Consider the following 71,787-nt stretch of genomic DNA (forward strand, 5'->3'; position numbering starts at 1 on the left):
AAATGTAAGCAATATGCTGATAATTCTGTAATTAGCTCTTCAGTCCATCCCCTATCCCCTAACCCTTATGTGAGTACTGCTTTTATTTATAGGAATTACTTTTCACACCTCATTACTATTCTAAAAGAACTAATTGTTGCCTTGGTGCAGAAACAAAGGCAAAAGTCCTTTGAACAAGGAAGCTAATTTGATGCCCAGCTTAGAGCAGCTGGGGCTCTCTCTCTCTTCTGCTCTCGATGTGGCCCAAGGTCAAGAATTCAAGGAAGGAACATCTGCTCCGTTTCTGTGAGCACCAATCCTGCTGCTCTGCTGAGATCAGGAAGAGCTCTCTCCTATCGCAGAGAATTCTAACCCCTAAAGTAATCTCTCTAACTGGACCGTTTTCTTAACGAAAGAACAAACCGATGGAATTTTTACCTAATGCCGGGTGACATCGGCACATTGCTTCAATATTTGGATTAGGCTCACATTCACTTAGGAACTGAATCAGATCTCTTTGGTAATGGTCGGGTGATGCTTAAACAAAAGGTTTTTACCGTTAAGAAGTTCAGGCGTGGAGAGAGATTTTAAAAAAATCTGATTTAATAAGAATAAAAAGTGAGCATGTGTTTTGTATGCTGAGGGAAAACAAATATTCAAAATGCCAAGGCGTTTTGAGCATTGTGTCATTGGGCTTCCTTCTCCATGGATTCTTTTTTCTTAAGTTTATCTATTTTTCTGGGTCGAATGCTCAAGTTTTATGTCCTGTTTTATCATACCGAGAGGGCCACACTGGTCTTTCTGTTCCATTTCACTCTTTGCAAGCACGACAAGGCAAAGGATCTCCATTGCCAAAGTCAATACTTCACATCTGTGCACAGGGGGCAGGTTTCATGGCGCCGGCAGGAGCTTTGATAGTATTCCTATTCCTGGGCCGATGACAAACTGCCTTCTATTCCGGGTCCCGCAAGCACACAGGTTCCATTTCAGTCTCAGATGGCTGCCTTGGGCCTGGGTGGGCCGAATGGCTCCACCATCTTCAGTGGAGCTCTTTCGTCAACGCAGGTCTTGAAAGGCATGGCTGTGAGGGCTAAGAGGGTGAATGGGGAAGCGTAAACACACACACACACGTCCAATTGCTCAATTTAGGCCTACAAGTTTCTCACATACAATCTCCTCCTTGTCTTTCTCCACCTGGCTCAGAGCTTGTGTTCAGTATTAACGAACTCCTCCTTGCCTCTGTAATTGACTGTGGCGCTGTTTTCAAGGAGTTTTGGCAAGACAGGGAGAAAGGGAATGTGTGGGGTGAGGGAGACAGGGAAAAGAAAGCAATAACACAAACCAACAGGGTGAGAGGGACAAGCTTCTGAAACCACATCCTTCCCTGAAATAGAGATCATTTATTCACCTAGACCCACGCAAGGCTGGACAAGACACCATTATGGCAAGGAGGCCAAAGGCCTGGGGTACCGATATTTTATGGCACCAGGGAAGGAGGTGTGGGACTAGGTGAATAACCCTGGGACTAGGATGGAATTTTCTGCAAAGATGAAGTGCTGAGTGAGATGCATACCAAGCTGCCTCCCTCCCCGCTGCCTCTTTCCTCTTCATGCATTAGTTTATTTATATAGAGATGAGACAGAAAGCCCCAACTCTCTTCTGAGTGCCTGAGTTTGGAGCAAACTGTTTGGTGTGGATCGAGAAAGCCCCTACTGGCAAACAGGTCTCCAGTTCTGCTCAATGGGCTCATTCACTAGCTGTGATGAATTCATTGGTTCTGGCATATTAGCAGGCAGCTGGCCTTTTTCAATGGGCCCTAAGACTTCTGGAGCATGGTAGGATTCACACCTGCTGGTGGTCTATTTGCTTATAAGAGACAGCAGGGGAAGGACTTTTGGGTCCAGAGGGAACACTTTTTAATCCACAAGGACCCGTATTATGGGCCCATTCCTTAGTCAGAATCACCCTACAGGTATAGATACTCCAAGCTGTTCCTGCCTGCCTGCTTTTTTCCCCTCTATATACTAGTCTGTCCACTCAGTTAGTATTTTTGTGGGAATCTGAAATCAGGCAGAGTTATATTCTGGTAACTATTTACAAAGCTTTATTGTTGCTGATAGTAGTAGCATCCCCTTCAGTATTGTTGGCGAAACTCTAGAATCCAGAAATCTGCTCTACACTTTGTTTTCCAACACAGGGATTCAACAGGAATTATTAAGCTGCATTGTACTTCCCCCCCGCCACTGGAACTGCAAGGATGCAGCAGGACTTGATGCATGCATGAGGTAGCTTCTTGCAGCATCAATGCAGCAAAAGACTTACACTTAATCAGAATCTTTACTGTGGAGCTTGGGGTATGCGGATTCTGGAAAGGCTTCTGTCAAGATGAAATAACAAATATTAAAATTATTTGTGAAGCTGGAGGTTCTGCCTTTCTCAGCCACAAATTATAGCCATCAAAAACATGAACAAACCACATGATATAGCGATGAAATATGTATCAGTTTTTAAGAACATTTAATGTACTTGGAAGGTGTAAGTGCTTTACCGCTGGATGCATGGGTCTACGACTAAGTGGAAAGAAAACTGATGTGGAATGTTTGTGTAGGACCCTATTGGCTTTGCTCACCTACAGTGAGATTTTCCAATTGCATATTTGTACCATGTGACTGACTGAGCTAGCGTATTGCTATATCTTGCTTTGAGTATTAAAATCTGTTGGCAAACACGCAACCTGGATACCACCCAGTCACACAGGTTCAAAATTCCTGGTGGGTGGTATAAACGTGTGGGTTCTATGAATCAGCTTTGTTGTGCTCACGTCTTTGATGATTCGGTGCCATTCTATTTTAGGTTCCATCCCTTCCAATAATAATAATGTCTTCCAATGCCAGTGATTCCCAGGCTTTTAGCCAAGGAAACCCATCAATATATTATGGTCCTGATTTAGCATTCAGCTGCCAATTTTAAGTATTGGCCCCAAACCAAAGCCCTGTGTCATCTGAAACACCCGCCGCTTGCTGGCAGGTTGACAACCTACCACAACCCAGGAGTCCTGGCTGGCCTTTGGAATGGCTTTGTGGTTTAAAGGATTGGCATTGATCAAGCACAGGATGCTAGACTTGCTTCCCTAACATGCGTTTTCAGGCCCAAGAGAGCAAGGAAGGAAGCTCATCTTTCAGAAATCAGTTATATTATAGATTAGTTACAATGCTTTGGTGGAAAAAACTATGTAAGAGCTGTTGACATCTGAAGAAAAGGCCTCCAAGTAGCAGTAGAAGCTAGTATGGTCCCTATTGAACGGCATGAGAAGTCACAGGAACAGCAGTACTTGACATTTGGGTCAACCTCTGCTCAAACATTATTACTGACCAGAGTGATGTAGAAAAGTATTAAATCTCTGCAGCACAAGGCAGGCAGATGTGTAATATTATCTGGAACCCCTTAAAGGAGACTGACTACCTTCAGCATTATCTTCAGTTCCAATTCTAGGTGTTCATTGATTGACCTCAAACCATGATATTTGTGTTTTTTTCTCTTGGCTACTCTCTTGGCTACTCTTGAGGAACCTCAGGTTGAGCAAGCTAATCCCTCACTGAAGATCAGTATGGACAGAATGATCTTGTAAATTATCAGTTTTACTAAACAATTGCTATAACAATTTTTCAGTCCTATTCAAAGATTGCTTGGTCATAGGGGAAATGGGATACTTTTCTTAGATACCAGCTGTCTTGGTCATATGGAGTTAAGTAAATTCATTCTAGTATTCTGGACCACTGATTATTGACGGGTGCTAAGTATTCATGCTGCTGCAAATGGACAAGCAAGGCAAATATTTGGATAATCCAGGAAACTGAATTCTGGCCTTAAGCAAAAAGCTAGCTGGCTGACTTTTGGTCAATCATTCTCTCTCAGCTATAGGAAGGAAGGTAATGGTAACCAACTTCCAAAAATATAGCTAATAAAACTACAGGGACTGCTCCAGAAAGTTGTTAGGAGTCAACATTGACCCAAAAATGAAACAAAAAACCACCACAAAACCCCGGGAAGGTTATATAAACTGCGGGTGTTTCTGTGAGAACATATTACCCATAGGAGTAAATTAAAGGCCGCTATAGGTATAGTCAGTTCAGCCATCAGAAAAAAAATCCCCAATATTTTCCCCAGAATAAACTAAGCAATTCAATTTTATTTTATGAAATGTTGCAACTGGAATGACAGAAGCACAGTCAGTTACAAAAGTACTTCATTTATTCTGATCATAATACTGAGAATTTTTCTGATTTTAAAACTGGGCAAAAGTAAAGGATAGGATCATTGCACAGGATAATGACTGGAGGGCAGGGGGATGTCACAGAAATCTGGCTGGATATTTCTTACAAAATCCTGTGTCCTATAGGGCAAAAAAAAACCACATTCCTCTACTACGGAACAAACATTTTCCTAATAAATGTAAACATTCACAGACGTCTGCATGTATGAAGGACAGTATTTGTTATGCAGAGTTCTATGCTGCCATCTGAATCATTGATAAAAATTGGTATGTATGAGAATAAGCTAAAACATCTGTAATATCAGTCTCTGTGAACGGGCTAAGAGAATCTTTGGATGACCGTGACTCTGGAAACTGCTAATAACAGAAGCCTGGGTTATATTGTCTTAAAAGTGCAAGTGGTCTATACCAATGAACGTGCAGGACTTGAGTTTTAAGTTGATAACGGAGGGAACGAAAAGGACTAGCAACAACTCCTGTCTATTGCACCTGTTGCAACATCTCTTCTGCCCTTGGAAAACTCTTGCACACTCTTAAGAGTCTGCAGCCTGAGATATATATATAAAAAAACCCTTCTCTACAGCTGCCCACCACACTGGCTGCAGTATATAACCACTTGCCCCATGTCCTTGCTATATATTACTTTGCAGAAAAAGGAAATGCAGAAGCACAAGCCACTTCTTTGGGGTGGGGGTGGGGGTGGAGGAAAGAGGCCTTCTTTCTCATCCCTTCACCCAGCTGGATTGGAATGGGCTACAGCTGGGAAGAGAGGAAGCACCACTGGGGGAAATGGCCCACTGAAACCCTACCCCAAGTGGGATGGCAGGGGTACAATTCCTTCTCAAGATCTCTTGTGAAACCTTAAACCCAGTAGATGGCTGGGAGGGGAGTGGGCTGGGGAAGAAGAGAAACAGCTGCAGTTACCTCCCGGGGCTGATCCTGTGTTTTCTGCCATAGTTCAGGGGTGGAAGGGGAGGGGGGCATAGAAATTAGGATATTTAACAGGAGAAAGGGGACACAACCAGAAGGAATATACGTTTTAATGTTTCCTCAGAATCTCTTTGTTCTATTTTTTGGTATGTTAGATCCTCTGGAACGGTAAGCAGGGAAAGGGACTCCTTTTGATATTTGAGGGGCTTTGACCAATCCCTAGGAAGAAAATAGGGTGGCTGTTTGGCCGGGTGTGGGTGGGGATGGAATAGTCCCACTGGGCTCTGCGATATCCTGAGACAGATTCCCAGGCTCTGAAAGAGTGGCCAGTTGCTAGATCAATTTCAGGGAGATGTTGGCAGTGGAGTTCATGGTGGCTTAAATGGAACAGCAGCTAATGCAGAACAGATGTTGTGTATGAGTAAACCTCGTAAGAATGGACACTCCACTCCACCATTAGCCTTCCCGCACTATTGTGGAACACACAGGTGCACATGCTATGCATGCAAGCAAGTCACACAGGTGCACGTGAATTTGTTTAGTCCTTTCTGGGATCAAATCTATTTCTTTACAAAACACAGAAACAGCTGGATTTCTAAGGGCAGGTATAAATCCCATACATCTCCTTAGTTTTTATCCCTAAACTGAATTCTGCCTAGCAGAGGGTTTCCAGCAAAAAAAAAAAGAAAAAAGCATGTACACTCTTCCATGGCACAGAGATGGCTCTCACTATGGCACCTATGCATCCATCTTCTCGCAACCCGGTAAACTCTGGATGACAACTCTCAACACGATCGTGTTGCCTATGGATGCTGGATACTGCAGAGAGTTCCACATCTGGACAGTGCCAAGTTGGGGAAAGCTCTTAACGAATGGGGTTGAGCAAGCTACACCTGAAAGATCCGTGTATTCTCCTTTTACGGTTTTCAATAAATGATGCACTTTTGGGGAAAATTGCAAAATTTAGGAATACTGTGCTTAGGGGTGACCTGACAAAACATCTGGCTTGGATGTGAAATGTGAAACAAGGACCCTGCTGAACATGACACTGGGCCAGAAACAAAGGGTCTTATGGCCTTTAAGAATCACAAAATGGTTGGAACAAAAGATTGGATGAATTATGCTCTTACTTCCTACATTAAATAACTGAATACTTTCATTGGATGAGATGGGTCATGTTATAATAAATATGTTGGAATCCGAAGTGCCACCAGATCCTCTGTTGCTTTAGCTGCATTAGAGTATCAAAAATCAAATCAACTTCTGTTCTACAGATCCTGGGTGTGTGTTTGGGGGGGTGGGGGAGGGGGAAGAAGAGGCAGATTATGGCTAGCTGTTAAATAGGGAGTTTAGATACACAGTTCCTTCCTTTCTAAAGCTCCACAGATATTCATTTACACCAGAACCAAATTAACTTGCAGCATTTGAACTTCACACAGAGATTTAAGCATACCGACTGAGGCCAGACTAGTCTAGCAATCATTCTAACCAAAGATGCAGGAAAAAAAAAACCTCCAGGCAGAGGTTCTACTCCAAAAAAATAATTTATGGGTGCAGGACATTCATGTGCATTAGAAGTGATATGTACATAAATATTTATCTCTAGGGTTATGTACAGAGGGCATCAGGAGCCAGAAGGAAAGGTCCATGTCCTAGGTAGGACATCCTTGTGGTTGTGTGTCCAGGTAAGGATGGGACTGCCTGAGAAAGCTGACTGGCTGACTCCTGCCAAATCATGAAGTCTCTTTAAAGTATTAATAAATTGGGAATGGTATCAGAAAAACAAGCAGGATACCCTGTGATGCTCCTAAGAGCTCCAGCTGTTAGAGAGTGACCTTCTTTTCAGGACTAAGTTATTTCCTATTAATCTGGCCTTACTCGTCTTCAGTCAGCTGGCTGCATTGAAGGCTCGGCTAGAATAACAGCTTTGAGGGGACCTGAGATTACAGGGTATTGAAACATCAGCACTGGCGCCTGGAGCATCGGTAGACAAGCGTAAGGAAGCCATCTGGTCCTTGTTGGTGAACTTTGGGCAGCAGATGTCCAGCAGATTCCAGAAGCTTGATGAGACTTTTAGTTCTTGCTAATATAGCTCCAGGCAGTTTCTTCGACCAGGGGCATTCTGAGAACTTCAGTTCTCAAATTATGTAATCCTTTAGGAATGAAGGAAAAACAAACAAAGAAAAAATGCCACCTTCCCTAGTGTCCACGGCCTGTCTCCCTCCTCATGTCCTTACATTGTGATAAGGAAAAAGGCAAGGGGTGATTGGCAAAGGATCATGGGTGAAGACTGAATCATCAGAGGAACAGGTGCTAGTTGTGTCTTCACAGGACGGGGAGTACTGCTCAAAAGGCATTGACAGGTCCAGATACTGAAAAGGGGAAAATAATCATAATCAGCATTCATAGGGATAAAGGCAAAATCCCTACTTTTTGTTGCCAATAACCAGCTGTGGAACCATCCCCTGGGAGTTCAAACCTACCTCATCCGAGACAGCAACCAGGACCTTATCCAATCCCTCCACTAACTGCTTAAAGGTGGGTCGCTGGGAAGGCACAGCATGCCAGCACTCTCTCATCATCATGTACCTATTTGGGAAAAAGAAAAGCTTCAGGCATGTATTTCTCACTGGAGTATAGTTTACGGACATGGATGCGATGCATCTGGAAGACAACCAAGGCTGGGAAATGTGGCTTTAGGAGGCACGGTGCTACTTACAGTTCATGGGTACAATTGGAGGGCTTGTCCATTCGGTGGCCTTCTTTTAGGAGTTTGAAAAGTTCTTCCACTGGGATGCCAGGATAGGGGGAGCCACCCAGTGTAAAAATCTCCCACATGAGAATCCCAAAAGACCACCTTAAAGTGAGGAAAAGAGGCAGAGAGAAGGTAAGGCGGCTATATAGGTTTTCAGAACATATATATTTGGAAAGCGATCTATGGGGCAAGCAAATCTCAGAAGAGGTCCTTCACAATGAAAGGTGGAAAACTATTAACAGATATTTACTAAAAAGTATTTGTGGCCACAAATGGCAGAGCATGGTAAATAGAAAGTATCCAATATGCAGAAACCAGGGTGGGAATAAACATCTATTTCAAAAAGGAACCACTGTATAGATCAATTACAGGTAGTTTGATGGAAACATTGCTCTGGCTTTGCGATGAAAACTTTGATTCATATACTAGGAGCACTAGGAAACTGATGTATAATAATACACTTCAGTTATTCTCCATATTTCTAAAATATTTGGGGAAAAGGTTGCAATATGCTGTATTAGAGACACAGCTGATGTGCAAAAAGTCAACAATTTCCATGGATAGCTGGGAGGTTTCCTTGTCTGAAACTCTAAAATGGATTACAGCCAGCCAATGTAGATATTATAGATTTGGGTAGGCCAACAGGTTTCCTCCCCCTAAACAACACAGATTCCTCTGTTTTTTTAATAGGTGAAAAATCAAAGAGATGTGTCTGAAACAGTTTGCAATATTTATCTGTAGGTGCGCAAACTTTAGATTTGATCCCCAAAAGTTGATGGGAACATCAGCACAAAATCTATTTACACCATCCTAAACAGGGACTGTACGGCAGAAATGACAATATGCTAGACACCTGTTTTAAAATGTTGCAGACAGGTGTGAGGCTTACATTCCAAAACACTTTTGGGAGCAGATCCAAAAATACTACAGAGCACTACTCAGTTATTTTACCAGGCACATTTCTATAGGGTGATTAGATAGTGAGAACCATCTAGTCTTGCATATTCATACTTACACATCACTTTGGTGTGTATATACTCTGTCAAACAGAGCTTCTGGTGCCATCCATTTTACAGGCAAGCGACCCTGGAGGTAAACACAAGAAGCTGTCAGTTCGTTGCTGCTTTTTTTTTTTTTTTTTTGAGGTGGCAGACCACCTCTTACAAGCTCTCTCCTTCTCCTTCCAATGAATAGTTGTGGGACAATAGTATTGTGCCACAACTCTATCAAATCTGTATTTACTAAATCACTTTCTATACTTCAAAAGTACAGGAAGTCCTTATTTAGAGACAATTTAGACAAGCCAAGTGGTCACTAAGGGCTCATGAACTTTCTTGCGCTTTATAGACAGTGAAAGCGATAAATTGAGAGCTGCTCACAAAATTACTTTTTCATCATCTTTGTAACTGTGAACGGTTGCTAAAAGGAGGAAATTGTTAAATGAGGACTACCTGTAGAATCAAATAAACTTCACTGATAAGATACTGTAATACTTTGTTTCCCTGCCATTGGCCCTCTTAAAAATACAGTCAATTGCCTAGACAGCCAGATCTTATAGGTAGTCCTGGCAGTGGATTAATAGCCATCATTTTCAGAATAGTCCCCACCTATTGTCTTCTACAAGGCCATCCTGAAGGCATCACAATACACAGTCCTTTGCACTAACAGAGTACTGGAAAGGTTCCACTGCATCACTACCCTTGTCTCCATTGGCTAGGCAGGAGCCAATGGGCATGGCACATGGTCAGAGCCTTAGAGTATTCCTCTCTGCTGGGGCTTGATGGTGAGTTGTGTAATGGAAAAGCTTGCTTATTCAGCCACACTCTGTTTCTTTTCCTTGCAGGGCTAAGTAGGCAAACTTGGGTGATTTGCTGGGCTTAATGTTCTACCGACATGAGTGATTGGATGGAATTGATTTAATCTTATGCAAGACTGGCTTATTTCAAAAGAAATAAATCTAGAATAAATCCCTTGGGTTTAAATGGTTAGATCAACTGACCCTTTCTTGCTATTCTGGGGACAGAAGTACTTAAAATATTCTTCATTTACCCATGTTTTTCCCTATGATGCTTTGCATTTCCAAAGCACCTGAGCAGCATTAGACCCTCGCGCAACCCTGTGGATATCAAATGGTCTTTTTCACTCACATTGCTGGTTTTCTTATAGTAGTCTATGTCATGAACTCCACGGGCCAAGCCAAAATCAGCTATTTTGATCACATTCTCTTCAGTTACAAGAACATTACGAGCGGCCAGATCCCGATGAATACACTGGAAGGAAAACAAAAGAGTTGCATCAAACTCCAAGGACTCTGCTATAACCTTGATGTGACCATAGATTAGCTTATTACTCCTTCTAACATAAATATGAGGAGGACTTTTTACATCTTTCTCATTTTCTTTTTCTCAGGCCTGATATATACAACACTCTGTTGTTAGATCTCAGGCAATTCAAAAGCAAACTTAATATGGAGTGACATGAAGATGCCAGAGCACTTAGTAAGCATCAATCTATGTAATTTTTTTCTGGACCAAAGATCAAATTTGGTCTGAGTCTTATTCTAAAGAAGTGGCCTCATTCCCCAAAGTGGCTGGACACGAGAATTTAATTGACCTTAAATTAATCGAAACTAAATAACATTATTCCTTGTGATTTTAAATTTCTCCTATCACAATAAAAATGATACTTTAGTCACCATTTTGAGAAAACTATGGTGGGCCTTATCTAAAGCTTTTGTGGCTGTGAACTCAAATTATGTACTTCTGGATCAGAGCTGACTAATACACCCAAGAGAGTTTCTTGGGAAACCATCATGACAGACAGCAGTGGGCACTATCTGATCCAGTTCCCTCTTACCCGCTTGGATTCCAGGTACTCCATGCCACGAGCCACCTGGTAAACACAGGAAACCAAGTCTTTGAAGGAAAGCTGCTCCTCTGGCATCTTGGTAATATCAAATGTATAATCGGGTGTGGGAGGTCGGCGAGCTCGCAGATACTCCCGCAAATTCCCCTTGGCAGCAAACTCCACAATCACATAGAGAGGACCTGTAGTTAAGGTACCACGAATCACACTTTGTCCTCAGAAACGCCTCCAAAATGCTCTAACGTCTGTTCCCAATCCTACCAAGTGCCCATGTTCAGGTTCGGCATCCTGACAGATCCTACAATTGCAATACCCAATTTCCCTCCACCCCCAGTGAGTTCTTCTTCACTCCAACTGAGTTGTCATTTCTCAATCTTTGGCCGCCCAAGGATCCTCTCCCTTCCCGCAATGCCCACTCTTATTTTCTGCCTCCTAACCAGAAATGAAGTCGCTCACCATCTTGGGTACAGACACCCAATAGGTTGATGATATTCTTGTGTTGGTCCATCAGTTTCATCATCTCCATTTCTGAGATGAGGTCAGCCAGGTCTTTATCTGTAGCATTATCTAATAAGGCAAAGAAATAAGATTCCTGAAATGGTATGAAGACCCGCATTTAAAGAATACCACCAATAATGAGAAAAGTCAAAAGGATGAGGCTCTGGGGCCCTCCAAAATACATTTACCTTTCAGCATTTTGACAGCAACAGTGAGAGGCCGTTCTGGCCGTTCTGTATCAATCCCATAGGCTTCTGCTCTCACCACCTGCCCGAAACAGCCCTCACCTAAGGGCTTGCCTAGCACCAGCCTAGGAACAAAAAGGATAACTTCAGAACTGGGAAGATGTGCCAGAATTAACAATGTGCTGCAGGGTTGCAGCCTTGATTAACATTAAAAAAAAAAACTAAATAGATTTTAAGTGTTGTGTCTTAGGCTGATCTATGAGTTGGTGAAGTCACAATGGATCCTTCTTCTTCCAGATGTCAGACTAGTGTGGATATTGACTAGCTTTCAATAGTAAGTACAGCCAGTCCTCGACTTACAACAGTTCGTTTAGTGACCGCCCAAAGTTACAATGACACTGAAAAAAGTGACATGACCATTTTTTCATACTTACAACCATTGCAGCATCCCCATGAATATGTGATCGACAGTTGGCAACTGACTCATATTTAGGATGGCTGCAATGTCCCAGAGTCATGGGATTCACCTTTTGTGACCTTCTGACAAGCAAAGTCAATGGGGAAGCCAGGTTCACTTAACAAACAGGTTACTAATTTAACAACTGCTGTGATTCACTTAACAATGGTGGCAAGAAAGGTCATAAAATGGGGAAAACTTCTTTTGTTTAACAATATAACTTTTGGGCTCAGTCGTAAGTTGAGGACTACCTACAGCAAGTCCTTTTCAATACCTTTCAATTAACAGATGGTCCAATGTGCCAGAAAGGAGTGACTGAAGGGCATTTTTGACATGGATAAATACAGCATATTTGACTGGCCTGAGATAACTGTGATACTTGAGTTTTTTTGTCCACTGCACACTTTGTTGAGGAACAGTGTTTTGCAACATCCAGCTGTAATCCTACACATCTGGGGGGCCCTAGCTTGTGGAGCTCTGTTGTAAAATGAAGATGGAAACTTCACAGATGTGTAATAAAGCAAGTGTGTCATATCCCTTCTTTATTTGTTCCGAATGGGGTAGCCATTTTGGAACTATCGTGTTACCAGTATTTACCAAGTTCCATCTCTGTGCAGGTGCAGAAAACATTAGTCTGTGAATATCTTTATGTAAAAAACTCAGTAACAACAGCAAATGTAGGAACCAGCTCCTTGTAGTATAAGAATAGGGACGTTGATAAGGAATTATAGGCATTTTTTCCCCAAATTTCCATCTTTTAACAGAACTTCAGCTTAAGATATTGTAAAAGTAGCTGTGCTTCTCCAGTAGCAAATATTCCACCTCTTTCTACGCATACCTGTCCCGTGGGAATTCCCACTTGGAGTCCAAGGGCAGTTCCACTTCCATAACTCCAGCTAGCATGGGAGTACAGCTTGAGGAGAGGCGAGTAACACGCATTAGTGATGTTGTGGACTTCCCCGAGGAGCTTGATTCCAAGGAGAACTGTGAGGCAAACCAAGGACATACATTAGATTAGTCCTGAATGTTGTTCTATTCCAGAGCAGCAACAGATGGGACATAAATCTGCTAGATTCGAATGACAAAATGCCGCAAATCTCAGATGGTACGGCAGAATCGATACATCTAATTCTATACAAGTACACTATACAAGATCCACCTAGTAATATTCTTTCTTTCTAGAACTGGTCTAACTCTTAAATGAGGTCTATGCATGGGAAATGTAGCAGACCTTGCTTAGCAGATATTAAGAGAGATTTTGGAGCTCTTAATAATGTAGGGAACTTGCATTTTACCACAGATCCCTATTGTTTACAATCAACATTTGTTCCATGCTATACAGGTAGTCCTCGACTTATAACAGTCCATTTAGTGACCATTCAAAGTTACAACAGCACTGAAGAATGTGACTTATGACTGTAGTTATTGACCTTTGCAGCATCCCCTCCATGAACATTTGAACAAAATTTGGAGGTTTGGCAGCTAACTCATATTTATGACGGTGGCAGTGTTTCGGGGTCCTGTGATCACATTTTGCAACCTAACCCTAACTCTACCAATTGCCGTGATTCACTTAACAATGGTGGCAAGAAAAGTCGTAAAATGGGGCGAAACTCACTAACAAATGTCTCACTTAACAAGAGAAATTTTGGGCTCAGTTGTGGTTGTAGGTCAAGGACTACCCGTAGATAGCTTTACGCATGATTGGGGAACTTCAAAATTAATTCACTGGTTAATGTCCTGTTATCCCAGTAGGTCAATGTTTCTGCTACATACCTGTCGGATAAGAGGAAATTTGGAGAGTTTGTGCACAGCCATTGGTTCCAGAGGCTGCTTGCTTGGCTGAATTTGCATGCGGCATAAAACAACAATGACAATAGCCATAGCAATAGCTAAAGACCCTGAAGTGTAGATAATTATATCGGTGTATTTGATTTCAGGAGCATATACTTCTTCAACTTCTTCTTCATCTGCAAACAGCAAATAAATCTTCAGTTAATTAATTTGATAATTAAACTGTCAATACCTGAATAGGTTTCTGGAGACGTTAAAGCAGAGGAAAAAATGTTGAATTGTTTAGTGTGGTTGGTTCAAAGACAGCTATCTGGAAGCCACTTACAATTCCCTTTTTCTGTTAAGAAAGTGATCTTACATAATAAATTATTTACAAATCTACATTTTAAGAAATACTCCAAGATGTGCTCATATTCATATAACATTTATTATTGCTACTAATCATTTCTTGGTAAACATATTTTAAAAGGCCCCTGAGATATGTACACAGTCAGATGTTATTCATTTCAGTTTGAGGCATGAAACTGGCAAAAAAAATAAATTCATTACTTAACTATACTGTTTTTCACATTATTTAAAAAAACATTTTCTATTCATAGAATAACATCATGTTTTATCACATTTCCTTTGTTGTCATATTATTTTTCAAACTTGTTTCTTATTAGAGGGGTGCCTGGCAATGCATTATAGCCAGTGAATGAATGATTTGGCTCACGCCTCATTCTAGAGAAGAAACTAGTTCGAAAGTTCCTTCGAAGACACACTGGTTGTAATTGGCCTGTCTTCACTGTTCTTATGTTGTGGTATGGAGTCAGATAATTTTTGTGGTGGGTTTGCATTGAACATGGTGAATATTAGTGGGTTGTTTTTTTTATGTCACTATAATTTGTTATAGGATTGGTTCTGCACAAGGTGGTGATCTCCTTCCTGCCTCCGGGGCTGCCATTTTCATGATTCCCTGAGATTCCTGAGGCAAAGATTTGCCAGGAAGACTGGAGTGTGTGACTGCTATTGGATAGGTTAAGCTGCAAATCAATCTCTCTCCCCGCCTTCTTTCTTTCTTTCTTTCTTTCTTTCTTTCTTTCTTTCTTTCTTTCTTTCTGTCTGTCTGTCTGTCTGTCTGTCTGTCTGTCGTGCTATTTTGACAAGGATTGGGAGGGGGCAAGAATTTGGATCTGCTCCAGGGGACTCTACGTTGGTAATCTGCATATTTCCATAGGTCAGAGGAGGGGGCTGCTATGCTAAAGGTCTTTCCTTAAAGCAGGGGTGGGGAACGATGGCCCCTTTATGACCTGTGGACTTCAACTCCTGGTTGGCTCAGGAATTCTGGGAGTTGAAGTCCACAAGTCATAAAAGGGACATCATTCCCCACCCCTGCTTAAAGTGATAGCAACTGCCTTAGGTAGAAAACCAAATCCATTAGAAGTCTGGCTACTTTATGTGTTGCCACTAGAGTTTCTCTCAAATTATCCAAACTTTTAATAATATCAGCTTATTCTGACAGGGCACAAAAAGAGTTGATCAGATTTCTTTTTTCAGAAAGTTATCTGTGCACTGTCTTGCTGTAAGCAGAGCAAACTGTTTGCCTGAGCAGTAATATCTTGAGGGCAGAACTGGTAAAGTGGCCTTGGGGATATCTAAAGTTGAGTGTGTGTGTGTGTGTTGTACTCTGTTCCTGTCAAGAGTTTAGTTTTAATGAAGCGACCACAAACAGTTTTCTTACAAGTCTGAAACGTGCCACCCTTCTGTTTCTCACCTGGAAGCACAGTAAGCCAGGCGGATTGATAGGACAAGCCGATAGAATTTCCAGCCAGACAGGTGTATTCACCAGCATCCTCCATGGTGACATTCTGTAAGTAGAGGACTTCCACTTCTGAGCTGTTAATATCTGCGGTCTAACAGGGTAAATACCAAACAAGGGCAAAAGACAGACAAACATTAGTTGTGGGCAACACAAGAAAGGTGTCCCAAGCATCTCTTTGATTGAAGAATCATTTGCTTGTTTCTGCTATTAATAGGTGATAATGACCTAATATTACTTCAATTCTTCCCACCTGGCCAGGCAGGGAAGACTTGTTGCAAACCCTGCCAATCAAAGAATTCCAACTGGCAGGGTCCAGGAAGGCTCTGCCCTCTGGGACATTCTCCCCTCAGGAGTGAGTTGGGTCCCCATCCCCCAGGCCTTCTGGAAAAGACATGGAAATAAATATAGCTCTGCCGCCTTGGGTGGGTTGAACAGAGGAGCACAGAGCTGTCAGCCAGGTTAGTTCTCTGAAATCCCACACTTGTCTTTTAATAATTTTAAGCATTAAATTTTAATAAACCTTCCTCTTTTAAATATCATATACTGTTTTTTGTGTTTTAATATTTCATCTGCACACCACTTACAGTCCCTCCGTAAGAGAGATGGGCAGTTTCAACATTTGACAGTTAAACGTAACTTATCATACACACGTGAAGGTCCATTTTTCTGAGAAAGGTACGCTATACATACATTATACTGGTTGCTAACTTTTATTGCTTATAACGGTTTTTTTTTAAACGAAAACCCTATGAGATTCAAGTTTCTAGTTGGAAAAGTGTTAAACTAACAGTGGAGGGTTTTTTGGTCATGAAAGGCTTTGTTTATATTTTTCAATATACTCTGCCAACAGTTAACACAAATGAAAATATTTGCATGTCTATGTTTGGACTCTGCCTCTGTCATAGCTTTCTTTAAAATAAGTCACTGTATTGCAATGGCTGTATAATTACCAGGCACTACCTACATTTGAGAATGCCTTAATTTGCAAGGTTATAGGTCAGGAACCATTTCCAAATTAAAACCACTAAAAGCAAAAACACCCATGTCCAGCCTTGAACTGAAAAGGATGTGGAAAAAGCAACGTGGGTGTTAATAGAATTCTTCAACATGGATAGAAAATAACATCCTCGCCTTCAACCCCTCATTTCTTTCTCATCTTCAAAGAAAACCAATTATTGATTAACATCCATAGCCCTGCCATGTTATAAATATAAATATCACTGAGCAACATGGCTTATTGTTTTCCACCCTCATTTCCAAAAAAAAAAGTAGCTCTGGTTACCTTAAGGATCTGCACATAGGGGACTCCATCTGGACCAAAACTGCTGCCATTCACTTTGATGTGTTTAAGCCACTGTATGTGGGGCTGTGCATCACTGTATACTTTGCAAAAGAACTCTACATCACTGCCCATCACTGCTGTGGTATTGGCAGGCAGCCCGGCTTGCAAGATAGGTCTGTGTGGAGACCTCTCTGTCAAGAAACAAACAGGCAAAATGTTCAGTTGTCCAGCACAGCTCAAGGGCACCATATCTCTCAAGACAGGTTGCTGCTGAAGTCTTCAGTAGCAATAGCACTTAGACTTATAGACTGCTTCATTCACAGCCCTCTCTAAGCGGTTTACAGAGTCAGCAAATTACCCCCAACAATCTGGGTCCTCATTTTACCAACCTCAGAAGGATGGAAGGCTGAGTCAACCTTGAAGCCAGTGAGACTCAAACTGCCAAACTGCTGGCAGCCAGCAGTCAGCAGAAGTAGCCTGCAGTACTGCACTCTAACCACTGCTCCACCACGTACATCAATTGTGATTGTGATTCAGAGCAGGCCAAAAGTACGAAGCAAAATCAGCTAAGATACACCCATCCAAAAATAGCAGTTTGCAATCTTTTTAACACAGCACTACTAACGGCATTGCCCCAAAACTTGGAGGAATCATAATTTCTTCCCTACCACAGACCAGCTATGCTTCTGATATTACATAACACCATAGAAAGACCTCCCAGCCAAGACTGGCTCCAGAGACCCTGAGGCAATTAAGAGTAACCCCAGAGAAGGCTGATAATAAAGAATGTAGAGATAAGAAAGCAAATGCTTCATGTTCTGCCTAGTGGTTCAGTCAGGGTTAATTAATTTCATCTGACTTTGTGGCCCAAGAGATCTTTCTCTTCCTTTGAAGCTAGCAAAGGATTAGGATTCCCTCCCACCCCACAATCTGGGGAGTCTGAGGTCAGGATGGTGCCTCTGCCTTCCTAAGGAAAATGGCAGGCCACCAATACCTGGGTTTCGCCCCTCCCCTGCCTCCAACTCACAAGCATTCATCAGCATAGGGACTAGGAACTTCTGAAAATGGAGACGGTCCATTTCATTTTCAACTGTGCTCCATTTTATATCTGTGAATTGGTCTCCTTAATACAGAGTCTGACTATTTTCTTATGCCCAACGTGCTCCTCTTGCTTGGTGTTTGCTTCCCAACAGCTTTCCATTAAAGAATACTAGGATCCCATTCAAGGTTTCTGAAGGAAGGCCTTCTCACCCAGCACATCCAGAAAGTAGCTGTAGCGAATGCTGCCAAATTTATTCTCCACCAAGCAAGTGTAGTTGCCTCGATCGGAAGGTACCACGCTCTCCATGACCAAACTCCAGTGTTGATGCCTGAGCTGGGAATAGAAAAGGTGACGCAAGCTACCGTTATCCCTGGTGCATCCTTTCTTTTGCAGAGCTGTCAGATTTTTCCTGCGCATGAAGTCTAATAGAATCTCATATTTCAGACCTGGTTACTTCAGCTTGGGGCGAAGTTGAGGAACGCAGGTAGTCCTCAACTTACTATGACAAATTAAGTCCAACATTTCTGTGGCTAAGTGAAACATTTGTTAAGTGAATTTTGCCCCGTTTTACAACCTTTCTAACTACAGTGGTTAAGTGAATCACTGCAGATGTTAAAATTAGCAACAACATTGTTGTTAAGTGAACCTGGATGTCATGCCCCTGGTGGAGACTGACTCTGAGGGAGAGAAGGAACAGCCGACGGAGTGGAAGTGTGGCTCCAGAGGTTGTGGAGGAGGCTGGGGAAGGGCAGAGACTGGCTGGGCAGTCAGAGGAGGACCCAGGCCCATCCCCTCTCTATCCTAGGGCACACAGGGAGGAGAGGATAAGGGAGACACGTGGTCTACTGGGGAGGAGAGGGCCTTAATCCTCTTCATGGGCTGCAGCTGTGACAACTGGATAAGAGGACGGACATGCATACGGGCAAGTGCTGGAAACAAAGCGTGGAAATATCTCTAGTTTATTGTTCCTCTCTGAGTTTGGTGTCCTTCCCAGTGTGTGTTCTGATATCTGTGGACATCTTCAAGCCCTTATCTTGCCTGGTTTGTGTTGTTTTTTTACTCTTTATAATTTAAACGACATTTCCTCCTTCTTGTAACTGCTTGTGTGGGAGTTTTTTGTCTCCAGTCAAGGATATTTGGAGCTTGGAAGCAAAGTGAAGGAATAAAAGGGGCCTCACTTGTTTTTTGTGACTGTGTTTATTTTGTATCCCACCCTTGGTCATCCCACTGGATTCCCCATTGACTTTGCTTGTCAGATGGTCGCAAAAGGGGATCACATGACCCCACCCCCCCCCGATATAGAAACCATCATAAATATTAGTCCATTGCCAAGCATCTGAATTTTGATCCTGTGACCGTGAGGATATTGCAATGGTTGTAAGTGTGAAAAGGGATCATAAATCACTTTTTTCAGTGCTGTTGTACCTTTGAACTTTCACTAAAAAAACTGTTGCAAATCAAGGGCTACTTGTATTGTTCTGGGAGATTTAGGACAAGGAGAGTTAAAAAGAGACCAGGGCTACAGCTAGTATTTTAAGGCTTTGGTAGTTCTCTTTGTAGAGATGAAATCTATTTCTACACACAAATGTTAAACCCACACAAGCAAAGGCCTGGGAATCTACCACTTAGACCTAGTTCTGCATGTGGCTTTCATCATGGATAGTTTGGCTTCCTCTTCCTCTATATTACATGTGTCTATAGTTCTCTCCACCCAAAACCCTCATCCATAAAACCTGGTGGGCTAACCAAGAGAATGGAAGGAGAAGGAAGGGGAGGAAAGAACAATTAAACCCATTTAGGTCTTACCCGAATTCCTCCAATACGGTGCTCCCCACGGAATTCCCGTCCATTCTTCAGCCAACGGATTGAAGGGGTGGGATTTCCTGAAGCTGGGCAGCGGAATTTGACCGTATTTCCTGCTGGGACTGCATGCAGCTTTTTGTCCATTCGATGAGGATGTGTCCAGTAGGGCGCTAAAAAAAAAATGACATGACCCATTCAGATTTTAGCAAAGGCTTCACAACCATTCTGTTTTTGGGAACAAAGATGGATTTTGTGCTATAACCGAGGCAGGGAGGGGATGAACCTTGAACTGGCTTCCCAAAAAGAAAAAAAAAGCAACAATACAAGAATTTAAGGAACAGAAAATGTTACACAGGCACTCAACAGTGTGCCAAAATGAATGACAGCACTGCATTCATTCTGCCTGGAATACACAACATTCTGAAAGGCATCAGTTGCAGGCCAAGTTATGCACCAACCTTGGTAGCATAGTGGTGGTAACAACTGTCCCATACTTTGGGGTTCCTTGAGATTTTTGCAACAGAGAGAAGATATCTAGCTATAGGCTTCCTTGTCTTTGCTCCTAAAAAGCCACATTCCACAAGATTAAGTATAGATTAATGACCCCAATACTAACCTCGATGGGCATGTACTGGCTCCTCACTTGAATCAATATGAGCATTCTCCCCATCACTGTCTTCGTCATCATCCCCTGAAGCCATTGAATCTAAAATCAAAATGAGCATAGGTGACACTTTGTACTAAAACGACCCCAAATTATTATGGAACAATGGATGGATGTCACATATTAAGAGGTTCTGTGTTTTTTTTCCTGTTGTGCCAGCACTCTTCAAGGAGAAGAGGCAAAATGTTAGGTGGATGTAGGGAAGGGCAGTTATGAAGGGCAAATAAAGAGAGCTGGAACTGCAATGCTATAATTGTACACCAAGGTTTACATTGTAGGTGTTAATTTTGCAAAGGAAGTTTTACCTTATAACCATCCTTGTGTTTTGAGAGATGCCTTCCAAAAGCCTGGAATTCGTGTGTTTGTGGAGGCCCTGTGGCATTTTCTTTAGTTATGGTCGTTTTCTAATCTGAGTGGTTATCATGTTTTTAATCTTGTAATCCAATATTGTAAGATACCCAGAGTAGGCAGCCATAACAAATTTAATAAATTAACACATAAAATCTTGAGACACTATGTTAAATGGTATAATGTGTGACAATGCATATCCTCAGCCCCTGAGTATCTCTAAGCAAGAGTAAGAAAGGCTCTGGTCTAAAATCTCACTGTCTGCTGATGATATCCTGAGTTCAGTGGATCGTGTGATCTGTTTCAGCGTACCTCAAAGCTGCTTTCTGTGTTTCTTTTGAAATCAGCAAATCTCTTTGGATATTTTGAAGCCAGTTAGAGCACTGCAATCCTTCCTAGTTTTATGCTCTTACCTACAACAGAGATAGTAAAATTACGCAGGCTTTCTCCAGTATTCCACACGTGACATGAGTATAATCCTGAATCTTCATAGGTAGCTTCAGGAATCTCCAGCAAATGTTGCTGAATGTGGATGCGCTCGCTAGGAGAAAGCTGCTTGCCTTCCTTATACCATGTGATAGCAAGACTGTGATTGGTGCTGCAATAGAGCTTCAGCTGGCTCCCTGGATCCAAAACCAGATGCTCCTCTTCCGTTTCAAGCATGTGACTGTCAAATATCTCTGTCCAATATAAAGAAAGGACGATCAGCACAAATGACAATTTTTTCCTGTTCTCTTGCCATCTTTGATATACTTTGAGCGATGGAATGAGCCATTTAACAAACTCTGCAAAGCAAAAAGCTACTTTTATCTCAGCATACAAATCCTACATCCCTAGTGTATTAAGGCACAATTGTAGCGTAGCAAGGTTTTCCCTTATATATACCAGACTGCTTCAAACAAGTATCTTTCAGATGTGTTTAACCTGACTATTGCTCTCATAAGAATTTTCAAATAGTGCGACCACACAAGCTCAAGGTGGAAATTTGAATTGTTACACTCAACTCACTAGGATAGCTGCAGGCTGGAGAAACTCAGCTAAAGTACTCACTTTTTGTTATTTCACCAGTTCCCAAACCTAACTTTAGGAGCAATGGAAGATCTTAAGTATAGCTGCACTTAAAACAGCAACTTATAAATATGCTCTTGTCCAGACTTAACTTGGTATACAAAAAAAGTTTCAACTGGTTGTATTAGTATGTCAAGTTTGTCCAGGCGTAACTGAACTGGGATTTACTCAAGTGCCCTCAGAACATTCAGAACCATCATGAACTAACAACATGAGCTGGGTTCACACAGCATCCCTAAGTTAAAATGCAGTGAGCTAGTGATAAAACTCAGAATTCTGTGGGGACCTCCCTGGGTGAAACTGACCAACAGAGTAAGATTTTACTCTGGAGCAGAGAAGTGGCAGTTTGATTAAGGAGGATAGTCCAGTCTGGAACGCTGCCCAACATATAAGTCCTAATCTCATAGCAACACTGTTTCACAATTTAGTCTCTGACAGATTCCTGCCTTCTGTTCTGTGAAATAATCCGATGTATGTTTGAAAACTAAGAACAATGTAAAGTTTTCAAAAGTAGTAAGTGGTGTCAATCTACTATTTTCAATTCATGTAAACCTTTCATCCTCTGAAATCCAGAGAGCTCAGAGTAAAAGCACAAAATACATTATGCAACTAGAGAGTGCTGTTCATACCTTCCATTTATTTTTTCTCCTTTTTAAAATGGGTATAAAAGATGTACTTCGGTGTCTTAGGGTGTAAAGCTCAAACTTAGTACATATTGGTAAGTATTGTTTTAATAAAAGCATTAATCTGACAATGTTGTTTACATGCTAAATTTCATACATATTTTGCATTCTTACATTCCATTTTTCTTCAGAATCTTCTGTCCAAATACGCTCCCACCCAAGTGCTTAAACATTTTTGAGAATCTTGCTTTTTTTTTTTTAACTTTAATTTAGAACATTTCTAACAGATCTGGAAGATAAAATTCGGAATGTGGGGAGCAGGATAATATGCAAGCTATTCAGAAATCTTCTGTAGTCGCTCTAACTTTAGAGGCACACACTCGATTTCTAGCTTGCTCTACAGCAAACCACAGGATAAAGCTAGCCAAATGTTAGGTTACATTGGAAAAATTGTCTCTTTTCTTTTGACTTTGAATTAAGCGCACAAACCTGTGATTGTGCACAGATTCTGCAAATCTTGTCATTTGGAAGGAGAAAGCAGAATCAGGTAAACACATTTACAAGCTGAAGCCTTACTGGGTGTTTTATTGTTGTTTTTTTATGCTTACAGGTTAAATAGGAGTTTAAAGTAATAGAGTTGTGGAAAAGTGTTGCCCAATTCCACTCTTTCCCCTTTGGGATCCTCCAAATCCTGTCCATAATCCCTTTTGTTCTGCATTCCCTCCCTTGCCCCAGCAATGATGTCATCAAAGCCCCTTTCCTGCCAGTCCTGGGCTGGAGAAAGGATCCCCAGCAACACTGAAGCATGACTTTCCAGCTCAAATCCCCCCCACACACAAAAAAAATTCTCTCTGTGGGAGCTCTGAATTGAGCGATCACTCCCTGAGCCCAAGGTGACTGTTTTGACAGATTCCAAAATGAACATGTCAGGAAGCCCGGGACCACTGCCCCTTCCCCCATTGTCCCGGCCCCACAGCTCCTTTCCCGTGCTCTCTTTGCCCCAGCTCACAATAGGGGCCAGCCCCTTTTTCAGCAAAGGACTCTGGCTCCCTTCTTAGCTCTTCCTCTGCTTCTACATCCCAAGATGGGGAGGTGGGTGGGGATGGGGAGAAGACATGAGACAAAAAAGCCTTCGCCATTACTCCTAGTTGGGCACAGGCAGGCCTGTAATCCCAGGGAGGCAACTTTGTCCCCAGCTGCACCCATCCCTTCCTGGCCCCTCCCTTCCCCTTTAGCTCCCTCCCACACAGCTTTCCCTCAGCCCTTCCCTCCTTTCTTCAGTGGCGTGAGCAGGAGTGAGAGGTTTCACACTCAGTTGACTCCACAGCTTCCCGCCTCCCTGTTTGTCTAACCTGGATTTGAACTATAATTGCTTTGGTGACCCATCCTCCTCCGACATTAGCTTCAATTGTAGGAGCATTGCCAGCAACCCCTTCTACCAAATCGCTCCTGAAGCAGGTCTGCTCTCCCCTCAATGAAACCAATCCACTCAGCTGGCAACTCTCCCCTCTTTTTCCGAGAGGACTGAGCTCCAGGGGTGACCCACGTATTCGGATACACAAAGCAATGTGTCCCAGCCTGCTCCAGCAGCAGTAGCAGCAGCTGAAACCTGCTGCTTCCCATCCTAGGTAACCCATTGGTTCCCTCCCCTCCTCCTACCTTAGGCTGCCAAGGGAGAGGAATTCCTGCAAATGGTGTGAATTCCAGGAATGTCCAATTTATCCTCCCATTTGAACTTCAGGGCGAGCCCTGAGACTTTTGCTCCCTGAGGCAGAATAGCCACTGGGGCCTTCTGCTCCTTTGCAAAGAGTAAAGTGGCCTATATTATATCAATGGCTGAGATCAAAGGCCTTACAAACTGGGAGTAAGAATTACAACAGAATTCAATCATCATATTGTTGAGTGTGATTTGCTTCGCATTCATTAGATGGATAGTCCATGTTAAAGTCTAAGACATTTTTATTAAGTTAAGATGAACGCTAATTAATTGCCAATTAAATAGCATGCCTGTATAAATCAAAAGCTGGCCTTTACCCACAATGTAGGAATTTGTTTTTGTGCAGAGGGGGAATATTCCCTCACAGCTGTTCTTCACTAAAAAGTCATTTAATGTAATTGCTGAGGTAATTAAATTACTTGCTATAAATATTCCTTCCGACTGAGGAAAGCATTCTGATTGGAAAGGAAGAAAAACCCTCCCTTAGAAGAACATAATGAAGTCAGCTTGATAAGGGGCCTCGGTGACCAATTCACAGCAAGCAGTGACTGTCCAGAGAGGGATTTCAAATGTTGAAAAACACTATACTAATGTAATTTGGACCTTCAACAAGTCTAGAAAAGTACAGTTGAAGACTCTATTCTCAAGTTGCTCTTCTTTTGTCACCTCTATTTCCAATTCCTGACAATTTCAGATTGGGTTTATTTAAGATCTTTCCAAGTAATTTAAAATCCTTCTGTTGAGCAAGAAAATAATTTGAAACTAATATAAAATCTGGTAACGCTGACAACTCTTAACAACACCTCGTGTGGGACCGGAAAAGATGTCCTGTCGTGTTGCCACCCAAGCAATGGACTTTGACCAGCGGAATCAGTGCTCAACAAATATCTGGCACCTTCTACTTGAGAGTAAAGTTCGCTCTGCCTGTGAGACGACTTATTCAGAAACACCAAGTTTGTCAGTAGGTTCTCACAAACATTATTTTTATTCTTCTTCACAAGCAGCATTGATTACAAAACTAGGTGATTTCATTAAACCAGAGTATAAAGGCGGAAGCTCCAGACTTTACCCTTATTCTCTTGATCTTTTTTCCTCAAGGTGCTTATGGTGCCAATCTAAGAAGAGATGGCAAAGAACAAACTCTTTATCAACCGTCACACTGCTTCCTCTGTCCATGAATGCAGATTGCTGGATAGCACCAAAGCGCAATGACTAGCATGATGTGACAGTAGGCTCAGAGGCACCCAGGCAGCTGGTTGGCACAAAAAACAATTATCCCATCTGTTTCATGGATGGGCCAGTCAGGGAAGAAATATCTTTTCTCAAGCATGAGTGAAAGTGCCAAGCACCTGGCAGGGCAATTCACTCTTATTCCACTAGGGAATCCCAGAAATGCAATTTTAAATGAATTAGATTATTCAGTGAGGCCAGTAAGACAATCTACAAGGATGCTAGCTACTTATTGTAGAAACAATTCAGAAAATGTCAAACTATAGCAATAATATATATATATATATATATATATATATATATATATATATATATATATATATATATATATATATATATATATATATACACACACACACACACACACACACACACAGTACAAACAGACAAGATAGGTATAAGTACAGAGAAAGTATAAGCAATACAGGTATAGACATATATGAGATACATAGGACACAATTTTAAATGTACCTGCATAGGCTTAAGTACCATTGGTCCACAACCACAAACTTACAATGCACATTTTAATAAATATTACATTTTATTAATATGATAGCAGTCCTATAATGTTGCAATCTTCAGAGAGATCTACATTTTTCCAATCGATTAAAGTGAGCTTAGTTCTACCCTACATTGCACACAATTAAAATATATAGCTCTTTTACAGTCAAGAATTAAGATAATTAAGAGGCAAGTGAGAACTAGATGAAAAGATAACTATTCCTATTGTAATATGGGAAAGAAGATTAACAAAATCTCCATGACAAAGAAGCAGAAATTTGACACTATCAAGATCTTGCTTGTGAACAAAAACTACTTTGGCACAGTATTTAAAGAGACACAATTGCATGCTGACTACAGAAAATCTGTTTGTAAATTTTACACTTGCAGTCAGAATTAGGAATTAGGTGCAGAAAACACCTTTGTGATTCTTAATTTCTAGGGAATGGGAAAACTTTAGGCTTATGGCATCTTATTTCTTCTTCTTTTTTACTGGAAGTTGAGATCTACCAGCTGGAACCAGATGGAAACTAATCTTTTATAGAGAGTGAGTGAAGAACACGTTTTTGAAATATACAGTAGGAACGCCATGTCTCAAAGCAATTCACTTTTAGTACCAGACTATAGTTTAGTTATGCAAAAATACACTCTATCTTTTTCTTTTGAATTTTCTTTCATTTTAATAGGCTTTTTAGATGAGAAGATGGGAGTCAATGACCTTTGAAAGTCAAATCACTCAAAATTTATAAACAGATTGGTTTATATTTTACCTTTCCTTAAGGTACAAAAGGAGTATACATAGCATTCCCTATGACTATTTTTCTGCACAACAATCCTGCCAGGTAGGCTGGGCTAAGAAATAGCAACTGGTTCAAAGTTGCTCAGTGCTTCCATGCTTGGGGATGTACACTCAAATTTTCATTCATTCAGTTATTTAGATTCCAAATGATTTACATGAAGCTCTTATTGTACAAAAATATTTAACTTTGGTTAGACAAAGAGTTGGACTTGGATCTTAGAGATTTCCATTTTGTGCCACTGACTCACTACACGTCTTTGACAAACTATTAGTGATAGCTTCCTGTTTTCCATCACATATTTTTCTTGTCAAAAAGGCTGCTCAGAACATGAAAACTCTTCCATAAAATATGAGTGATTAAAAGTCAGCAGCAATACTCTGCCGCTGTCCAATAGTTTGGAGAACAAATCTGAAATGCCTCATAGCTTGCCATGATGGTTGAGGCTTGCAAAGCATACTCCTCAAAAGATCAGAGTGTCCTCTTTTATCATAGAAAGCGTCTTAATACCATTTTTCATATTCAGACACACTTTTCTAGTTCTATCAGTAACTCTCACCTGGATCCCTGGTTCCTTCTGTGGAAGCAGATATCCTAGGACATATTGTTGCGATCACCAGAACCCTAAGAAGATCACACCACAGAGCTGTCATCCTGTTGTTTTTCCTTCTTCTTCACTCTGGCTCCCAACTGGACACTCAGATACTTAATTAAAAGAGAAACATGAAAGTCACTCTTTTGTCCTGTAACACATTATTGATATGTGCCTGTAACTATTCCAGGTTTCCTTCCAAACATTTTGGAGGTCAGTGTACAGGTACAATTATTAAAGCTTTAGGCTGGGCAAGTATTACTTAGCATTATCTCAAAAGAAAGAAGTGGCAGGGAGTGAAATACATTCTTTTGCCAATCCAAATATTCAAACATTCTCAACACTAGATACAAACAACCTATTTATGAAATGCCATCAAAAAAGTGAAATAGTTTTAGTAACAAACAATCTATATTCTATAGATTACAATTATGAAATACAGCACTCACTTTGAAAGTTCCCAGCAATCCTGTTCTCATTTTACAATTATCTATGCTTAACTGAACCTTGGTAAATGCAATTAATCCATTATCTGAGATAATTATCTGACACAACAACCATAAACCAATCAACTTCACCTAGTAAACTAACATGGGGGGAGGGGTATAGTTTGTTTACTGTTCATCCCGTCTTGCAAAGACAGCCAACACAAGGTTTAAGGCTCATTCCAAGCTGCACTTTTTTGAGCTCAAAGTTCAGGAGACAAGAGCTTCTATTTGACAAAGGACTCAACCCCTAAGATCACCATTGGCAATCATCTTGCAACACACTGAATAAGTCCATCTATAATTCCCCTCTTTCGCAACATCTCCACAATAATACATCAGTTTCATGTGGCTCTCCAGGAGAACTTGTGCTGAACAGATCTGGGGATTCTGCTTTGGCTCGCGCCACTCAAAGAAAAAGTGAGCTCCGTAAATTACCTCAGGCAATGTTGTGGGGGTAAATGGAAGAAATAAGGGTGAAGTTTCAGCCTACTGCGAGGATTTAAACTACTCGTTCAAGGAAAGCACACGTGTGCATTCGCAGAATAGCACACACACACACACACCGCGCTCCAATAATGCAGGTTTACTTCCATTGAAACGAACGGATTTAAGTGCCATGTAAGAACCCAAGCCCTGTTCACTTAAGCGCGGTTTTGGGTTGTGTTTGTGAAAAAGTTGCGCCTAGCCGCAGTCGAAGGGGATGTTTAGAGTGAAACGGCGCGGATCTGCCTTGTCACTTACACGCGGCGCGTGTGGGCGCGATGCACGTTCGCAGCGCACGGCGCAGCCGTGGGACAAGGGAAGAAGTTGCGCTCAACGATGTCCTCCCGAGAGCAGCGTAATTTTTAAACCGGGGAGGCAAAAAACAAAAACAAAAAAAAAGTTTCCGCGCAGTCCGAGGGTTTAGTAACAGATTTACAGACCCTCCGGGTCAAATTCGGCCACATCAGCCGCCCCGGAAGGTCTCCGGGTTCCCGTGGGCAAGATCTCGGCGTTTGGCGCCTGCCTCTCGCCCCGCTGTCCGCTTTCGGAGAGAAGAGCGCCGATCCTCTCTTTCCCATTCCCATCCCCGGTGCCTCAAGGCAACCAACCCGGGACCTACCTTTCCTCCCCCTGCCGGCTTAAGAGCTGTCCCCCACTACTCCGTCTTCCCGGGCTCCGTCCTTCGGAGGGTAGGAAGAAAAGGATGCGCCAGGGTCCCGGTCTTTGGCCGCGGCGCTTCGTCCCGCGCAAGCATAAATCCGGCAAGGCGCCGCCGCCGCTGCCGCCGCCGCCGCCAGCGCCAACTTTCAGCGTTTTTCTCTGGATCTTCCCCAAGCGAAAAACGCGGCCGCGTCCAGAGCCAGATTCCACTTCGGGAGCTTTCTGTCGGCTTCTGCAATAGGCGCTGGGACTTTGTAGCGAAAGCTCTCAAGTTACACCCCCGCGAAGCGCACAGCCGGCCCGCTCCGAGCCAACAATGGGCCGCGAAAAGAGCCAGGCCTGAGGGGGAGGATCAGAGGGGCCTGCCCCGCCCCCGCCCGGTCCCCTCCTTCTGCCGCTTCCCCCCCGCCAGCGCCGGGGCCTTTTTACACTCACATTAGCTAAATTATCTCCCCCAAAGCTTCGGCAAAGGGGATTAAGCCGAGTTCAATCTCGCCCAGCCTTTTGCTTCCTCTCTGCTTATAATGGTAACTAGAGATACGACTCATTAAACTTCGGCTGAAGGAAAACTCTTCATCCGAAAACAAAAAGTGGGCCGGTGGGGGGAAATTAAAAGTCCGCCGAAGGAGAAAGAGAAGGAATACTTTCATCCGAATTATGCAGATTTTTAATTTCTTTGAGTACGTCTGACAAAATGAATATTCATGTAAAAAGGCATGATCTTGCACCTGCGGGGGATCCACTGCTGCATGAAGAGCTTCAGATAAGGCGCGGGGGGGGGGGTATTAGCTTGCTTCGTTATTCTTTAGGGATATCAGTTTCTAGGATCCAATGAGCAAACTTCATTTTAATAATAGGTAATTTGGGAAGTAACGTGATCCACTAATCTGTGCCACCAGACTGAGACTTCTAAATGTTATTCTTGATAAAGGCAGAAAAATGACCAAAAAAGTGGGTCTGATTTACTTGCATCACACTCTGAGGACTTGTCACAGAACAAGTATCATAATTGTGGCCCAAAAATCATTATGGGAATTTAAGGGTCACTCCAGTGTCTGTGATTAGTAGGATGTTATAAAGTTAGTCTTTCTGCAAGATCATTCCCCAGATAACACTGGTGGTGGTGGTGGTGGTGGTGGTGGTGGTGGGAATAACCTAACTCATTGTTTTTCAATTGCAGCAACTTTAAGATGTGTGGACTCCAGAGTTAAAGTAGCTGAGGTTGAGAAACACATCTGGGGAAGGTTGTGGAATTGGGAGAGGAAGTCTTAGATTGTACAAGATAACAGCTCAGAGAGAAAAAGAGGGTGAGGAAGTGAGTAGAACGTAAGGCAAATATGTGAAAGATGCTTTCAGGGTGTGTGCGCGCGTGCAAAAGTGTTAGCATTTTCAAGATGGTGTTCTAATAAGGCAATTGCAAGATACGCAACCGAGATAAAATCAGAACAGAATATATTATAGTTTTCTATCTCCCTTCTCCCACCTTTTAAAAACCGCATGCAAATTCTAATTAAAATTATCTGTGGAAGGTTACCCATAAACTGTATATTTTTCAAGGTATTTTTTTTAATGAACATGCTTTAACCATATGTGTATGACAAACCTGACTGCTGAGGTTCACACCCTCTCCCAACTATCAAAATAGGAGCAAACATTTAGAGAATCCCAGGAACTTTGGATTGTTTTTACTGAAAAACCTCTCTTGGAAACCTTTTCTTCTGCCTATAGCCATCTCCCCACCAACCTCCTCCTGCCTCCCATTGTTCCTAATCAGTGTAAAGCCAGTTCTGGCAACTGGGAAAAGAGGGTCTAGGAAAGTGGCTAGGGGAGTCAGATGTAAGCTTGCTGAAGGAGATAGTGAGATGGTGGGGATGGTCATTCCTCCCTATTTTGCACCCACACACACACACACACAAGAACAATAGCAGAAGTTTTCCCTCAGGCTCTGTCACACCCAACGATCTTTGGAGGAGCCAAACTGTCTGAGTGTTATCAGGATGTATGGAAGGTTATCCACATTGGCCTCCTCTCCCTTTCCATACCATCCAGCAACAAGGCTTTCATTTTAATGCTTTATTTTCCCCTGCAAGATGGAACGGATTGGTTCAGTCCTGGGAAGACAACATTTTAGGCCATGGTGATGGCTGATCTTTCCAAGCTAGCTACGAGATGTACCTTCTTGGGCTACCTTGGTATATTAGACATTATCTCATGGCCCTTGAGTGAACAGATGTGGATGCAATCAAGATGTGGATAGTGAACCAGGAAGGGCACACCACCTGATCAAGGAAAAATCCACCGAGAGGCTCCAAAAAGGGCTAATTAATGGATGGCAGCCCCCTCCAAGCCAATTTTCCATGCTGAACTGGGGCTATTGAAGCCCCTGATTAAAACCTCCTCCTTCAAATGAAACTGCATCCAAACAAACTCACATTCCAAAGCAAGCACAGCCTCACCCCTCCACCAAGCCACAGTGGAGTATCTTCCTTTCAGATAAAACTCTCCATATCAATAGGCTCCCAGAATGGGGGATTAGTGTTGGCTCTGTCTCCAGGTAACTGTGGTCTTTGGGTTCTCTCTGTTCATATCCTGTTTTTCTCCTTCGGGAGCTGCAGGATCCCCTTCTCTCTACTAAGGCATATCTCATCTTGTTTTTCCTCCTTTGTAAGAAGTTAAAATAAGCAGAGTGGGTCTCTGGTAAACATTACAATCAGAAAACTCCAGCGAATGGGAATCCCTAGATCAGATCCGAAAGATGAAAAGCAAAGATGGGTCCCAATGAGTTATGTTGGTTAAGATATTGGACTAAGACCAGCCCATATCTTAAGCCGGAGGTTCTGCTCCATCTTCGCCAACAGGAGCTCGCTGGGTGATTTTGGACCAGCCAGTCTCTCTCTCTCTCTCAGCCCAACCAGCTCAGGAAGTGCTGGCTGTGGAGAACAGGAGGAGGAGGAAGGAGTACAGTCTCAACTGAAGAAAAGGCGGGAAATAAAAATTAACAAATAAAATCTGTAGGCAACCATCCTGGAAAAAGAAGGCCATGCCAAACCATTTTTGTAGCCCTGCCAAGAAAACAACAATAAATCCCTTAAATTACCAGGAATCAAGCTTACCTCAAGGATGAGCTTTTTTGTTTTTTAAAACAGAGTCATACTTTTAATTGAAAAGAGTATGGAAGAAGCATGGAGAAGGGTTTTTTTTCTTTCTTTCTGCTTCTTCATACACTCCTAAATCCTCAGATAATATTTAGATGATGCTAAAGAGCACATTTATTAACAGAAGGTGCATCTGGAGTATGTATTAGCACGAAACACATAGATTTAATACATTCTCAGTTCACCAGCAGGTTGCTGCTGTCTTTTGACAGCATGTTTGGGATGAAACAGATGCCCTGAAACAGAAAAGGCCTCTGTGTTTCTCATCATATACAAGTAGTTCTCAACTTACAAAGTTCATTTAGGGACCGTTCGAAGTTACAACAGCACTGAAAAAAATGACTTAAGACCATTTTTCACACTTATGGCCATTGCAGCATCTCCGTGGTCACGTCATTTATATTCAGTTGCTTGACAGCTGATTCACATTTATGACGGTTGCAGTGTCCCGGGGGGGCCATGTGATTCCCCCTTTGCGACCTCCTGATGAGCAAAATCAATGGGGAAACCAGATTCACTTAACAACCGTGTGACTAATTTAACAGCTGCAGTGATTCAGTTAACACATGTGGCAAGAGAAGTTGTAAAAAGGGGGCAAAACTCACTTAACACATTTCTCACTTAACAACACAGGTTTTGGCCTCAATTGTGGTCGTACGTTGAGGACTACCTGTATATACCTGCATTGGCAACTTTGCATGTAAGGCTCTTACTACAGTACTAGCAACTTCCAGGTTGCCACTCTTCCCTTCTTTCACCAGTAAGTCAATAAGAACAGATTAAGGGCTACAGATTAAAGAATGCTAACATTGGACGAGTTTGTAGATAAAGCATTATACTTTCAATGATAATTTTTAAGGTTGGGGACAAGTTCTCCCCCTTTGCTTTTATTTCCCTAGTAGTGCATGTATTGCTGCTATTGGCTTTCTCTGTAGATTTTACTTTATTTTAACTGTCCAGGAATCACCAAGCAAAAGACTCCACACCTTTCATACAAATTCCTCTTTTAAAATAGGGTTACAGGGCCCAAGATTGGATTCCATCTGATCATTTCATTCCCTGAATGCCACTTTGGGGAGGAGGAACGGCTTCTAGCAAATTTCAGTGCTCGGTCCTCCCCCACCAAAAGAACAAAAATCTCCCATTTTCTGGGAGGGAGGAACCTTCTTGATATGAGTCTTCAACTATAGCAGCTGCCTAATTACACCATCGCCCTGGCCTAGGATCCATGTCCGTCAGGGACATGAATCCTAGGCCAGGGCGATGGTGTAATTAGGCAGAGAAATAACGGAGGCAGAGAAGCATATAATGTGCTCATATTCATCACTGGGACTTGTTCGCTTCAGGAAGTTCCATCGCATCAGGAGAGCAAAACTCTTCAATTTTGCTGTTGGGCTGGCTTCTGAAACCCAAGACAGCTCCAGTTCCTTTGGTCCATTGTCCACTGTGGCGAGTTGCCACCTGCCTTCCATTGGGGACCTGTATACTGCAAGAGTGAAAAAGGGGGTTGTGAAAATATCTACAGAATCCTTCACATCCTGAATGTAAATTGTTTCAACTTCTACCCTCAAAACGATGCTATAGGGCATTGCACACCAGAACAACCAGACACAAGGACAGTCTCTCCCCGCACCCCCGTATATGCCATCACTGTTCTAAACAACTAATTCCCAAAACACTGCCAAACTATATAGTAAGGCTGTATTACTATTATTATTCTCACCTTTCCTATTACCTATCTCCTTTTCTACTTATGAGTATAATTTTGTTCCTTGTATCTTTACAATTTATATGGTTTTCTTTAGTTTTTATTTAGTTTTCTAGTGTGTTTTATGTTGATTGCTTATTTAGTATCCTATGACTCTCGCTAAGTGTTGTGTCTTATGATTTATGATGAATGCACTTTTATGATGACTATGATCATGATTGATCACTTATAACTTTTACGTACACTGAGAGCTTGTGCACCAAAGACAAATTCCTTGTGTGTCCAATCACACTTGGCCAATAAGGAATTCTGTTCTGTTCTGCTCTGCTCTGCTCTATTGCCACCTGAATTTACAATGTAAATCACCCTGAGGTTAATGAAAGTGGTGTTCCTGGAAGCAAAAGCCTGTTGGAGTTATTGGAAGTACTACGTGGCCAGTCTGGGTCTGGCACTGGGAGATTGGTCCAGCTCAAGGACAGTTTTTATGATAGCATGCAAACATACTACAACTTTGGGGACTTCTTCTGAGACTGGCATGGCACTAAAGTCTAAAAGCACAGAGAAATGAAATATAGTCATCAAATCAAATCAAAATGGAGCAGACAAAAAGGCAAATATGGTGGGTCTGAACATTAATTCAGAGGAGGGATTGAGTGGACCAAAGTGAGATAACACAGAACGGGAAGGGTGGGCTCCAAAGAGAATTACAATGACAGCTTCTATAGGGACGGAAGACTTTATGCTTCCTGCTACTTGGCTAGGTAATTAGGGTGGAAAATCCTAAGTGCATAAACTGTTTGACATTGGAGCGAGGCAAATGCATATTCACCTCAGCGAATGCATATTCCCGAGCAAACATTTATATGGAGTGCTATAATTACTTTGAAATTAAGCACCTCTTACTCACATGCAGATTTCAGGCGTGCTGCTTGCGAGCTCTGCTCCCTCCAGAATAGAAGCACTATTTAGGGAAATGTTCCAGGCGGGGCCCCGGAGCTGGGAGCCTTATCTAGGCAAGCTCTCTGCTGGCAGGCAAGGCTGGGTGATCTTTAAAAGCATGCTGACCTGCACACAGGAAGCCTTGTCAGATACAGTCAGTGCTTTGTTATTGTTATCAGACATTTAAAGGTACAGATGTTTAAAGTGACTATCTGAGCTTGATCATCTGCCAATGCCTCTGGTGGCTCCTCTTAATACACATAATGGGAGGGCACAGATGTCAGCAAACACATTTTTGGAACCTGGCTTAATTTGGCTCCTGCAACGCGTTGTCCCCTTTTGTCCATATTCAGGACAAAACAAAATAAGCTTTTCAATGTAAATAATGTTATAAGATATTGCTCAAATCACTGTTGCAATTTTTGCTCCATATATTTGCCAGTGTTAGCAGTTTCAACCTAAGAATCTGTTTTGAAGTGCTGTGGGGCTACTGAATTTCCAAGAAATTATGTGCATAGTTCTGAGAGCTTGCCAGTGAATAGTCCAAATCAGTGAATAGCCTAAATCACACAAACTAAGTACTATGCTTTAACCACTACACTATCCTAGTTTTTGTTCAGAGCTTCTATAGGGTGCCAGACTTCCTACCCCTACAGTGCTGTTTAGTTTAGAAAAATTGTGAGCAACCTGTGGGCACCACCTTCACATTTGTGGCCCAGCCAGCACCCTGAGATCATGCCAATCATTGAATGGCAAACAGCCCCATTTCAGCCATGTGATTTTGATAGGGTGAGTTTGGCTCATTTGTAGGAGTTGGGGGTGGTGGTATTAATTTGCCTTTCAGAGACCCATTAAAAGACCAACTTTTAAATTCCCCCACATTCCCCTTCCAAATTAGTTGGAAAAATTCAGCCATGCTGTATAGCATTTTTGCAGCCAAACGTCTGGACACTTTTGCAGTCCCTAATTTTTCAGAAGTTTCCCAGTGAAGTATGGAGTGAAATAATCCAAAAACGAGGAAAGTTTGAGGACTGACAAATTATTTATGAGGATGTGATGTAGTCAAGAAGTAGGTGAAGCCAGTATGCTTCCAAAAAGCCATAACTTAAGTTCTGGTCTTGATGAGAAAATCTAAACGAAATAGCCTGAAGAATACAGTAGAATGAAAACTATTTCAGATAAAATATGTGCTATGTGATAGATAGGTACTGTAGAGCTGAGAGGTATCTTTGTCCACCAGAATAAAGTGCTAGGGTCCCCCTCCCCCCATAGACACACACAACATTTCTTTAAAATGGAACAGATCAGCAAATTGGCTTGAATGTCAAGGTGAATTACTAGAAATATATCAAAGGCCTTGAAATCAGGACAGCTTAGGTAAAGGAACCAGCTGGCCCAACAAAAGTAAAGGATAGTCATTCTGAATTGGAGGAGCTTTTGCATGCTTAAGGGAATTCCACCTAGATATGCCTGGGCTACAGCCTGGCTTTGAAATCAAATTGTGGGGCCAAGCTACAATCTAAATTTAACTGTGTTCTAATTTTTACTTCAGAACTAATATAATTCATCCTGGTTCTGTCTAGGAAGAGCTGCCCCAAACAAGAGCAAAAGGAGTGATTTGGGCACTGTCCCCGCACTCCCCTGCCCATTTGCTCTGGCTCAAGGTCTCCTGCTCTTGGTACAGCTATCGTCTGCCATGTCTGTCCTTAGCTGAGTGTCCCTGCCAGGGAGGCAGCTTGCTTGCAAATTGCTGCTGTAATTAGCTGAGGGCTATCTCTGCCAGCAAGACCATAAACTGGCTGTAGCTCTCATTAGAGCCCTTTAAAAGGCTGTCATAAAAAGACAAGCAAATGTGGAATCGTGAAGTTAAGCAGCTCTAATTCCCCCACACACTCAATACTTTACTGCTTCCCTGCACCTAGTGCTTGCATTAATTGGACAAAAGTATGGTAGACAACCCTTGAAGCCTTTTACCCTTGAAATCATGGGCTTCAGTCCTTGGTGCCCATGGTTCAGTCTCCTCAGCAATGGCTTTGCATGTCGCAAAACAGTTTTTCTTCCTCTGTCGTCCAGCAGAGGCTTAAGACTACAACTCCTTCCATCCCCAATCACTTCAGAGAATGATACACTTGAAAGTGTTTGGAGAGGACTAGGCTAGTTTCCTGAGTCTAAGTAAACTGAACCGAAGCATACATTTTCTCCCAGAAAGTCTCACTTTGGTCAAGTGATCCTACTGTAGATGTCTGAACAAATTAAGCTGTTTACATATCAGCCTCATTAGGTAGACCAGGCCAGGAAATCATCTCTGCAGGAAGCCTAGAGCTACGTTTGTTGAGATTGGTTATAATAACAAAAAAATGCAAATCAGATGGAACTAGGGAGGCATCTTCCTAAGCAGCTTCCAAATGTTAACTGTTCCTGCATATCTCTGACAAGGTCATCTTCTTTACTTTCTTATATTACCTTTTTGTCCAGTCTGACTGGTGAGCCGTTCTTAGTGTTCTGCGGGGATAGTAGACCCATCCGCAGTTTAACAGGAGCAAAAGCACAAATAGGTAGATGAGGGGGGAAATCGACTTGCTGTGCAAAAGCTCAGTTTCACTACTGAATCCCTTGAAATTCCGTAATATCTAAGGTCCAGGAATATAAAAGCAGAGCACAGGGTTGAGCTTGTCTGGACTTGGAAACTAAGTTGGGTCAAGTCTTTGGATGTCAGAACAGCAGCACATTCCAGGCTGAAAAACAAATTTTTAAAACATGGTGGAAAGGAGTAGTAGATTGCTTTTATATGTTATCAGGAAAACTGTATGGACATTTTGAAGAACGTAAGGAAAATGATATTCGAAGCATTTTCACCTCCAAACAAAAGAAGCTAGAACATGTTTTAGGTTCAGGGAAATTAGATAATATTTGGAGGCAGTTTGGCTAGACACTGCCCTGATTCACCAGAATAGAAAGAGAGAAGATTCTTAACTTGCAAGAGTCTATTATTATAGCTAAGCTCATTTGATTTATACAATGGGGCTGACACTTTTTTCTAGTTATCAGTTAGATAAGCTTGATTCAAGGGCATCTTTATCTTTTTATTCTCAATCTTTTTCAAGGAAAACAGCAAAGTTCATTTTGAATAAGCAGGAAAGTCCATCCTGTTTATTCAAAACTTTCTACTGATTAGTCCTTAGGAGAGGTGAGGCTTTATTTTTTTAAAAATCTGAACTTTGGATTAACTATCTTCCTCCACATTCTTTGCAAATAAATTAATTATCTTGGGTTTCATTGACTTTTTGGGAAGATGTCAATGTGTTGAATTTTGTGCTATTGAGAAATTTAATAGTTTTTGCTCTTTACTTGGCATTCAAAGAAGAGGATCTGTGAGGATAAGAGAATGCAGCATGATGATTAACTTAAATTGATAAATGTTTGGTGGAATGTGAGTGCTGAAATAAGGGAATTGTTTTCTCAATCTGGTTTGTCCAAATGTAATTTCGTGGCTAGAGATAGCAGCATTTCTTGTGTGCGGATGGGCTACTGTATTTTTCCATTGCCTGAAAAGAAGGTACACATTGCACATATATGAAAGATGAAAGAAGAGATAGATCCATATGTGCTGATTCATAATTATTGTAATTTAAGTAAAAACATAATACACTTTACTGTAGATTGCTATATGATCATGAACCTGCTCTGTTTGGCACTTAGGTACTAAATGGCAACTTAGCTGATTAGTAAAGTTGTCTTAGATAATCAGAGTTGGAAGGGACCTTGTAGGTCATCTAGTCCAACCCCCCACCCAAGCGTGAGACCCTACACCATTTCTGACAAATGGCAGTCCAATCTCTTCTTGAAAGTCTCAACTGGTGGGGCTCCCACAACTTCCGAGGGCAAGCTGTTCCATTGGTTGATTGTTCTCACTGTCAGAAAGTTTCTCCTTGTTTCCAGGTTAAATCTCTCCTTGTTCAGTTTCCATGCATTATTCCTTGCCTGGCCTACAGGAGCTTTAGAAAATAGCTTGACCCCTTCCTCCCTGTGGCAGCCCCTCAAATATTGGAAGACCACTATCATATCTCCCCTGGTCCTTCTCTTTACTAGACTAGCCAAGCCCAGTTCCTGTAACCGTTCATTGTATTTTTTAGCCTCCAGTCCCCTAATCATCCTGGTTGCTCTTCTCTGTACTTTTTCTAGAGCCTCAACATCTTTTTTTATAATGTGGTGACCAAAACTGGATGCAGTACTCTAGGCGTGGTCTTACTAAGGCTTTATAGAGTGGTATTAGTACTTCCCTTGATCTTGACTGTATCCCTCTTGTTAATACAACTTAGGATTGCATTGGCTTTTTTGGCTGCTGCTGCACATTGCTGGCTCATATTTAGCTGGTTGTCCACTAAGACTCCAAGATCCCTCTCACAGCTACTGCTATTGAGCCTGGTTTCACCCAGTCTATATGTGCACTTTTGGTTTTTCTTGCCCAAGTGTAGGACTTTACTTTTCTCTACATTGAATTTCATTTTGTTAGATATGGCCCAGTGTTCTAGTCTGTCAAGATCCATCTGGATCTTGAGCCTATCTTCTTGGGTGTTAGCTATTCCTGCCAGCTTAGTATCATCTGCAAATTTGGTAAGTTCCCCTTCTATTCCTTCATCTAAGTCGTTAATGAAGATATTGAAGAGTACTGGGCCTAAGACGGAACCTTGTGGCACCCCACTGCTTACTTCCCTTTATGTAGACTTAGACCCATTAAGGACTACTCGTTGAGTATGGTTTGCCAGCCAGTTGCGAATCCATCTAGTGGTGGTGCTATCTATTCCACTTTTTTCTAGCTTACTAAGAAGTAGGTTGTGGTCTACTTTGTCGAATGCCTTGCTGAAATCTAAATATATTATGTCCACAGTATTTTGCTGGTCTACTAATTTAGTCACTTTGTTGAAGAATGAAATAAGATTGGTTTGGCATGATCTGTTTTTAACAAGCCCGTGCTGACTGCTAGTTATTACTTTACTTGTTTCTAGATGTTGGCAGATATGTTTTTTTATTATCTTTTCCAGTATCTTCCCGGGTATTGAAGTTAGGCTGATTGGTCTATAGTTTCCTGGGTCTGTTTTTTTTCCTTTTTTGAAGATGGGAACCACATCAGCTCTTTTCCAGTCCTCTGGTAGTTCCCTGGTGCTCCAGGATTTTTTAAAGATATGGTGCAGTGGTTCTGAGATGACCTCTGCCAGCTCCTTTAAAACTCTGGGATGTAATCCATCAGGCCCCGGTGATTTGTTTTCATCAAGATCAGACAGGTGTTCTCTATTTTTTTGCTTATTTTAACTTTTATTTCTGGTCTGTCTTTTACAGTTATGTTTTTGGTGGGTTGAACTATAGTTTCTTTTTGCATGAAGATGGATGCAAAGAATGAGTTAAGCAGTTCTGCTTTCTCTCTGTTGCCTGTTACTTCCTTGCCATCTTCTCTCTTTAGTGGACCAACTGTTTCCTTGATTTTTTTTCTTGTTATTTATATATTGGAGGAAACTTTTTTTTAATTATCTTTGACTTTTGTTGCAAATCTTTGTTCGTTCTGAATCTTTGCTACCCTGACTTTGTCTTTGCAGATTCTGGCTATCTGCTGATATTCTGCCCTAGTTGTATGTCCTTCTTTCCATTTTTTTGTACTTGTCCTTTTTTTTCTTTCAATTTGCCAGAGAGATCTTTGTGTAGCCATGCTGGTTTCTTCTTGGATTTCTTGTTTTTCTTTCTCAGTGGTATTGTGCTGGCCTGGGCTTCTATGATCATACTTTTTAGAGTTTCCCAAGATTCTTGAGTTGTTTTCTCCTTTAGGATTTTCATCCATGGAATCTTTCCCAAGTTCTCTCTGAGTTTATTGAAATCAGCTCTTTTAAAATCCAAGACTCTGGTGTCATTATGTTCAGTTGCTTGTGTTTGTGTTATGTTGAATTCTAGTATGACATGGTCACTATCACCCAAGGTTCCTGCAGTTTCAACTCCCTCTATCACTTCTTGTCTGTTTGTAAGAATTAAGCCCAGTATGGCTGTCCCTCTAGTTTCACCCTCTACCTTTTGGACAACAAAGTTGTCAGCTAGGTTGGTTAGGAACTTGCTTGATTTCTCACTTGGTGCAAAATTAGTTTTCCAATTGATATCAGGATAATTGAAGTCTCCCATTACTATTGTCTTACTGGAAGACAACTCTCTGTGCAGTGTCAATGTGTAGGTGTCTGATGGCATTGGAATTGGTCTTCTTGAGCAGGGAATAGTTGGCTTCAAGCTGATAACCATTGCCTGGGGAAAGAACCATAGCTCGCTGAAAGATTATAAGCTTTGTAAGAGCTGAAACCCGTATATTTTAGATTGGAGTTCAGTGATGGTAATATTGAAAATCAGTGGTTTGATTGGAAATCAGTCACATTTTTATGTTCCACTTTGAATTTGGCATGACATGAAATCAGCAGCTGCTACATTAAGAATATACGATGTTAAATGCAGACATAAATATTGGAATGCAACACAGAGCTTGTTTCCCCTAGCTTTTATTCAGCTGTTCTAAACTGGAGATATTTATTCCTGACATCTGTCAGTGAATAAATATAAATTATGTGTTTTTTCTAAAAAAAATGTTGCTGCATTATGTATGATCTTCATCCAATATCTTCAAGCTTTTCCCAGTTTAACCAATGATATGGGGGTATGAATAAATAATGATATCCTTTCTGATCCCGAAGGACCAAGACTTGAGTAGGCTCTTGGCTCAGTATCAAGATCTCTATTCCCAGCAGCATCTAAACTGCAAGGAAATACCCTGGAATCGTTATTCCTGGACTCTCTGGGGAGCTGCTTTGTCTCTGTCCTGAATCTTTGGAGGGGGCTTAAGAAGAATCAGAAGCCTAGCTAGCTAACTTATTTAATACCCACTCAATCCAACTGAAGTTTTTGAATGCAATTTTAATAAAACTGCTCAAATCAGTTAGGATATTAAAAACAGAGCAGATGCTTTACTATTCTTAAAACTTTCAAGAAAGTCTAGTAGTTTTGAATCAATTCAAAATAAATTTATTAGAGCCATACGGATGGTTCCAAAAAGTATCAGAAATACTCTCATATGTGTAAAGACAGCTGTAGTCTTATTGGATGCTACAGCATGGTTTCTAATAAACTCTTGGCTAAAGTTGATCCCTACATATCTGGCCCCTTTAGTGCTTATTCGTTCATGTCATTATGGCTTGAATGGTGAGATGGGCGGCCTATAAATTTAATAATATGTAATAATTTAGTGAACGTAATAAATAAAATAAAAATGGCTTAAGAAACCTCAAGATAAAATACACTTATTGGACTTCTCTATGGAAAATGTATGCTTATTAGGTTCTGACAATGCAAGAATTGCCCTCAAACAATGAATTTGGTCTAGATCTCCAAACAAATTTAAGCAAGTTGTCACATCGCATTATTTACCAGATTCTACCAAAAGGGTTTGCTCCAGTCTCTTTTTTTAAATCATCCATGTAATTCTAAAATTTCATAAAGCCTTCACTTTTAGCGAGACCGGATTCATTGTCCTTAGCAGTCCTTTTGGGATGCTTTTAAGAATACTCCCATGTCTCTTCAATTATGTCTATGTGGTAACAGCTCAATAGGAATTCTGCTATTCTATGTATACGTTACACTGCTCTGCGTATAAGGACTCTAGACAGACTTTCATTTATCCAGTCTTAAAATTTTCAAGCAGGAAGAGTGATTTCTACTTAGCAGTATTTCTTATGGACAAGGACTCAAAATATCCTCTCAAATCCTCCAGTTTTGTGCTACCATTTATGTTGCAATTGTGTTTGAATATCCATTTTATTCAACAATTTTTATTATATTTATTCTATTATACATGCTCTTATTTTTAGACCCTACATTCATTGATTTCTGTTTTATATATGTATGTACAAATGCATATCTGCAATAGTTCTACTATTAGATATTTTACTGTCTGGGCTTAATGCTATAATACACTGTTTTGATTCATTCACTTGATTTATTTGATCTGAAACTTTGGAAGGGCTTAAGGACAAAACTTAGTTCATACTTTGGCTAAGTTTGTACAGTTCTATTGTTTAATATTCACCCAACTGAAGTGTTCGTGTTTAGTTTTAATAAAGCTGCTCAGATCATTTGGGATATAAAAACAAATCAGACGTTTAAAAGTAAGTAATACATAATAACATAGAACATAAATATAGTTTTCTTATTTCAAGGCAGTCATTAGCATTCAGAATTCTGGAAGTACTTTTCTTTATTTTTCCTGAAAAAATGCCAACCAGAGTTACTCTTTGGAGATTAATCACCTAAGATCAAACTACATTTTATACATAGATCTTTACTTATATATTTATATTTTTTATATATATTATTATATTTTTATATTTATATTCACAGATCTTTCTCCCCACTCCTTGTCTTCCTCCTCCTCCAAGAAATATCTCCCAAGTGAAAAATTTGGAGAAAAAAAGTCTGAGCTTAACTGTTGGTTGTTATTGCTTTCCCTTAAATATTTCCTGCCTTCTCCACTTCTTTGAGTTTCCAAGTCCGCAATTGCTCTAAGTTTTATCTCTGGAATTCTGCAGGCAAAACAAATGGAATGCAGGTTGAGTTGCCAGTAGAGAAAGAATGAAATTCACTCATAATTTAGATCACAGTTTTGCTTTAAGCCACAATATGATTGATTTGGTTTTCACTTCTCTTACTGATTGAACCTTATCTTGTAATTGATTATTTAACATAAATTATGGTTTATTCAACAAACTATGGCTGAGCAAACCGTAGCTAAGTTCACAGGATGTGAATTTAATCTCGCGCTCTCCCTCAGTAAGATTATGTGTAGTAGTAGTTATAATACAAGTTTTGGAAGTCAAAAGTTCAAATAACTCTTAAAATTTGAAACAGAGCTGAATGAGTGGCCGCAATTAAACATTTTGAAGGTTATATGTTTCTGGTCCTAAAAATAAACTTTGGATTACTCTGTTATCGTATATCTTCATGCATAAAGGTTTGTCCACTTTAAGATCCACAAATATTCTTTTCAATATGGACTATTATTTTTGTGTCCTTAATAGATGCTTGAGGTTAGAACCCACAAAGAAAAAAATGTTCTAGATGACCGGAAAACTTGAATTACTAAAAATCCTCCAACAGTGGCCTGTTTGAGATATCACTGAAATTCAAGACTATTGCCTGCTTGCCTCTATAAATGCCATTGCATATCCAAGATACATATATATGACATCAGTGGAGGTGTGAGGGGATGAATTGTTTCTGGTGACTCCTTTAACTACACTTTTCTGCAGACTAGGGAAAAGGCATCATTTTATTAAAAGTAGCAGGATGGGGCTTGAAGATTTAACAAATGCTCAGATTGGGATGGGTGACAGCACACATCGTTCCTAGCCAACAGTGGATGAAGGGAGCTGAATCCAGCTTATCTGGAAGCAATCACTTGGGACAGGCAGTCTCCCTGAAATCTAATGCTGAATGTTCCTCTTATCCAATCTATCAACAGGGCAGGTAGTCAGAGCAGGAATCTGGAACAGTAAATAAGAATAAATTACATATTTGTTCTGGAACATATGAAATAGTATAGCAGCAGCCCTGGAGCCTTCGTGCCAAGGTGAATGAAATACTGTGCCAGGATGCTATGGCTCCATTTATGGGACATGCAAAGCCAAGATTTGCTCAACCCTGAGTTTCAGAATGAGCCCTGATCAATGAGGTTTGCACAGACCGCTAAGAGACAAACAGGCCAACCTCTGTTTGGGTGTTGCATTGAATGAATCCAACATACAGCACAGCAGAAGAATACGTTTAGCTCTTCTCTCCCACGTTCCTTTCTAGAGGAGAGAGGGGGAGGAGGGGGCAGCAGGAATATCTTCCTATTTGTTGAAGGACAGGAAATCACATGATAGCTGGTCAGGCTATTTGCCCATAGGGGCCCTTCCTGCAGCTGGCAGCAGCTCTGCAGGGACTGAAGGTTAGTATTTAGCATCACTTGGTACCTGTTTTCTTTCCTACCTTGACATGCTGCAAACTCGGTTGGGATTTTCTACATGAAAACAGATGCCTTACCACTGGGCTATGGTCCCTTCTTTTCTAGAAGAGAAGCCCCTAAGGAGGCCCACGGGCTTTTCTTTTCAAAGCCTTTTGGTCCTTCCTCCTACAGAGTTGAACTGTCCTTGGGTCAGTAGAAGACGATACGTCAGCATGTTTGCTGTCCCTAATTGCCGGTCCCCATGCTTCTTCGACAGCCTCTGCTTCAAACCCTGGCAGTCCCTTCACTTCCCTGCAAATAATGAAGGACCTATCACAACAGATTCCACATACCTTGAAACTACTCTTGGCTAGAATAGGAATAGGAATAGAATAGAAAAGGAATAGAAAAGGAATAGGAATAGGAATAGAATGGAATGGAACGGAAGAGAAAAGAAGAGAAGAGAAGAGAAGAGAAGAGAAGAGAACAGAATAGAATAACAGAATTGGGAGGGACCTTGGAGGTCTTCTAGTCCAACCCCCTGTCTAGGTAGGAAACCCTATACCATTTCAGACAAATGGATGTCCTGGCTTAAGATGAAAATGCTACTAGTCTCACAGCAGGTCAGTTCAGGATAACATTGCTCAGTTTTCCTGAGGGGTTGGGCTATGACAAAGGTGACACCACATGAATAATGAAGGCAAAAAAAAAAAGAAACCAGAGCATGTGTGTAAGTATTGAAAACACCTTTGCCGTTTCATCAATTGCTACTGAATTAAAAAAAATATATCAATGATTATTTAAATATTTCTGCTTCATGTTATATGTGCACACTCTTCTTTCCACTGTGCATTTGTTTATTTATACCGCATTTTTGTCCCCGAGCATGTTCCTATTGCCATCTATTGCCATGGCCTAATTTACCAGAGAGTGAGAAAACAGCAGCAGGGATACTTTTTCTGGAGATTTCTGTAAGACAGGGGTGTCAAACTCATGTTGTTATGGCAGCGTCACGTGACAAACCAGGACTTCCCCCCCACCCATTCGCTAAACTGGGTGTGGCCATGGCCAGGATGTGATGCGTCTGGCTCGTGGACCAGGAGTTTGACAGCCTTGCTGTAAGACAACCTTCCCTCTCCTCTTGGTCCTCCCTCAATTCTCAATCACAACCATGCTGGCTGGGGAATTAGAGGGGTGAGACCTCTGGAGGGCAGCCATGTTGAAAAAGAGTGTTGAACATTTTGGCCTTCTGAAGTTATGCTTACATTAGGAATTAAACAACAACCTTCTAACAGAAGAGAGTTTGGGTGATTATTGTACAATGGGAGAAAAGAACCTAAGAAGTATAGGTAATGTGCTTTAAATATATGTAGCTCTTTCATACTTTCCTTTTTTAGTAGATTCTTTATTATTATACTCATTAATTGGGGTACAATCTCAAGTAAGCAAGACATCCCCAAACCAAACACAATGTTACTGCTGTGGTCTAACTCATGCTGCTTAGTAGAATGAGCAGAATGAGTAATGTGGAGAAGATATATAGATGTGAGGATTACTAGCATTCATATCCTAGATCAGATGGAATCAAGGGTGATAATATCTGCCTGGGATCTCAGGGCAAGCTTGTTTTATCGTCAACATACAAGGACGTTTTAAATGAACAGGAATGCACACAAAAGCCATACTTTGAATGTTCTTCAGCTATTTTCCTTTTTTCTGTGAGTTACCAAGGAAGGAGAAATGACTGTGCTTCCATTTCCCAACCGTGATGTAATCAAACCATGCAAATGAGGAAGTTTTGTTGGAGCTGACAGCAAAAAAACAGGAGAGCCCAATATATTCTCTTTTATAGGAGGCTGCATCTCATTGCATGATATGCCTGATACATTGCAGAATCTGTTTTGGGCTACAGCTTCTATGAACTGCAGTCAGAGCAATGACGGGATGGTGAGAGTTGTAGTCTTGATCAGTGGTGGGATTCAAAAAAATTTACTACCAGTTCTGTGAGCATGGCTTGGTGGGCGTGATGTGACTTGATGCATGTGGCTTGGTGGACGTGACAGGGTAAGGATACTGCAAAATCCCATTCCCTCCCCATCCCAGTAACCTGCTTTCCAGCTCTGTTCTCCTGTGCAGGGCAACAAAAAAAGACCCAGCTGATTGGGTAGGACTCAGGAGGCAGAGAATAGATGGGGACGGGGCCAGTCAGAAGTGGTATTTGTCAGTTCTCCAAACTACTCAAAATTTCCACTATTGGTTTTCCAGGATTGGTCAGAACCTGCTGAATACCACCTCTGGTTTTGATGTTTTAACAAGCACCGAATAATTGCTAAGTTTTAAAGTGGTGTTTGAATCCAGCAATACTTTTGCACATTTAAAAGCACCATTGCAACTTACATTCAATCCAGTTGTTAAAACTCAGACTTCAGGCTTGGTGACCCCGGAGAGAGTTGGAGTTAACAGCCAATAATGTTCTAATTTCCCCTGGTGTGTTACTTCTGAAACTTGGTGAAGCCAACCATGAAGGCCTGGTCCTTCCCAGTGGCTTGTCCTGAAAAGCCAAACAAAGCTGGTTTGAGTTGCTGTAGGTCTCTCTACTAAGCAGGGAACACAAGAGGAATAACCATGCTGTGGTGTTTGCTGAGGGGCTGTGGGAGGAGAACGCCTTAAGCAGGGTGGAATTTGTTTGATTTGGATGGCTCAGAGTAAACAGCTAGCAGGGGGAGGGGTGCAACTGGAAGAAGGGGGAGATAGGAAGGGAAGGCAAAGGCCAGAGAAGCCTGCACAGAAGAGCTGTTGAAGACCTCTCCCACTTGTATTATTGATCCCTTGGAGATGAGGATGCAGAGCATGTGATGGAATGTGATGGAATGCGGGGCCCAATGGATAATCCAATAGGAATGAGGTTTAATTGGTGGTCCTTCAGTAGTTCTATTTAAAAAAAATGGATTCCCCCAATTGAGGAGGGAGGAGAGGGGACGAAGTGGAGCCATTCGGCAGAACTATTGAGCCAATGCAGGCCTCCTGCTGGGAACAGAATTTTCTCTGTGTTTCTGAAGTATGTTGTCCAGTGATTATTATTTTTTTAAATTAAAGCCAGCTGCCTCAGGAAGTTGTGGTTTTGAGTGGAGAAGCAAGACTTCTTAACTTGTTTTGACAACAAATACATACCTGGAATATGTGAATTTACAAGTGTGCAGTTACAAGTGTGTATGCTTGACTATGTGTGCGTAGGTGTGGAGGGGAAGATAATGAATAGGGTTTTGAATAATGAACATCTGGGAAATGGGATAAAAAGGTACTTCCCCCAAGCCATTATTATTTTTTCGGTAATCAAGTCATTTCCTGAGACTGCTTTGTAATTTTAAAATAATCCCAACTTTAAATATGTTTAAATTTGTTGGTAATGCATCATGCGGCCCTTGCTTTTCAGTGGAAGTCCATTAGAGTAAGTTAGGATCCATAAAACTTGAATGGAAAACTTTCTTAGTGCAATTTATGTTTCCATCAGCACCATTCCAAGAGCAAATTCTAAAACCACCGATACACTCTCAGACACTGCACTGTTAAAGGTAAAACTGCTGTTCTCTCCTCTGATTCTATCACATGCTAGCTCCTATGTCTTCATAGGGATATTGGGTGCATTATTATAAACATTTTGATTAGTATGAGAAGGCATTTGCTCTGTAGCCTAGTAATTATTGCAATAACCCCTTCCTTCCTTCCTTTCTCATCATCATCATCATCATAGAGGAAGGCTCTAGAATAACTACTGGGGATAGATACCATGCTGAAGCCATCCTACCATTGTTGGTACCAAGTTGGTACCAAAAAGTACCAACTTTTTCTAATAGGAAAAGTTGAAAAACAATCGGAAAACAATAAAATACAGAGTTCTCTTCATCCCAGATCTCACCCCAAATCTCCCATATACTGATCCTTGCTGAACATAAGTGTTTAATGAGCAACTTCGTTGCTACTGACAAGCACTATCCTAGAACACAAAATTATTTTCATGCATTGTGATGTCATCATGGTACAACACTGAGCTTACCAACCTGTGAGTGAACAGCCTCCATCTTATGTCAACAGCTGTTTCAAACCTGGAATCAGGACAGTGAAACATCAGAAAACAAGGAATTGGAAGCTGAAAGCAACATAAGCCCCTTTGCACTGAACTACCTGGTTCCCAAAACATTGGGGAAAAACAGAGGAAGATGTAAATTGACTGCAGCTAATGTTTCCCCTGTTCTGTCTGCAGAACTGTAACCAAAACTAGTGTTAGAGGACCAAAAACAGCATCATTGGTTGATTTTGTGTTTCCCCTACTTTTAAAAAAAACCCTTTTGGTCTGTGCAGAAAGCAGCAGATGTGCCAGTCATTGCCCTAAGTCAGCACTCTGACCTCAGCAGAGCAAAGGGCAGGCAGCTGCTTGGGCCAGTGGATGGGGTCAGAATGGGGGGAGAGTGGGAAGCACCTCAATGCTCAAAGCTGGCTGGCTGGCTTCTGAAGTTTGTAGGACTTAGAAGGCAGTGGGCTGCTCAAGAGAGCTATGCAAGGCCTAGCCTGCCACCAGCTGTGCTGTCCAGCTAGAATAACAGTAGGTTTGGAAAGGGCCCACAGAAAAAAGGATGCCTTGGAATTGTTCTCAGTCCTGCAGGAGCTCCATACATAACACTGGGTATGAGCCCTTTCTTCTCGGGCTGAGCTGCCTCTTCCCCAAAGGTCTTCCTCCGAATGCCTCTGAGAACAAAGGACCTAGAAGAGGGGATTGCCTACTCCACAAAATGAAATCCCAGAATGCATTGCTTAAGCCCCAAGCCCTGCTTGCAAAGAGAGAATAAAGTGGATCAGATCCGGGTAGATGCTTGTTAAAGCTTGTCCTCCTGGTCTGGTCAAAGCACAATGCCTTTGGACAGAAAGGACAAGCTGTACCCATCCTCTACAAAAGGCGAATCACACCACTTTGTTAAACATTAACTGAGTCCCACCAATCTCAGTCTACTCTATTCATTGGCTCCAGTCGGCTCTTCTCCGGAGTAGATTTTTCCAAATAGAAAGCTCAATGGTCACAAAGTCTTTATATGTACTTGGAGAGAAGAAAAGGCAGCACTGTTTGTGAGGAAAAGAGAGAAACCAATCTGTATATTTCTACGGGAGCTTACTAGCTTTACTTAGGGGGAAGCTTCATGAGTAACTTTCTCCAGCAGCAGGAAAAAAGCCACCCCTCTTGAAATGAAAGCTGTGGGATGAATTTTCTCAGTGTCTCTTTTTAAAGAGAAATGCTGAACAAGCATTCAGCGTGGGAGACTGTGCCCATGGCCTATAATTGGACTGACTCATCATTAAAATACATGTAGGCTTTAGCTACACATCAGTCTTCAGAACAAAAATACAATTAAGTAATATTAGATGTTGGCTGTGGTCACTTGGATGAATCTGTAGATTCTGAATTAGATGACCAAGTGGAATATTCATAACTTCTTTTTCTCTCCCACCAATTGTTCCTACATATTATTGTGGAACCTAATTTTAACAGATGCTGAAAACAAAAGTTTTAAGACTACCACAATTTGCATATAAACATAGGAGCGCAGGGTCCATTGAAATCAGTAGCTTAGCATCATAGTATATAGGAGCAGGAAGGGATCTTAGAAAGCCAGTTCGTCCGACTCCATGATCACTACATAAATCCATCAAAACATTCTTAAGAAATAGCCATCCAAGGACATTTCAAAATCACCACAAATTGGCATCTAAGTACTTAGAAACTGTACTTTGAGGAACACCCCCCACCATATATTTCATCTCTAAATGTTATTTCTAATTTCTATTTGTTAGTTCTTATAACCTGCTCTCATTTTCAACAGAGAATAGACTTACCTTAGAATAAAACAGCCTTTTTATATATTTGCTATCACAGCTTTCCTTAGATCTCCCTGTGGCAAGCTAAGCATGTTTAGCATCCATAGGACTTGATTTCCAGACCTTCTATCATTTTGGTAACTCTCCTCCAAACTTTCCTCCATGCCCAGGAATTCTCCAGAAATATTCAAAGATCACAGCAATTCTGATATCTGCCAGCTCCTTCAACACTTTGGGATTCATTGTACTCTGGAGATGTGAATTCACTTAGAGTAGCAAGATGCGTTCTTATTTTTAACATTCCTAGATCATTCCTTAATCATATTTAGGAATACATACATTCCTCTTCTGAGAGAAGAGATGCTACCAAGATAATAGGCAATTTTGCTTTCTCTCTTCTTTTGCATTATGTTCCCAGCTGCTATGCACAGCGGAGCTACAATCTCCTTTACTCTTCTTTTACCTTGCAAACCTTTCTTTTTGTACCTTGCTTTCCTCACCTTATTCACAGGGTATCTTTCCCAATTCCAATTTGTGTTCTCCCTTATTTACAAGGTCCTGCTTTGGTTTACAATATCTGCACCTCCCTTTTTACTCCAAAGCTTCTCACTGAGTTTGCTACTAAAGGCTTCTTAAAGCTTTGCCCATTTTTCTTCTACATAAAGATTATTTGGGCCCAGGTTTCCAGAATTTCTCTTTTCAGTCTATTCCATTCAACTTCAGCTTGTTTTATCTTTCAGCAAGATACACCATGGTGTAAGAATCTAAATCTTTCCTGATTCCAACACCTTCTTAGTCACTTGTTCACTGCCAGGTTCCTATTTGTCCTACTTGTCCCTTTATCATCCACTGGGAAGATAGTTGGAGACATTAATTGCACCCCGAGTTCCTTTACCTTCCCATTTAGGACTTTAGAGTTACCCTACTTGTAAGCTTTTGAAGCGTTTATTCTCTTCTAGCAGTTTCATTTGCTCCTGACTGAGTAAGCAGGAATGAATAGACATCAATTAGTTTAATGAGCCATGATAATCTTTCTATCATATCTTGAATATGTACATCAGGAAAATGGAATTATCTTTGTTATCGTAAGTTGTTTACAGTTCTGTTTTGTGATAATACCGTTCATATAACTGCCCTCTTTCCCCACCTCTCCTCAATGTTTTCCCTATGGAGTTGAGAACCTTGTCCATTGTTCTGGAGAGGTTGTTATGATACTTCAGGCTATTGGAGTTCATGATTCATATCCAGAATCTCCATCGACACTTGCCAGGTGCTATCAAATATTCACTTCTCTCACTGGATATTTTATTCCTCTATTTTATTCTTCTGCTCTTCCTATGCTATATCTTCCTCGAAAGTTTAATTCTGCTGACTTTCATGGAGTCCTTTTTGTATGATAATTTTGTGTTGTTTGCTTTCTCTGATGAGTGTTAAAGACTGCCTCAGATAAGCTAACAGTCAAACATGACACACAGAGAAGTATTGCTGTTCCTTCAGTGTCCATCCCTTTGGCAGGACCTAGTGTCTTCTTCCTACTGTAAACAATCTTACAAAACTCCCTGACCCTATTTGTGAACTTAGGCTAAGACCTCCCAAGTGCCTGTTCTATTTCTAAAGAGAGCAAGCTTATTATTTTTGAGGAACTGAGAAAGGGGATAAAACATAATTAGAGAGAGGATATCTTATATGTACAAAAGTTTCTGACATTTCCCAGTAGGATGGGGAAAGATCCTATCTGAGGAATTCTGATGAAGCATAAACACTTGAGCTAGATGGACCAATGTTCTGATCTGATATAGCAGTGTTTCTCAACCTTGGTGACTTGAAGATTGGCTGGCTGGGGGATTCTGGGAGTTGAAGTCCACCCATCTTCAACTCATCAAGGTTGAGAAATGCTGTGGTGTTTAGCAGAAGGCAGGTTCACATGCCCCAGATCAAGCTTTCTCCATACCCATTTCTAAAAGGGATCTTAATGCCTCTCCTTCTGTAACATCTATGAATCAGACTCTTCAGATGGTAAAATAAACTAAAGGATCTTTCTTCCTGGCTCCAACATAGTAAGGCTATCTGGGCTTGTACAACAGATGTGAAGGGCAGGTGCATAGTGATAGGGAAAGGCACGACAATGTCAAAGGAGAAAAGTTGCACCTCAACATTACACCATTTTGCCTTTGAAACAAAAACACTGCACGTCTCTGCAGATTCTCAGTCATCCAGGTCCTATCCTTCCATCTCCTCACCATCACAGCTGATGAAGTTTCTTGCGACGAGAGGCTCACGGGGAAAAAAAACCAGTCCAGTTGCCTTTTGAAAAAGCACCTTTAAGATAAAAGACTGCACAGCTCCCTTAAATCTAACCTCCAACTGTTCTGCTCCATAAAAACGTCCCAGCTCTTTCCACACAGTAACCTCATTGGCCGAACCACCGTGGCCCTTGATATTATGAGGTGAGTTTCAGCCAATTTGAACTTGTTTTAAGGTAAGCTCAATTACTGTGGGTCCTTCATTACTGTGGACAACTCAATAGCATCAGCTGATGGATTTGGCTTTTCGGTGGACCTCAGAGGTGCTTCAAAATTAAGATTTTCCACAATCCATTGAAGAAAGCAAGATGGAATAACTGCACAATCTCTTTGGGCTGAAAGCATCTCTCCATCAAACCAGCTGCCTCTGTTCCCTTGCATTTTACAGTTTGTAAACTGCACCGTTTAACTGCGGGGCACCAGCGGCCAAGCCCTTCTCTTCCAAGGGATAATTGGGGCCTGTAATACTACTGCTGCTCCCAATTCAGGAGTGGAAAGGAAGGGAGCACAGATATTTGCTCCAGGAAGCCAAAACACAAGCCAGCATCTTTCCATTACAATTGCCTGTTCTGTCAGCCTGTGGCTGGCGCAGTTTCTGCCTGAAGGAGGATCAGAGTCTTCCTGCCAGCAGCCCTGCTTGTCTCTCTCCCATCCTGGATCCAAGTGGCTCTCAGCAGGCGTGCCCCTCCTCCGCCCCCCATCCAATTATAACCAGCTTTCTAATCATTTGTTTGGAGTCAGAGCCAGGCGCCTGTGGCTGAGCTCAAGGGTGGGAGAGAAGAGGGCCGCCAGGGGAATCGGGGTTGCTTTCCTCTTTTCTTTTCTTTTCCTTTTTTCCTGGATTGCTGCTGCTGTGATGATGGTGGCAGGGGCTCCAGCTGCCATTGCAGCAGAGAGAGTGATCAAAGTCTTTGATGACCATTCTTGCACCTCTTGCCCTGTCCTTAGATAGGTTGCGACGACTCTGCTGGGATAGAAAGACTTGGCTTGTAAGGAGGGAGGTGGGCTCCATCTGGGAGTGAAACGGGTGAACTTTAGGTCAGTCAACTCTGAAACATGCTACTTGTAGGTTGGGTTTTCCACTATGTACTAAACCCTAAACCCGGATTAGCTAAACCCCATTTCTATGTTTTCAAGTGAATACAGGACTGTACTGCAATTTATCTTTTGACTACTGATCATGCTTTGGTTCAAACAGCATTCTAAAACAATAGCTGGGTTCCCATGTAGCCTCAATTTAACCACATTGTACAAATCTAGTTTTAGAGGTAGCGTCTCATTCATTGGGCCCTCTGGGTTCCCTGCCGTACTGAGATTTCTTTTTGTGGCAAGAGGATTTTTATTGGGTTCCTGTAGACCAGTTTTTAGAGGCATCAGAAACTGAAAGGGGTAAAGCCCTTTGTATGATTTGAGTCTCCCTTAGTTAAGCATTTGTAAGGGATAAGTAAGAACTGAATATCATGCTCCATTAATATGACTGTTAGGCTGTTCTTCCCTGCACTTAAGTTGCATAATCCACCAGAGACATACCCTTGCAATCAAAAGATGGATGAAACAAATGAAATGCCTTCAAAGTTGTTGGCATTTAATCAGCCTCCGTTTCTGGGCTGTTTATACTCTGATCCGCAAACAATAGCAAGTGGTCTCTTCCACATTATAAAAAGCATTTAACTGCTGGTTTCTGCAAAATTTAGCAGGTTTGAATAAATAGGTTTCCATTCTGAAATGTTTCCTTTAAATTTAGAATGAAAGGTACTGTTGCTAAATATAATTAAAAATGGTATACTATAAAACAGGGGTCCGCAGCCCCCGGTCCATGGACTGGCACTGGTCTGCGGCATGCCAGAAATTGGGCTGCACAAACAAGCAAAACCCCATCTGCAGAAAGCAGGCAGCACACAAAACCACGCTCCCCCTCCCCCCCCCTGGTCCATGGAAAAACCTCTCTCCACAGAACTGGTCTCTGGTGCCCAAAAAGTTGGGGGCCACTGCTTATAAAACACTTGAGAGTATATGAATTTTTAACGACTGGTTCAAGTGAGTAAAGGTAGGGAGGAATAAGGTGCTCTTGGTTGTTTATGCATAAATGCATGAGAAATGCTTCTGGTGATGCTAGAATTATGCATTGATCAGGGATGCAAATGTGTTTGCACTTTTGTTTGCAATGAGTTTTAGGTACAGTGTACAATGCAACCATGGGTAGGGATCTGAAAATTAGTACATTAAAGCTTATGGTATTTTTGTTTAATGAGGAAATAGAGTCAACAATTTTCAAGTTACACATAAATAATAAAAAACAGACAAAATAATTGAATGTGTATTGATAGATGTTTAAAGGTGGGAAAACAGATGAAGAAATGTTAATACATGCATGGCTACATATTAGCAAGCAATACATATCCATTGCCAGGAATTACTATTTGCAGAAAAAGCTAAAATGAAGATGTTGACCTGCCCTTAACCTGGTCCTTCAGCATTTCCAATGGTGACCCCATCACCAGTGAAACCAAATCCATCCGCCTTGCTGCCCGTCACCATCTTCTCTTCTACCTTCCCAGTATTATATACTTCCCCAGAGAGTGAACTCTTCACATAATGTGTCCAAAGAAGGATAATTTGAACCTGGTCACTTGTAGCCTGAATGAAAACTCTGGGTTGACTTGTTCGATGATCCGTTCCATGCTCAACATTTTTCAGTCCTGCAAGTTGAAGTCCACACATCTTAAAGCTGGCCAGGTTGAGAAACTGAATTAAATAAAACGATGGTTGCGTTTTCACAAACCATTAAGCTATTTACAAGCAAGCCATGTTATGGCTGAAACCAGTCACACTGTGCACCTAGTCAGGAAGGCTAAAAAGAGGCTTTTAAGAAAGGGAACGTCATATTGCAGAGCCTAGCTTCTATAGTTAAGGATGCGAAAGGAGTAAGAGAGTATAATGTCCATTCCCCCGGACATATTTTAAACCATTATTTGATTTATCTCCTTTTGCCAATTACCCATGGTTGCCACTTTTTAACTGGTCCCCGCTCAAGATTTTATCAGCAGCCTAATTCGCAGGAATTTGCAGAAGAATGCATTTATCTTCGGCTGCCAATCTGGGGCAATTTCTCCAGCAGATTCTCTTAGTCTGTACCCTACTCCCTCTGAATGCAGTTCCCCAATCTTGCATGGGTGCTCCCTAGCCTGAAACAGAGGCTCCTCTCTTGGGTGAGAAGCCTAATTCCTGCCAACATGGTAAGGTCTCAGCCAAACTAGCTTAGTCCTTCCTTGACTCCTTTAGTCTCAGGCCTCGGAGGTGGGTTTTTTCATCTCCCCTTCCCTCCCTCCTGAGGGGCCAGGGCGGAGGCATTGCTCCTGATTTATAGCCCATAACTGCAGCCAAACAGAAAGCCCTTCATACAGCCCCGGCAAGCTTGCTGCCTCCCTGCTTTCGGCACATACCAATGTCACCACATCCCTCTGCCCACAGCCCCTTTCCATGCCCCCACCGTAGCTGAGCACAACAAAGAATTGTGCACTACAGCTCCTCCCTCCTTCTGCTGTTGGCTCTCCCCCACGTACAAAGGGTTAGCCCCACACCTCAAATGAAATACCTGCTGTCGTTCTAAGCTCTGCCTCCTGCCCAAATACCAAGCACTCCACTCCATCTTTCCAAATAATTTCTAGTTTGGAAGAGGCACTGATATCTAGGCTGTACATCCTTGTTTCCTCCCTGTAATGCAGAATGTGATTATACAGCACTTCTTTTTTTCTCAGCTCCCCCACCCTACAAAATCCAACTAAACTTTTCACACCTCTGTCCCCAAATTTCTCAAATTACCTTTGCACATAGGAATAATACATGTTGTTTCTTTTTGTATTCTGCTACTAGGAGAAAAAAAACAGATCTAAAAATAGAGCAAGATAAATAATAACTGCTTGTACTAGGTATTACATTTCAAGAAATTACAGACAAGGTCTTGTTTATTTGGATTTAAGACTAACAAGCAAAGGGGAAAAGGGAGAAGAAAATAAACATTTTTCCAGGTTATTGAATAATGCAGATATGCATTAAGTGATCTGAACGGTCTCAGAAGCATATTGGAACTTCCTCTATGCTCAAGTATGATGGCTTTAGCTAAGGGACAATTAGTTAAAATTAAGATAATTTGATTTTATGGCAACAGCAACTGTAAACCTTTACCACCCTTTTTATATAAGCTTTGGTGGAACAAATCCCAGAAGTGGAACATTGCCTTGGTTGCCCTAAACTAAGACAATCCCAGAGCCAATGAAAACTGGTTAATTACCTTAAAAAAAATCAGTAGCTTGTGCTCCAATTAGCCATTATATGCACTGGCTCTCTGGATTGATGAGTGGGAACACTGTTTTATTTGCCATATTTGCACAGATTTAGATTGACCATGGTTTGATTGAACTCACCAGTGGGACTAAGTATAAAAACAGGGCTTGTGTGATTTTGGGTTAATGTATCTATGTATTACTTAAATCCAGCCATGGGATCTCTAAAAAGCCAGTTTCATAAACTGAGATAAGTGGCTTCTGTTCAGCCTTACTGCATTGCTATAGGATTCCCACAGAGCTGCATTTTGTGCTTTACATCTACATGAAACTGCTGAATGAGTCGTGACAAGATTTAGAATAGGAAGTCATGAGTACAGGGGTAAAATCCAGTCCTCAGTTTCAGATCCTGCCAACAAGAAGACGGTTTTGCAGCTTTGGACTTGAATGCAAAACACAGAATGCTGCTGAGTGATAAGATCCAGGAAGAGAGGATGAAATACTGCCCCCTTTACACATCCCTTCCCAATAATGCTTCTATACATTCAAAGAAGCTCAAGGCTTATATCATTCAAGACCTTGGAAGAGACCAGATAAATTTCTAGGATTGCTAGAATCATAGAGTTGGAAGAGGCGAAATCCAGACCCTGCCGGTTACAAACTGGACGAGGATCTGGGAACAGGCTGGAACAATCCTCACAAAACATAGTGTTTTGGAAGCCAGGGCATTTTGTTCAGTTTAGGAGAGTTGTGATCTATATGGGGTTGTATGGATTGTATTTCAATTCTGAGGAAACGCATACATTTAAGCTTAGCTGCTGAAAGTGCCTTGGGTTCCCCCCTCTGCGGCTGTGGGCCTTCCTGGACAGAGGTGGTTTGGTCCAGAGTTTCTAACCGTAGCAACTTAAAAGATGTGCAGACTTTAATTCTCAGAATTCTGGGAGTTGAGGTCCACATATCCTTAAGTTGCCTAGGTTGAGAACCATTGTTTTGGTCAAGGTGATCCAGGTTAGAGTACTGTATGGACTATTTTGAATTGGAAAACACAGTGACAGAATGATGCACTAGACTGCTAATGAGACTGGCTTTAAAGCCAATCTAGATTGGAAGTGCACAGACTGTTTTAGGAGCTATGGATCAGCTTCTGAGCACAATTAAAAATGATGTTTCCCTTGGAAGCCTGCATGGCCCAAGAAACCTGAAAGGATCTTCTGCTCCTTCGTAAGCCTGCCAGTACTATAAGCTCCTCTTTGCAGATGGTTCTCCACATCACCACAGGGATGAGTGAACTAAGCACTGGAGAGTAACTGCTCAAACAAAGATTGCATTCACACAGCACATTGACCCATGAGCTGTTTAATCACATTTCAGCCTAACATGCTGTGTGAACTCAGGCTACGCAGTTTTGCAATTCAGAGTGTTGCATGGCTCCAGAAAATTGCAGTGAGATCCAATTAACTGGTGAAACACATGTGAAACTAGCTCTCTCTACTATTTGCAGCTTCTTAGCCTACGGAAAACCAGACTGTATAGTTTATTAAGAATGGCTTTACCGGGACCAGGCAAAGATTTTTGTAATTTTTCCAGGTTAACTCTTTTAGAAAGATGTATTTTATTATTCTACCCAATGGATGTCATATCCCCAGTCTCCTTTACTTAAATTCCCTTTTCCTTCAAGCTCAGGGATTTTATATCCCTCATCTCTTTTACTTAAATTCCCTTTTCCTTCAAGCTCAGGTATTTTATATCCCCAGCCTCTTTTACTTAAATTCCCCTTTCCTTCAAGCTCAGGTATTTTATATCCCCAGTCTCTTTTATTCAAATTCCCTTTTCCTTCAAGCTCAAGGTGGCATAGCCACGGCTCTTTTACTGCCACCTTATCCGCCCGGCAACCTGGCAAGAGTTGGAAGAGTCCTTCTCCGCACATTTCTTCAAAAGCAGAATGGTTGCAGGAGACGTCTCGTCCCCAGGAAATTGTGCAGGCTGGCAGCGGAACACGAACCATCCCGCGCCCGCGCGCGCCTGCAGACACGTACTGCACAGCCCCCGCACAGCCCTCTTTATCTTTTTCCGGCTCCTTCCTGCTGCCTGGTCCCACCGCGGAGCCCCGTGGGGAGGGGAGGGAAGGGGGGGGGGCGAGCGTCTCTGGCGGATGTGCCTAGGCCGCAAGCTGGTGAGAGGGCTTGGCAGCGTCTGTCCCAGGCCTAGCGAAGGATGCTGAAGCGCTTGTGTCACTAACCGCTAGAGACACGGCGTCTCCGGCACCGGAGGAATCGCAGCCAGGGGTTGGCTCATGCGGGATGGGGGTCGGAGGGGGGAGAAAGAGGGGGCTGCCAGCCACACACGTGGGCGGGAGGCGGAAGGAGGAAAAGATCGGTGGGGGCGGAAGGGGGCGGCGCCAAAAAAAAAAAAAAAAAGAGGGGAGAGCGGGGAGCTGGGGAAGGGGGCAGAGAATCCGGGACGAAATTAAGATTCACTCCTTCAAAAGATTGGAAGAGGGAGCCTGCCGGAGCTTTGGTCTGCATTTGGAACCGATCCTCGGTCTGTTTGTGCAGAACGTCGCTTGTAGCAACACAAGTCCCGCTGGGTGTGATTGGAAATCACCCGTTGCTGCTTCAATACAAGTCCCTCCGCAGTGTTCTGTGGTCGCAGCCTTCCTCCTTCTTGTCCCGAGGGGCCAGAATAACCAAAATGTTCATCTTAAACGGACAAGCGTTTGAATTGCTCCGACTGCGCCGCTTCTGGGGTTCTTAATAAGCTCAGGCAAGCAGAACTCCTGCGGTTTCTCCTCTTCCCCCCCCTCCCGCCCCCCATATAGCTCTGCTCTGTCTTGCTATGTGTAATTGCCCTGGATTCATGTGTGCAGAACATGTTAACACTAAGGTTTTGTTGCTCTTCTCTTTTCGGGGTGGGGGTGGGGGAAGGGACGATACCCTTCCACGCGATATATGGGTAACTCCTCGACTGGCGACCGCAAATGGAGCCCAAATTTTCTGCTGTTGCGTGAAACATTTAAGTTGAGCGAGTTTTGCCTCATTTTACGACGTTGCTTGCCACACTGGCGAAGGGAATAGTTGCACTTGATAAATTAGTAACCTGGTTGTTCAGTGAGCCTGGCTCCCCCTCCCTTGACTTTGCTTGTCAGGAGGTTGCCGAGGAGGGAATCACATGACCTTGGGACCTAGCAATAGTCATAAGTATGAACCACTGGCCGGGTGTCTGAATTTTGATCACATGATCATGGGGATGCTTCCAAGGTTGTATCTCCGAAGAACTCACTTTTTAAAGTGTTGTCGTAACTTTGAACAGCCACTTAGTCAACTGTTGTAAGTCGAGGACTGCCTGTATACTACTTATGGGATGGTTGGAAGTTTTTGCCAGATGGTAGACTCTCAGGTTTAACCATCTGTTAAAACCCACCTCTCTCCCTTGCTTGTCCAGGCAAGTCCAGGTCTTCCGGGAGGTAGAATATGCAACATGGGACCATACAGTAGGATTGGAAGGGACCTTGGCCTTCTCACCCCCTACTCAAACCAGAAGCCCTGCCATCCCAGCCAACGTGCTCGACCGCTTCTTGTGCAAATGGGAATGTGTGTGCATGCATGCTTGCTCAACCACGACTTCTGTGGTCCGGTTCCAAACATCTCATAGCCCACTAGTGGGCAGCAGCCCAGGGGTTGAGGATCCCTGTACTAGACAATCCATGTGTCAGCCTTCAAGATTTTCTTCCTTTGCTTTGCATCTTTTGGCTGTCATAAGTAACGGGGGGAGGAGGGGGAAAAAGCATGGGAAGTGAGCTGGAGGTGTTGCAAACTACTACTGTATAAATTGAGGAGGGGGGGAGCACATTCTTGCTTAGGTTTCTATTTGTTGCTTAGCTTTCTCTTCTCTGCGCAGCTGCAAACCTTTATCAAAGTATGCCAAGGTCAACAGGCAGAAGCCTCATCACCACCTGAAGATGTCCACATGATGACATCCACAACTTTTAATTGGAAGAACCATTTGAACTATTGGGGGCGGGAACATTGCCATCACTTTGTATATGTGATTTATGTGCCTATTTTCTCAGATTCAGAATTCTTTTTTTGCTACCACTTGACTTCCAGTAAAAGATACCTTTTCTCTAATTAAAAGAGTCTAAGTATTTCTTTCTTGGATTTCGAATGGAGCACCAGCTGACACCATGACCCATTGGGTCATCATTTCAAGATATTTCCTTACCACATTCCTCAGTGCCTCCAACAATGGCAGAGCTTTTAATACACTGCCTTCACTGGAAATGTTATTTAAAATTCAGGGAGACATTCAGAGATGTATCAGTCATGGAAGTAGCCCATATTGGATAGTGCTATGATCAGTGGTGGTATGCTACTGGTTTGGCCCGGTTCTGCCGAGCCAGTGGCGGCAATCGGCAGCAGAGACTGAGCTGGTCCTTCTCTCTGTTACTCCGCCTGCCCGGGCTCCAATACTCACCTTTATTCCCTGCTTTTGAAGTGCAGCTGCTTTGTCTTCAGCTTTCTGGTGTTAAAACTACTGAGTTTTTTGGTAGTCCCAAAACAGGGCTAATTTCTTACGTTTTACCATCTATTGCCTTGGGGGAACTCAAGCAATTAAAATGACTGGGAACAGACACCTCCAGACAGAATAAGGATGGGCAATAGAATTAGACAGTTTCAAGTTGATGTAGCTTTCTGCCAATTCAAGGATGTGTAAGAGCACTTCAGTTCAGCATTTGGGAAACGCTGCTAGACATCTCAGTGAAAGCCCTCTTACAAAGGACATTCTTGTCATAACAAAAGAAGCACAGGTTGTTTTTTGTCCTGTCTTATCGAACCAACACCAAAAAAAACTTTGCTTCTTATTCTACACGGTACACTTCGCCATAACCTTTGCTAGGCTAAATATACCCAATACTTCCATAGTTTCCCATACATTTTTTTCCTTCTAGGCCTCATGTTCTCTTGGTGACTATATTCTGGACATGCTTCCGCCTGTTTGCGGGGCCCAGAACTGATGTGTGTGACCTGACCAATACAGAACTCAAAATGAAATAATGACTTTTCTTGATACTGTATTTCTTTTGATATAACCTAAAATTGCATTTGCTTTTTTTTGAAGCTGCCTCACTCTCTTGGCTCATGTTGACCTATGATCTACCAGAACTTTTTTGTACATGCTGTGTTCCAGTATGGCCTTTACCATTGGGCCATGCTGATGCCTTATCGGGTGTCAAACTGGCAGCCTGCGGGCTGGATGTGCCACTCACAGGCCGTGCCCATCCCGGCTCCGCAAAGGCAAAAAACATTGCAATACATCACAATACGTCATGTCGAGTTTGACATCTTTGCTTTAGACTGATCGTACCCAAATGCAGATCTTGATATTTGTCCCAATGGAAATTAATTTTGCTGGTTTCTGTCTGATTTTTTAGTTTGTCAAGATCTCCTTGAATCTCGATACTCTTCTCACTTTCTCATCCCTTCTATTACCTGGAAAGGTGATAATTGTATTTTCTAATTCTTCAACCAAGTCGTTTATAAGTATGTAGAATGGAGCTTTCTGGTATGATACTTTATTTAATTGTTGGATCAAAATGTAGAATGGATAAAATGGAATCCTTATATCTAGATCAGTTTCTGCACGCATATCTTGTTACATGTTTCTGGGCATATTGGCAAAGACACACACAGTATTATATGGACAGGAATTTCTATCCAAATTAGATTTTCATCAGATTAATATGAACTAAAGCAAGCCAGAAGTACATATGGATTGCTTTTCCTTTATGTTAACTTTATTTTCCAGTTACTCGTTAAGTATTTAAAATATCCTTCTTTTACATATAAGCAGAAAAATTAAAGAAAAGTAAAATGATAGATTCTTTTTACTAATCCCGACTTATTGCAGAATTGCGAATTCATTCATCCCCTGACTCCTACCAAACTCTTGGCAATGAACTTGGTTAATGAATTAACCTTTTGGGGGAGAGGTTCACAGACTCTGGTGAATCATTCACTGACCAAGTGGGTTGTATTCAGACAATATGCTAAGCCAGGCAGTGCTTGAACCAGTCAGACTTAGCATGTTACACGAAGGCTGCAACTGATTGGCTTTTAACTGTTAAGCAGGTTGAGCAAACCCAGCTAATTTTAACCTCGTTGTTCCGTCTTAATTTAAATAGCAAACGGCAGTTTTTATTTTGTGCAGATATCCTGGATGTCATGCCCCAAAATGTGTGTGCCAGATTTCCTCTATATGGGTTTACGGCTGTAGAGATACACCTCGATAGATGCTGCTGAAATACAGGTATCGTGTACTTTTTGTCTGCACGATTAGGTGCGTGCAGTAGCAGAATTCTGATGGCCTGCATCTCCCTGTGACAGATCAGTATGCAAGGAGAGGCAGAATCTGGAAGGCAGCAACGGTGCGTAGGGAGGGGGCTAACAAGTTTGCTGTGCATTAGGGCCAGCCCCCAGCTCTGAAAGCCCTCCTGTCTGACTGCCAGAGGAATGAGTCTGCCTGGTGCCAACAATATTTCCCTTGGCCACCGGCCGGGTTGCAGGGAACACAGAGCCCTTGTACCTGGTTCACGCTGACTGCCACTCTCCCTGAATCTCGCCGGGGTTGCACCTGTAGGTGGAACAGTGGCAACAAGAGGGCTTTTTCCTTTTGGAAGTTTCTCTTGGCCTCGTCTAAGCCCCATTGTTTTAAGTACAGGCTCTCATTTGGTACCCAGACCAGCCTGCCCTTCTTTTATCACTGCAAATCTGCTTATCAGGTAACCCTGAACAGTTACAGCAGCCTACTATGCCTTCGCTTTCAAAGCAGCACAGAAAGCCGGGGGCTGGGTTCACATGACAGGCCAGTCTCTGGTGTAATTTGTGCTGAAATCCACTTCCATCTTTGCCTTTCCTGGAAAACAATCATGTCTATAACCTAATGACATACAAGGAAACCAGTCATAGTAACTGTTGGAAACTATGGTGTCATCATGGTGAAAAGGTGATTTCTAGACAGGTTTTGAATACACTATAACATTTTAGATTCTATTTACTGGGAAGTCCTTGTGTTATTTTTTAAAATAAATATCTGCAATTAATTTATATTATAAGTAATGATATTTAATAGAACTGAGTGGATTGTTTAGGCTTTGGGAGTTTTGTAGATTCCTCTTTTCCCCCAGGTACGTGTGAAAGGATATTGTCCAGCTCACTAGTCTGAATACAGATTCTATATACATTTTTAAAGAGTTTTTAAATCTCCCTCATTATTTTTATAAATTAATAACTCAAGGCGACAAACATAATACTTCTTCCTCCTCCTATTTTCCCCACAACAACCTGTGAGGTGGCTTGGATTAAGAGAGAGTGATCGGCCCAAAGTTACCCAGCTGGCTTTTATGCCTAACACAGGACTAGAACTCCCAGTCTCCTGGTTTCTAGCCTGCTGCTTAAACAGTAGACACACTGACTTCTCTTCACGGTTATCCTGCCTGCCTGCCTCCCTGCTTACCAGTCAGCCTGTCAACCCAGGAAGTTGCAAATCTTATACCAGCAAAATAGGTTTTATACGCTATGAAAAGAAATGTTGTGTAAAATCTTTTTGTGAATAAAAAAAGAGTTTGTCCTGATAGTTAGGGAACCAGGCTAGAAACCAGGAACTGAGTTCTGGGGGTAGTCCTTGAGTTATGACTGTAATTGAGCCCCACAATTACAGATTTAAGTCGTGGTATTGTGATCCATTTATCACCTTTTTGGGGGTGGGAGTTAAACACGGCGGCTGTTAAGTGAATGCTGGAATTGTTAAGCCAACTCATTGTTCACTATTGGGCAGTTTTTGTCAGAAACCAGAAATAATTTTTTTCTGGCAAAAATTTCATAAATTGCATGTGAACCACAATCATGTGACCACAGGGTGCCGCAAACAACTAGAAATGTGGGCCAGTTGCTAAGCGCCCCAAATGTAGTCATATGACCATGAGGGAGCCCCAATGTTGGAACTTTAGTAGGTCCCTTTTTTCAGGACCTGTTGTAACTTTGCTTGCTAAGGGACCAATTATAAGTCAAGGACTACCTGTAATCCCCGTTTAGGCATGAAAAACAGCTGGGTGACTTTGGGCCAGTGATGATGACAATTCTTAGGTGACAATTCCTGTCACAACCAGTGGATTGGCACTCTGTTGATCCAAAGGGGAGAAAAAAGCACACCCTGTATTTGCAGGAAAAGAAGAAAGCATCAACTAGCTATGCCTTAAAGTTTCGAGAACCGGACTTAAGTTAACATATGGTTTATTCATTTAGCTGAAATGTGCTATGTGAACACTGCAATTAAGTTTTACTAACCAGATTTGTGTGTGTTTGTGTGTGTGTGTGTGTGTTTGTGTGTGTGTGTGTGTTGAAGACAGTCCTGATTCCTGGTAACTGCCTGGACTAGTCTCTGCAGTTTTCTTGGCAAGATTTTTGGAAGTGGTTTGCCACTTGCCTTTTTTCTGGAGCTGAGAGAGTGACTGGCCCAAGGTCACCAACTGGCCTTGTGTCCAAAGTGGGACTAAAACTCACGTCCAGCTTCTAGCCTGGTGCCTTAGCCACTACATCAGATAACAGATAATCAGAGTTGGAAGGGACCTTGTAGGTCATCTAGTCCAACCCCCCGCTCAAGTGGGAGACCCTACACCATTTCTGACAAATGGCAGTCCAATCTCTTCTTGAAAGTTTCAAGTGATGGCGCTCCCACAACTTTTGAGAGAAAGCTGTTCCATTGGTTGATTGTTCTCACTGAAAGTTTCTCCTTATTTCCAGGTTAAGTCTCCCCTTGTTCAGTTTCCACCTATTATTCCTTGTCTGGCCTACAGGTGCTTTAGAAAATAGCTTGACTCCTTCCTCCCTGTGGCAGCCTCTCAAATATTGGAAGACTACTATCATGTCCCCCTTGGTCTTTCTCTTCACTAGACTAGCCAAGCCCAGTTTCTGCAACCATTCATTGTATATTTTAGCCTCCAGTCCCCTAATTATCCTGGTTGCTCTTCTCTGTACTTTTCCTAGAGTCTCAACGTCTTTTTTATAATGTGGCAAACAAAACTGGATGCAGTACTCTAGGTGCGGTCTTACTAAGGCTTTATAGAGTGTTATTAGTACCTCCCTTGATCTTGATTGTATCCCTCTGTTAATACAATTTAGGATTGCATTAGCTTTTTTGGCTGCTGTTGCACACTGCTGGCTCATACACCAAGCTGATTCACTCCCAGACTCAGTGTTACTACATTGTGCGAATGTAGGCCCTGCGCTGTTAGGATTCTATATTGTCCTAAAGAAGCCCTGATCGGAGGACTGCAAGAACAAAACACCAGTAAAACTACTTATCCTAAACTTCTTTCTTCTTTTTCCTGGCAGGTCTCTGCCTCTTTTCACAGAGGGGCGTGGAAGGTAGCGGTGTCCTCTCAATAACATCTGATAGTCTACAGGTGGCTCAGCCCTTAGGATTTACAACGGATGTTCAGCAGGTGAAGTTTTATATTTTCATGTGTGAAAAAGGACCAGCTAGAAAAACAATGAATTAGGAGGTATAGTCCCTATTCTACTATTTCACTGCCCATTAATATATTCACACTATCTTCTCACTTCCAGTCACACTGTATTTCTAGATAGGAACCTCTAGCTTTCTCAAAGGCCAGCGTCACTTTCTGTGTGAAGCAGCTACTATGTGTAGTTTATAAACAGAGTCCTGTGACTGAGGTAGGCTGGGGAGGGTATGCATGCTGCGCCTTCTTTCTGGTTGGAGCCATCTTGTTCTTTGGCTCAGATCGCCTTGGTCTGCTAAGGCTGGATTGGTCGGCAGGTCTAGAGTCTGTAGTTCAAGTTGTCCAGAAAGCACGAAAGTAAGAAGTCTGCTCCAGAGTATTTATTCATTTGGCTGCCCTCTCTCTTTAAAAAAAAAAAACCCATCAACTTTATTACCTTTAAAAAAAACACATACAAAACACAAAGTAACAAAAACAAGATTTGAAAAGGGGAGGAGGAGATCAAAGGACAAGGAAGTTAAAAAAGAAAATAGAATGAAAAAAATGTTAACTTCCACAGTCTTCACTACAGATACAAATGTATAATAAAATAACCTTTCATTCTAAATCAAAACAAAAATGTCATGTTAATATTGTACAAAATAAACGGCAACAAAACTCTTAATAGCAAAACAATCACTTATTCTTTATTTCTCAAGTTGGAAGTCCAACATTTTGGCTGTCTTCTTTTCTGCCTCTGTGGTGTTTTATCTCCCCTCCCCCACAACATATGCTTGATCTATCTGGACATGGATAACATTGGTATTTTTTTCAGATTATTCTTATTGCACCTTCTACAGTTAAGCTGTTTTTGAGACTCTTATGAGGTTTTCTTTGGTTTGGTTTGGTTTAAGATGCTGAATTGTACAGAATTATGATGTTGTGCAAAAAGTTGTAGTGGGATTTACAACCTAAACATCTGCAAAAAAAAAGGGAATGGGTAGTTTATGATAGAACAAGTTGTGAAAACCTAGCAATTGTCTTGCCAGATTATTTGGACCAAAGTGTTACTTTATGTGGCTGCGGCTGAATTTTTAAAATTCAGCTTAAGACATCGATACGTTGTTTGAACTCAGCTGCAAAATGTGCTGCTCTTTAAGTACCACACAAGCTGTGGGGAGAATTTATGCATGCAGGAACTACACTGATGTGTTTGTGTGCATGTGTGTGTGTGTGTGTGTGTGTTACAGCAAGACTTCCTTAATCTATCAGCCAGAGCCTATACAAAATACACAGAATACAGGAAATTGAACATACAGGTAGTTGTCAATCTGTGACCACAATTGATCTCAAAATTTATATTGTTAAGTGAGAAATTTGTTAAGTGAATTTTGCCACATTTTGCAACTTTTCTTGCCACGTTTGTTAAAGTGAATCACTTAAATTATTAAATTAGTAACCAGGTTGTTAAGTGAATCTTGCTTCTCCATTGTCTTTGCTTATCAGAAAGTCACAAAAGGCAATCACAGGACCCTGGGACTCTGCAACCGTCATAAATATGAACCAGCTGCAAGCATCCAAATGTAAATCACGTGACATGGGAATGCTACAACAGTCACAAGTGTGAAAATGGTCACAAGTCACTTTTTTCAGTGTCATAATTTTGAACTAAATGAACTGTTGTCAGTGGAGAACTATCTGTGTTTGTTGTAAGTAGCCTATGAAAACAAAACAGACAGTAAAAAATTTTTCCACACTCTCCTTCACTCCTAGATACATCTGACTATTTCAGTTGGATGATTTGGAGCAGTGAAGCAAAGTCTTTTTTGTTGTTGTTATTTACTTTTATGCTGTATCTTGTTCACTTGGAAATAAGACAATTTTGTTTATTGCTGAAGATAGTGAGAAGCACCAGCCAAGGCAGCCATAGAGGAGAAGGGATAGAGCAGCAATGATTGTGATTAGTTGTATTCATACAGCATGCTAAACCATGAAGTAATCAATCACACTTTAGCCTGCTATCTTAGAGAAACTTGTAACATTGGGGTCAATGCATTATATTTAAGAATCACTGAATTATATTAAAAATCACCTTAGAGATCATCTACTCCAACCCCTGCCCAATCCAGGAGTCTGATATCACAGATTGCCACTCGTGAGGGAGACTTGTGCATCATTTATCCTGCTGCTGAACAGCTCTAACTGTTAAGGATGTTTTTCCTGATGTCCAACCAAAATCAACTTCCTTGATATTGAAGCCTACTGTGTCTCCCCACCCCCGCCCCCACCCATTTTCTGGAATTGACTTTGGATCATTCTTCTCTGTCTTCTGTGTAATGGCCCTTCAAATATCTGGAGAGAGGTGTAATGTTTTTTTTGCATTCTTCTTTTCTCCAGGCTAAACATATTCAAGATCTCCAACCATCCCTTGTATGTTTTCCCCCCAGAGGCCTTATCATCTGGGCTGTTTCCCTCTGAATGAGTTTGTTAACATCTTTCTTCAAATGCAGTGGCCAGAATTGGAGACAGTGTTCTAGGTGTGACCCAACTAACTCAGAATAGAAGAAATGGTGACTTTGCTTGATCTAGACATTCTATTTATTCAGCTCAATTTTATATATTTGTGTAACATATAAAATTCTGTTGATGCAGCCTCTAGGTCTATATTTGCTTTTTTACAGCAGTATTACACTGTTGGTTTATATTCAGCGTGTGATCCATTATGGAACCTAGGTTCTTTCCCCAAGTTTTACTGCTCTTTATTGGCCATTCCCTCTCTCTCCCCCCAGTTCTGTACAAATGCTTGGATGTTTCTTGCCCAAATAGGGGTCTTTGAATGTATTCCTTCCGTAATTCATCTTGCTGGTTGTTCGAGTTTGTGAAGATCTTCCAAACTATTTGCTTTTCTCCCATCTCTGCTATAAAATTTAAAATCATGTTTCATCCAAGGCTTTTATAAATATGTTGAACAGCACTGTTCACCCTGTGGTACACCACTCAAATCTTCCTTCCTGCTTGACACAGAGCCATTGGCATGTACTCATGGGATACGATTGTGTAACCAGTGTATCTGTCAAGCAGACCAGCCCACATATTGCTGTCTTCTCGACTAGAATCCATTGCAGATGTTGTCAAAAACTTTGCTGAAGTTAACCTTGGGTAAGAATGTTATCAGAGTGTCTATGGAGATTCTCAGTCATCCAAGCCATAGTTATCCCAATGGTGCTTTTTCAAGACCCAACTTTCTTTGTTTTTGACTTGAAGACAGTTCATTTCTCATCCAAGAAGCTTCTCGTGAAGCTTCTTGGTTGAGAAGAGAAACATCTTCAAGTCAAAACAAAGAAAGGGCAGTTGCCTCTTGAAAAAACACCTTTGGGACAGTGTTATGAGACGGCAGCCAGTAGGTGCTCTGCTCGCAACATTCTCAAATGAAGGCAGATATTTTGCTTTTACTTTAGCAGGGATGATGTTACCTAGTTTGGGTAATGAAACATCTGCAAGGAAGCAAGCAAGCTCAGAGAGAACCAAGGGCTCCTCAATTCTGCTTTTGCGGTATCCCTTGTAAGCAATGTTATCCGAATAGGTCAGTGGTGGTATGCTACCGGTAGTAAAGCCGCCCTCGATCAGCTGAGAGGAGGGAAAAAAGCCTCATCAGCTGAGAGGAGAAAGAAAAGCGCAGGATCGGCCCTCCCACCCACCCACCCCTGCACTTTTCTTTCTTCTCTAGGCAGATTGGTGTTGCAGGTCTCAAGCTGGTGTGGGGAAAGCTGCATGCGTGCAATAAGTGCACACGCACATGAGCGTGATTGCCGAACCGGTAGTGGAACAGGTAGGAGGATCCCACTGCTGGAACAGGTGTGCTTTTCTTTCTTCCCAGATTCCTCTCTGCAGCTCAGGGAAGGGAGAGAAAGAGTTGCAATGACATCTCTCTACAGTAGTTGAGGCTGGTTCTTAGAAGGGAGTGCTCTTGGGAAGTGGGTTGGGGGGAATTACAATGATAAAGTAGCACAGGATTATGGGGTGCGGTCGCATAATTTCAGTCAATTGAATCACTTTGGAGTTAAAACATGGGAACTGTATTTCTCTATATAATTAAGTTTTATGAACAATACAGGCTTTAGGGATTGAATAATCCAAACTGACCTGCCTGTTCCCATTAATACTTGTGAATGAATCATTTTTCCTGTGTAAAAGCAACAAAGAGTTGTGTGTTGCTTTTCCAGCTAGCACATTTATTAGAGCACAAGCTTATTGTGCGATGGCTACTTTATTTCTGGTTTGGCTACATTCAACTCAAGAGTCACACCAAAGCCAAACTGGATGCATGAGCTGATCTGGTTTCATGCAGCTTTGGCAAGTGAGCAATATTATTTTGTTATTTAACACAGAGATGTCTTGCCAACAGAGAGGACATTTTCAGATTCAGAAGACTCCTGCCGGAAGGAGGGCTGTCCTTTCTTCCCTGGAGAAATTGGCTTTGCATCTTGATCAAGACCTTCACCCAGTTGATTAACTAGGTTACTCTAGATCCTGTGGGGAAAAAAAATCTGTAGCCTGAAAAAAGGAATGGGGCAAAATGAAGGATAAGCATAGGCAAATCTAGCACCCCCTAGAACAAGGGCCTTCAAACTTGACAAGTTTAAGACTTGTGGACTTCAACTCCCAGAATTCCTGAGCTAACATGACTGGAGGATGAGGAATTCTGGGAGTTGAAGTCCACAAGTCTTCAAGCTGTCAAGTTTGAAGACCCCCTGTCCTAGAACATTTTGGGGTATAAATCACATGCCCCCAATGGCTAGGAATTTGGGGAATCATGCGTGCAAACATCTGAAGTGTGTCAGGTTGCCTAGCCCTGGGACAGAATCTCCTGAAGAGATTGATCGTGCTTAATCCCTCTCTCTAGAGCAGGGGGTCCAGTTGAAGTCCACAAATCTTAAAGTTGCCAACTTCGGAGACCTCTGTTCTAGAGCTGGGATGAAAGTGCTGGATCTGTAATCTGTTAAAGATAAGGAGTTTATCCTCTCTTTTCTCCACAGTCTGTTCCTCCTGAGCTACCAGTTTGAGGGCCTCTGTCTCCTCTTGGCTCTGGTTCAGAAGAGATGGGCTTCCTCTTTTCCCCCTGGGATGGCCTGGTCCTCCTGGTAGATCCCCCTCACGGGCCCAGCTTCTCATGATCCAGGCAGGACCCAGCTTAGGC

The 71,787-nt window shown here is 41.9% G+C and overlaps 1 protein-coding gene and 2 long non-coding RNA genes across 5 annotated transcripts; 1 reads left to right on the forward strand and 2 right to left on the reverse strand.

Annotated features, from left to right (window-relative positions):
• Positions 1–4,212: 4,212 nt before the first annotated feature.
• Positions 4,213–29,160, reverse strand: FGFR4 (fibroblast growth factor receptor 4). 2 transcript variants are annotated; one of them, XM_026726471.2, is made up of 18 exons: positions 28,798–29,160; positions 27,175–27,320; positions 21,093–21,359; positions 20,284–20,373; positions 19,671–19,837; positions 18,074–18,197; positions 16,823–17,013; positions 15,493–15,631; positions 13,719–13,912; positions 12,781–12,926; positions 11,489–11,610; positions 11,259–11,369; positions 10,794–10,984; positions 10,085–10,207; positions 8,953–9,023; positions 7,902–8,039; positions 7,666–7,771; positions 4,213–7,554 (listed from the first exon to the last, which is right to left on the reverse strand). In XM_026726471.2, the coding sequence occupies exons 2-18, from the start codon at positions 27,266–27,268 to the stop codon at positions 7,408–7,410; spliced, it is 2,421 nt and encodes an 806-aa protein (XP_026582256.1). In that variant the 5' UTR covers positions 27,269–27,320; positions 28,798–29,160; the 3' UTR covers positions 4,213–7,407. The 2 variants fall into 2 exon arrangements, with proteins under 2 accessions (XP_026582256.1, XP_026582257.1); XM_026726472.2 differs by lacking the exon at positions 28,798–29,160 and adding an exon at positions 27,657–27,848.
• A 15,676-nt stretch (positions 29,161–44,836) lies between these two features.
• LOC148126895 (uncharacterized) lies at positions 44,837–49,493 on the reverse strand. The gene is made up of 4 exons (XR_015741415.1): positions 49,423–49,493; positions 48,702–48,746; positions 47,041–47,194; positions 44,837–44,955 (listed from the first exon to the last, which is right to left on the reverse strand). It is a non-coding gene; the product is annotated as an uncharacterized LOC148126895 (long non-coding RNA).
• Positions 49,494–63,173: 13,680 nt separating this feature from the next.
• LOC148126896 (uncharacterized) lies at positions 63,174–69,324 on the forward strand. 2 transcript variants are annotated; one of them, XR_015741702.1, is made up of 4 exons: positions 63,174–63,400; positions 66,484–66,593; positions 68,097–68,299; positions 68,988–69,324. It is a non-coding gene; the product is annotated as an uncharacterized LOC148126896 (long non-coding RNA). The 2 variants fall into 2 exon arrangements; XR_015741701.1 differs by having other exon boundaries at positions 68,097–69,324.
• The last annotated feature ends 2,463 nt before the right edge of the window (positions 69,325–71,787 follow it).

This window comes from Pseudonaja textilis, chromosome 2, assembly GCF_049901715.1.
Source record: "Pseudonaja textilis isolate UNSWEBS1 chromosome 2, rPseTex1.2, whole genome shotgun sequence".
NCBI lineage: Eukaryota > Metazoa > Chordata > Lepidosauria > Squamata > Elapidae > Pseudonaja > Pseudonaja textilis.

What these genes read in the sequence shown, in the direction of transcription:
- FGFR4 (XM_026726471.2), bottom strand. Translation starts at nt 27,268, where the DNA reads ATGACAGCTCTGTGGTGTGATCTTCTTAGGGTTCTGGTGATCGCAACA. An exon ending in CTGGCTTACTGTGCTTCCAG is followed by an intron (nt 13,913 to 15,492) that starts GTGAGAAACAGA and finishes TGCTGTTTGCAG; the next exon opens with ATGAAGAAGAAGTTGAAGAA. An exon ending in AGTACCTGGAATCCAAGCGG is followed by an intron (nt 10,208 to 10,793) that starts GTAAGAGGGAAC and finishes TTTTCCTTCCAG; the next exon opens with TGTATTCATCGGGATCTGGC.